Source organism: Canis lupus, chromosome 33 (genome assembly GCF_048164855.1).
Source record: "Canis lupus baileyi chromosome 33, mCanLup2.hap1, whole genome shotgun sequence".
In the NCBI taxonomy this organism is placed as follows: domain Eukaryota; kingdom Metazoa; phylum Chordata; class Mammalia; order Carnivora; family Canidae; genus Canis; species Canis lupus.
In genome coordinates this window covers 25,225,672-25,297,760 of record NC_132870.1, presented here as the reverse complement: position 1 = coordinate 25,297,760, position 72,089 = coordinate 25,225,672, and the positions used below count along the sequence as shown (strand labels likewise).

At 34.9% G+C, this 72,089-nt stretch overlaps 1 long non-coding RNA gene across 1 annotated transcript; it reads left to right on the top strand.

Moving 5' to 3' along the window:
- Positions 1-36,486: 36,486 nt before the first annotated feature.
- LOC140623688 (uncharacterized) lies at positions 36,487-41,494 on the top strand. Its single transcript, XR_012023242.1, has 4 exons — positions 36,487-36,631; positions 36,727-36,817; positions 37,661-37,744; positions 41,307-41,494. It is a non-coding gene; the product is annotated as an uncharacterized lncRNA (long non-coding RNA).
- The last annotated feature ends 30,595 nt before the right edge of the window (positions 41,495-72,089 follow it).

Genomic DNA, 72,089 nt, shown 5'->3' with positions numbered 1-72,089 from the left:
GTGGTGTTGCCTTTTCTTATATTTTAATTCAAATAAATATAAGTTGCAAGATTGTTGTATATTTAGGAAAATACTGAACAGTGCACATCCTTGACCTATAAAATGCAAAAGAAGAAGAAAAAGATAAAGGAGGAGAAGAAATGTAGGAAAAGGAGAAGAAAAGAAGGAAGGAAGGTAGGAAAGAATGAAGAGAGGAAGGAAGGGAGGAAAAAAGGAAGGAAGGGAATTGATTGAGCGAGCTAACACAATTACTTTGATTCAATATCCCTCATGATTTCATGATTTACCATGTTCTTACATATATGTCTTAATCTAGGAAACTTTATTATTACTTTTAAAAATTATTTTATTAATTTATTATTTTTTAATGTTCACCCTTTATATAGTCATATTAGTTATTTAAATCAATCACCAGTTGCATTGGATATTCTCTAAAAAATAAAAAAAGTAAAAACGTAATTTAGGATATTGAAATAGAGTTAGTGAAGGAACTATAACTAGAATGTTTTCTAAGAATTATATATATATATTATTATTTTAAGATTTTATTTATTTATTTATGAGAGATACAGAGAGAGGGGGGCAGAGACATAGGCAGAGGGAGAAGCAGCCTCCATGTAGGAAGCCTGATGTGGGACTCGATCCTGTGGCTCCAGGATCACACACTGAGCCAAAGGCAGACGCTCAATCGCTGGGCAACCCAGGTATCCCTTATTTATTATTTTTAGAGGGGGTAAGGGGCAAAGGGAGCGGAAGAAAGAAAAATCTTAAGTAGGCTCCTCGCCCAATAAGGACCTCTTTGTGGGGCTCAACATGGGGCTTGATCCCACAGCGTGGAGATTATGACCTGAGCTGAAATCAAGTTTCTGCCTTCTGCTCAGATCATGATTTTAGAGTCTTGGGATTGAGCTCCTCCTCTAGCTTCCTGCTCAGGGAGGAGTCTGCTTCTCAGTCTCCCTCCCCCACTCCCCCAACTCTCTCTCTCTCTCTCTTCTTGAATAAACAAAATCTTAAAAAAAAAAAAAAAGTTCGATGCTTAACCAACTTGAGCCACCCAGGTGTCCCTAAAGAATTATATATTTGGAGTTATTACTAATCAAATATATTGTTATCCAAGTAAATAACGAAATGAGTAAGAATATTTATAAAAAGGAATTATTTGTTAATACAAGCAGGAAAGAAACAAGATATTTTCTTGCCGTGGCTCAGTAGGCAGTAGTTCCATGCCAGGAGAGACAACTGGAGAAGATTGCACATTGCTGCCCCTTCCTCCACTGAATGTGCAGCTCCTGAGTGAGGGATTTAACTGAGACAAGCTTACCATTGTACCCACCCTCAGCCTTAGGGCATAGTTGAAAAATTATGGAGCAGTCAGCCAGCAATCAGTGGACCTTAAAAACTGGGTGTGGTCAAGGAAAGAAAGAAAGAAAGAAAGAAAGAAAGAAAGAAAGAAAGAAAGAAAGAAAGAAAGAAAGAAAGAGAAAGTAAGTCTTGGCAAAAATTGTGTCACCCCAGGGTGACTGTGGTCATACTCAAGGCTACACTTCTCTGAGGAACAATATCAGAGGCTTAAAGTCGTGAAGGAGAAATAGATTTCCCTAAAATAGTGCAACCAGTCACTAAAAGATAAATAACAATTAACAACAATAACCAGCCTCAGTTGGTAGGGCCTGGGGTTGGTAGTACCCAGAGTCACTACAAGGAGTTACTGCTACCCAGAGTTGCTTTGGGTGCCTAGCACAAAGCAAACTTTGTTAACCAGGACTTCACATTTCATGGGCCTCCAGGTTAAATTTTTATCTCTTAATCATGGAAATTACCAAAAGAGTCTAAGTGCTCACCGTGTTTAGGTTCCCATATCCTTCTGAATCTTGGCCTGGTAGTAGTTCACTATTATGTTAGCTAAATTATGTCTCATATTTTAAGAAGAAAAGACATTTAAAACATTGTGTCATATCCTCACATACACTTGGTGATTTTTCCGTTATTTCATGCCAAGCCAGTGGTTTTAATGGATATTTCCCTCATGAGGTTGAAAATTACATTTAAAGATCATTTGAATATTCTCTTCTATGAAATGTCTGTTGAGAGTTTTTGCCCATTTTCTCTGAGCTTGTCTGTCTTTATCGAAGTGTTTTGTGTTTTTTTTTCAAGATTTTATATATTTATTCATGAGAGACACACAGAGAGAGGCAGAGACATAGGCAGAGAGAGAAGCAGGCTCTTTACAGGGAGCCCAGTGAGGGACTCGATCCCAGGACCCCAAGATCATGACCTGAAACAAAGGGAGACACTCAGCCACTGAGCCAACCAGGCATCCCTAAGCGGAGATGTGTATATATATATATATATCTTTATATATGTATATATTAATACCACCCTGCATATATCTCCACTTAGGGAATCCCACCCCTGTCTAAGTGGAGATATATATATGTGTATATATACATATATATATTAATACCACCATATATAGTGGTATAAATAGTTATTTATAGGGCTGCCTGGGTGGCTCAGTGCTTTAACACCACCATCGGCCCAGGGCATGATCCTGGAGACCCGGGATAGGGTCCCACATTGGGCTCCCTGCATGGAGCCTGCTTCTCCCTCTGCCTGTGTCTCTGCCTCTCTCTCTCTGTCTCTCATGAATAAATAAATAAAATCTTTAAAAAATATAGTTATTTATATATTCTGGATATAAGGATAATATGAATATGTAAATGATATATATGATAAATATTTTCCCCGAACCTATGGGTTGCCTTTTTACTTTTTAATGATGCCTTTTGATGAACAAAAATAGCAAATTTTACCATAGTCCAATTTGTTATCTTTTATTTTAAATTTACTATCTCTGTCTTAAAGAATTTTTTCTGCTCCATGATTGTCAGATTGTTTCTACTTTTTCTTAAATCTTTATTGCTTTACTTTTCAAATTTATATTTGTAATTTATAATGATTTTGTGTTTGTGATATGACATAACATAGGTGTTAAAATATGCTTTCCCCCAAAGGAATGTCTAATTGACCTAACTTCATTTATTCACAATATCAGATTTTTTTTTTCCCACACTTCACTGCAATGTTGTTTTCTTGTATATAAAATAATTCTACTTATATGGGCTCTTTTTTGGATTTTGGACTCACTGTTCTATCCATTGATCCATTTATGTATTGTTAATTACATAGCTTTACATCAATCTTTTTATCTGATATTGTAGGTCCTCTAACTTTTCTCTTCTTCAAGATTGCCTTGGCTGGGGATCCCTGGGTGGCGCAGCGGTTTGGCGCCTGCCTTTGGCCCAGGGCACGATCCTGGAGACCCGGGATCGAATCCCACGTCGGGCTCCCTGCATGGAGCCTGCTTCTCCCTCTGCCTGTGTCTCTGCCTCTCTCTCTCTCTCTCTGTGACTATCATAAATAAATAAACAATTAAAAAAAAAAAAAAGATTGCCTTGGCTGTTCTTGGGCCTTTACACTTTCCAAATAAATTTTAGAACTAATTGTTATATCCACAGTTAATAAAAGCATTAGGATTTTTGTTAGGGTAATGTTGAACCTAATGGTCAGTTTGGAAAGCCTTGATATTTTTAAATATATAAAATTTTCTAGTTCAGAACATGGTATATCTCCCAATGTATTTGTCTTCTTTAAATTTTCTCAAAAAATGTTTTCTCTTTTTCTTTTCTTTGACCCTTTTTTAAAATTTAAATTCAAGTTAGTTAAAAAATAAATAAATAAATTCAAGTTAATTAATATACAAGATATTAGTTTCAGGATAGGATTTAGTGATTCATCAGTTGCGTATAATAATACCCAGTACTCTGTAATTTTTCATTATAGAGCTCTGTGTATTTTCATTAGATATATTCCAAAGTAATCAGTGTTTCTTAGATTGATTATAAACGATTTTTATTTAAAATTTTAAGTTTCTGGGGCAGCCCCGGTGGCGCAGAGGTTTAGCGCCGCCTGCAGCCTAGTGCGTGATGCTGGAGACCCTAGATCGAGTCCCACGTCAGGCTCTCTGCATGGTGCCTGCTTCTCCCTCTGCCTGTGTCTCTGCCTCTCTCTCTATGAATAAATAAATAAATAATCTTTAAAAAAATAAATAAAATAAATAAAATTTTAAGTTTCTGTTTCTCTGTTGATAATATATAGAAATCCATTTGGTTTTTATATGTTTAATTTGACTTAGAAACTCTGCCAAAATCATTTATTCCAATAGTTTTTAGATTTTCTTTGATTTTCTTAATACAAAATCATATTTTCTATGCATGCATAATTGAGTAATAACAGATGTTTCTGTTTGTTTGTTTTGGCATGTCTACTTCATGCCACACTTCAGCTAGGGCAGCTGTGATCCACCTGTTCTTCATCTTCTTAGATAGGATCAAAGTGCTATCTGGTATGTTCTTATGGAAATGGTAGAGGCATAGTAGATAAGATTGCCAAGTAAATTACAGGATGCCAGTTATATTGGAATTTTAGATAAACAATGAATAAAGTAGTATGGATATGTCCATAATTAATGCATGTATGTTCTTCTACATTTTTTAAACTAAATTTGAAAATCCTTATAGAGTCAGTAAAAACATGCAGAACATCTTAAAGCATACTTTCACATTTATTTCATTTCTATTTACTAAAGACTGTCCCATGGCTGAACCCATGCTTAGGAGCAGGAATACATATATTTCACTGTTTTTACAGAGAAACTGAAAAGTCACATGGTAAAGACTGAGGGTTCAGAGAGAATGAAGGCGTGCAACCAATGATACAATTAACTGCACAGCACTTTGAACAAAAATGGAATCCGGTATAAAAAGCACAAATATTTAAATAATTAGAATTGACTGAAACAAAATAATAATGAAGGAAAACAAACAACTGAACACTTACTGTGTGGCAGATGCTTTCATGTATATTCTTTAATCATCCCAACGACACCTTAGTGAAGATACCTTTAGGTGAAGCAGAGGCTGTTAGAGATGTAGTGACTTGTTCAAGGTTAAATAAGTTTTTATAAGAAGAAGGGATCCTTTTAAGTCTCTGAGTCCAGACTCTAAGCTTTTTCTACTTACAGCTCTACCTTAGAAGTGAATAAAAATAGGTGGAGTTCACTTGGCAAAAACAAAACAAAACAAAAACCTCTTAACAAAGTATTAAATAATACTGAGATAATATAGTCAAATGGCTTGTTAAAAATATGAAAAATAGCTTTCTCAGTGGGTAAAACAGGTATAATAATACTAAGAGTACTTATGTCAAAAGGATAAGTGAAAACCTTTACTCTGTAGATTTATTACATTAAAGATCTAAATATATCAAAGATCTATCATCTATCTATCTATCTATCTATCTATCTATCTATCTATCTATCATCTATCTATCTATCTATTTTTGCAGAAGGGCCACTACCGGATCTGTGTAACAAACATTACTCTTGTGAATGTGTGGATCACCACTTTCACTCACAAGGCCATATCTTTGAAGATGCATACCCAGATTCACTGGGTAGATGCCATCTATGTAATCACTGCTTCCAAAACAGACTTTTCCTTCAGATATTATAGAATCCAATTTTTGTAAGCTTATCATTAAAGAGTTTTGACACCTATGCACTTTAATAACATTTTTTTTTCCTTTCTGGCTTACACAGAGAGTAATCTCCATCACTATTTCAGTTGTTTTGTGCTTTATGCTTTACCTATCTAATGTATAACATTCCACATTAATATTTGGCCTGTTAAAATAAATGGAAATTAGCAGAGAAGAAATATGAGGGGGAAATGGCTTGTAGTTAAGTAACTACATCAGATACCGGTGTTGAAACTGTGCTCAACTATTCAAGTATTTGAAAACATGCAAGACCATTAAAGTCAGAGGATCTAAAATTGATTAAGCAATAAGAAGCTTTCTCTCATTAATATTTCAGAACTCACAAATGAATAAAAAGTCCTTTAATCACCAGGTCAAAATGAATATATTCTCCATTATAAAAATGTGTTTATAAACGATTCTGTGACTAGATGATATAAACTCTGGATTCTATAACTATCCTAAGGGAGCAATGAATTATTGTTTTATATAATAAGAATTATTTTGAAATTTCAATTCTGATAATAAAGTATGATTTCTCAAGGCAGGAAAAGCCAGGGTACCTGAACATCCCAAAAAAATCAAGTCCATTCAGTGTGTAATATCACTGTTTTAGGAGGAAGCTGTTGCACCATCAGAAAACTAACAAAAAATGTCAAAATGTCCCATCAGACAATGTTATAACAATAATAGAACAATTGCTACCACATATTAAACATTGGTAAGCCAGATATTGTTATATGTTAATATGTTATATGTTAATAAACCATATTTCATTCATGCTGTGATGGCCATTTCTCATATTTTAATACCTGTTGAAATAGATTCTTCTTAAAATAGATGATCTCATATAGTCTTTGTATGCAAGACAATTGTCTACTTGATATTGCCTGCACATGGGCACACTTGGTCATCACTGCTCAAACTTTTCTCATCTCAACCCACTGGGTACTACTACACACATTAAGCTTAAAGCTTTTTAAGATGAGTTTTAAAATGTTACAATGTGTTAAGGTATCAAAAATAGTTATCAAGTATGCAAAAGTGCACAGATACAGAAAAGTACATACAGATAAATATGGAAAGGAACTTCTAATTGGATATTAGTAAATGAACAAGTCATTAAAGGAATTAACCAGAATTCCATATTTTCTTTTTTTTTAATTTTTATTTATTTATGATATTCACACAGAGAGAGAGAGAGAGAGGCAGAGACATAGGCAGAAGGAGAAGCAGGCTCCATGCACTGGGAGCCCGATGTGGGATTCGATCCTGGGTCTCCAGGATCACGCCCTGGGCCAAAGGCAGGCGCTAAACTGCTGCGCCACCCAGGGATCCCCAGAATTCTATATTTTCTTGAAATGCCACAACCAAATGCTTTCAAGATACTCATAACTGCAATAATGTCTGTTACATATTTTTTCTGAACTATGTGGAAAAAAATGCTTATCATAAAGCCCTATATCTAAAAGCACAAATATTGCTGGATCCCTTAAAATAGATGAAGAAAACTTCAGAGAAACTAGGGGCAGATGGGATTGATTTTTCCATAGACCAAGATCATATTAAGACATTGAACATCAATTTGCCAGAAACTTTATATTGACTTTGGACAAAAGTTGTTCACATTTCCAGCACTCAGTGATTGAAATGAAAGAGGAAAAATAAAATTTTATGTTTAGATAAATAATACATTGAGAGCAAAACAGTTCTAGAATGAGTGTTACCAATGTGGGAGAAAATTCCAGAGATAACAGTGCATCATTCTCTTAAGAAAACTAAAAGACAACCTACAGAATGGGAGAAGATATTTGCAAATGACATATCAGATAAAAGGCTAGTTTCCAAGATCTATAAAGAACTTATTAAACTCAACACCAAAGAAACAAACAATCCAATCATGAAATGGGCAAAAGACATGAACAGAAATCTCACAGAGGAAGACATAGACATGGCCAACACGCACATGAGAAAATGCTCTGCATCACTTGCCATCAGGGAAATACAAATCAAAACCACAATGAGATACCACCTCACACCAGTGAGAATGGGGGAAATTAACAAGGCAGGAAACCACAAATGTTGGAGAGGATGTGGAGAAAGGGGAACCCTCTTGCACTGTTGGTGGGAATGTGAACTGGTGCAGCCACTCTGGAAAACTGTGTGGAGGTTCCTCAAAGAGTTAAAAATAGACCTGCCCTACGACCCAGCAATTGCAGTCTTGGGGATTTATCCCAAAGATACAGATGCAATGAAACGCCGGGACACCTGCACCCTGATGTTTCTAGCAGCAATGTCCACAATAGCCAAACTGTGGAAGGAGCCTTGGTGTCCACCGAAAGATGAATGGATAAAGAAGATGTGGTTTATGTATACAATGGAATATTACTCAGCCATTAGAAATGACAAATACCCACCATTTGCTTCAACGTGGATGGAACTGGAGGGTATTATGCTGAGTGAAGTAAGTCAATTGGAAAAGGATAAACATTATATGTTCTCATTCATTTGGGAAATATAAAAAATAGTGAAAGGGAATAAAGGGGAAAGGAGAAAAAATGAATGGGAAATATCAGAAAGGGAGACGGAACATAAAGACTCCTCACTCTGAGAAACGAACTAGGGGTGGTGGAAGGGGAGGAGGGCGGGGGGTGGGGGTGAATGGGTGACAGGCACTGAGGGGGGCACTTGACAGGATGAGCACTGGGTGTTATTTTGTATGTTGGTAAATTGAACACCAATAAAAAATAAATTTATTAAAAAAAGAAAAAAATAAACAAGCTATAAAATAAAAAAAAAGAAAGAAAACCTTCGATACTAATGCTTTTAACTGCATAGAGAACAGTACTATGGTTTAAAAAACTAACGACCACCCCAAGATTGCTAGAACTCATACAGCAATTCAGTAGCGTGGCAGGATACAAAATCAATGCCCAGAAGTCAGTGGCATTTCTATACACAAACAATGAGACTGAAGAAAGAGAAATTAAGGAGTCAATCCCATTAACAATTGCACCCAAAAGCATAAGATACCTAGGAATAAACCTCACCAAAGATGTAAAGGATCTATACCCTCAAAACTATAGAACACTTCTGAAAGAAATTGAGGAAGACACAAAGAGATGGAAAAATATTCCATGCTCATGGATTGGCAGAATTAATATTGTGAAAATGTCAATGTTACCCAGGGCAATATACACGTTTAATGCAATCCCTATCAAAATACCATGGACTTTCTTCAGAGAGTTAGAACAAATTATTTTAAGATTTGTGTGGAATCAGAAAAGACCCCGAATAGCCAGGGGAATTTTAAAAAAGAAAACCATATCTGGGGGCATCACAATGCCAGATTTCAGGTTGTACTACAAAGCTGTGGTCATCAAGACAGTGTGGTACTGGCACAAAAACAGACACATAGATCAGTGGAACAGAATAGAGAATCCAGAAGTGGACCCTGAACTTTATGGGCAACTAATATTCGATAAAGGAGGAAAGACTATCCATTGGAAGAAAGACAGTCTCTTCAATAAATGGTGCTGGGAAAATTGGACATCCACATGCAGAAGAATGAAACTAGACCACTCTCTTTCACCATACACAAAGATAAACTCAAAATGGATGAAAGATCTAAATGTGAGACAAGATTCCATCAAAATCCTAGAGAAGAACACAGGCAACACCCTTTTTGAACTCGGCCATAGTAACTTCTTGCAAGATACATCCACGAAGGCAAAAGAAACAAAAGCAAAAATGAACTATTGGGACTTCATCAAGATAAGAAGCTTTTGCACAGCAAAGGATACAGTCAACAAAACTCAAAGACAACCTACAGAATGGGAGAAGATATTTGCAAATGACATATCAGATAAAGGGCTAGTTTCCAAGATCTATAAAGAACTTATTAAACTCAACACCAAAGAAACAAACAATCCAATCATGAAATGGGCAAAAGACATGAACAGAAATCTCACAGAGGAAGACATAGACATGGCCAACATGCATATGAGAAAATGCTCTGCATCACTTGCCATCAGAGAAATACAAATCAAAACTACAATGAGATACTACCTCACACCAGTGAGAATGGGGAAAATTAACAAGGCAGGAAACAACAAATGTTGGAGAGGATGCGGAGAAAAGGGAACCCTCTTACACTGTTGGTGGGAATGTGAACTGGTGCAGCCACTCTGGAAAACTGTGTGGAGGTTCCTCAAACAGTTAAAAATATACCTGCCCTATGACCCAGCAATTGCACTGTTGGGGATTTACCCCAAAGATACAAATGCAATGAAACGCCGGGACACCTGCACCCCGATGTTTCTAGCAGCAATGGCCACGATAGCCAAACTGTGGAAGGAGCCTCGGTGTCCAACGAAAGATGAATGGATAAAGAAGATGTGGTTTATGTATACAATGGAATATTACTCAGCTATTAGAAATGACAAATACCCACCATTTGCTTCAACGTGGATGGAACTGGAGGGTATTATGCTGAGTGAAGTAAGTCAGTCGGAGAAGGACAAACATATGTTCTCATTCATTTGGGGAATATAAATAATAGTGAAAGGGAAAATAAGGGAAGGGAGAAGAAATGGGTGGGAAATATCAGAAAGGGAGACAGAACGTAAAGACTGCTAACTCTGGGAAACGAACTAGGGGTGGTAGAAGGGGAGGAGGGCGGGGGGTGGGAGTGAATGGGTGACGGGCACTGGGTGTTATTCTGTATGTTAGTAAATTGAACACCAATAAAAAAATAAAAAAATAAATAAATAAAAAACTAACGAAAAAAGAGCAACAATATGAACATTGACAAAATTAGATTTCAAAGTGACTTATAATAGTTATGCTTTGAAAGTGTTAAGTTTTGGGAAAAACTAAATCACTATACTTTTCTTACACTTTAATTTTAATCTTAAAACTTAGATAAACCTTAAATATCTCTTTAAATATGAATAAAATATACAATTCTAATGTAGGAAAGTGCTATAGCTTTTTTTCTTAGTGATACAAAAAATAAAAGTGACTATTAGTGTAAACAACAGATTTGATGAAATAATTTATTTAAATTTTTCTTTAAAATTCTAGTTATACATATTAACATTTGAAGTTTACATATGAAAAAATTATCTTAGAAATCTTGGTATTGTATCAAAGGTCACACAAATCATTCTGTGCCTAAGAACAGCCTCAAAACTCTTCTGTTGAAATGCTGGCTTTCAAAAGATGACCAGTTTTCTACACATTTCCAAATCTCAAACTCTTCAAGTATAAAATGAGAAAATTCAACTAAAACTCCTACAACATTCTTTTCATTGTTGACATCAATGAATCTGAGGAAAACCCAAGCTGTTTTCCAATGTCAACTACAACACAAAGAACGTTTGCTAAGTAATCTTTATATTCACTCAGTATGCATTTATGGATCAAATATCAGTTATTTCTCCATAATCATCTTGATCAAATTCAGTATATTCCATCTACTCTGTACCACATTAAGTGATAATAAGCCTCATGCATTATAAACTACAAGTAGAAAAATATCTTATTTTTCTTTGTCCTAAAATCAACATTTTGTTCCAGAATCTATTTACAATGAACAAGTTTTCTTTCCCCATCTATACCTATAATTAATTTTAAATTTCAAATATAGAAATTTCAACTTTTATTTTTTGACATAGAGCAATAAATAGTTTTTAATCTTTTCATTGCTAGACACTAACACAAAATCTCTAATTTAATGTTTTGCAGAACATCTATTGCTTCATTTCTAATGTCTATAGCTACAATGAACAAAAAGAAGGGTTTCTAGGTGTTATGAATATTGATCTGACTTATGGACTATACATATATTTTTTGCTGCTTATAACAATGTGGCATTTGTTGCTTCTGAGCTGATATTTTTAAGAACAAGGTTGGCAACGAACAAAAACACTTTCTTCTGAATAAAGAATGAGACTTCATAGTTCAATTATTTCAGTAGATGAAGTAATTTAAATGTGTTACTTGACACTTGTAGATCCATTGTGCTTCTGTCATATTTTGACCAGTCAACAATCTTCTTATATCTCCCTATGATTTATCATCATCAACTTTGAATGACACTACCTGGGAACTGAAAATCTGGAAGTCATTCAACCCTAATTTACTGCTTCTCCATCCCAAATAGAGTAAAATATTTCAGAGATATAGTTTGTCTTAGAGTTCTAACACAGCCTCATCTGAGAAATGTTAAATGAATAAGAGAAATGCAATAATTTGACCAAGGTGTCACAACTGTTCTATAGCTGGCTTGGGATATGAGCCATCTCTCCAGAAACTTGGTTCACTGTGTTATGTTGATTAGTTCAAGTCTGTTTATTCCATCTTTCTAATTATACTTAAGTTAGTTTCCTGACTTCTAATGAATAATTGCTTTCAATATCATTAAAACTCAGCTATATATTTTTTCTTTTTAATTGGATTTTTTAGAAACCAGACAACTCAAGAGACAGTCTTTACAGTTACAAATATATTGAATCAAGTTGGGGTTCTGCTAGTTACTAGCTCCATGATATGAGACTTGTCTAAGTCTCTGTTTTGTTTTGTTTTGCTTTAATTTATATTTGGGGAAAATAATATCTACTTATAAATTTATTGAAAAAATTGTATAAGATATAGGAGACTATCTACTTAATTCTGGGCCATTGTGAATAGTTAATAAATGTTAGTAATTTTATTATGATGGAGAAGATGAATGAAGTAGATTGAAATCTGAATAGTAAAAATAACAAGGTGAAAAAAATGACTATTTGTTCTTTTTTTTTTGTAACTTTTCCAAATATTGTATAATGTTATTTGAATAGTAGAGAGAATAGGGAGGATATAAATAATTCTTCCTGTTTCTTAGAGTTCCTTGTGATGACAAAGAAGTCTAGAAAACTGTTTTACTTCTTGTCACTTCTTGTCACTTTACATCACCCCAATGTCCATCTTGCTGACAAATTAGCAAAGAAGAATTAAAGCAACAGACTAAAACCACAACAAGATGCCACGGCATAGCTATTAAAATGGCTAAGATTTAAAAAGACTTCTGTCAAGTTTTTATAAGAATGTGGACCCACTATAATTCTTTTAATTTTCCAGTGGGAATATAAAATGGTTCAACCAATTTAGAAAAGAGTGTGTTAGTTAGTTTTGTTTGCTTTGTTTTTGTTTTTGTTTCGAAAACAGCATACACCCATTTCATTTCTAGGTATCTCCCCCAAGAAAAAGGAAAACACACGTCCCATCTCAATACTCATAACATTTTTATGTATAACAGCCTAAAATTGGAACAACTCTAATGTCCACCCAGCAGTAAACAGATAAACAATTTCTGATATATCTATACAATGGAATACTACTCACCAATAAAAAATGCACTATTGATACTCACAAAACATGAATAAACTATTTAAATAATTGTACCAGATGAAAGAAACACAGCAACCCCCTCAAAAAAAATAATACGTACTGATTCCATTTAGTGTGAAATCTAGAAAATATATGCAAAAAAACAGTGATGTAAATTGATCAGTTGTCTGAGGGACGGAAGTGAGGGTAGGCAGTTGAGGTGTTGTGAAACTGGGAAGGTGATAGATATGTTCACCATTTTTATTGTAATAGTGATTTCACTGGTATATACACAACCTATCAAATTGTATACTTGACATATATTCAGTTTATTGTATGTCAATTATACCTTAATAATGCTGTTTTTCTTTTAAAAGGTTATGGTACACAAGAATGTAGCCTTTTTTTCTGAAGCATTTTGAGTTCCTTTTTTACAAGTGATAGAAATTGAAGCATAGAGGCACAATTAGGAAAACTATGTTTACAGGTTCATTTCAGATCTTTTATTTAAGAATTAAAAGTATTATTTCATTTTCATCTTTACAGTATCTAAAAAAGGTCAGATTTATTTTTCTCATTTTGTAAAGATACTTATTCGGCAAATAAATGAAAGTGTTGCAGCAGGGATCCCTAGGTGGCTCAGCGGTTTAGCGCCTGCCTTTGGCCCAGGGCACGGCCCTGGAGTCCCAGGATCAAATCCTGCGTTGGGTTCCCTGCGTGGAGCCTGCTTCTCCCTCTGCCTGTGTCTCTGCCTCTCTCTCTCTCTCTCTCTCTTTCTCTGTCTATCATGAATAAATAAATAAATCTTAAATAAAAGAGAGAAAGTGTTGCGGTACATGGTCCTCAGAATTCTTACTCCCATTTCTATTTTGGACTGTGTCTGACTTGGCTAATTAAATATCCATACAAGTGTAGTAAGGAGCCTATTTTGATAGAATGCAGCCAATCCACAGATTTCCCATTAGCAAGAACCATTCAATGAAAGAAAAAACAATATCTGAAGTTAACTGGGAGAAACAAAAAAAATCCCACCTCAGAGTGCACTAAGAGATGAAAGGCACAAGGGCTTTACCTTTTGCTAGAATGCTGGCTGTAAATAATGTAAATGGTGCTATCACAGTTTTTTAGCTTCCTATCTTTCCCATTTCTCTGTACAGGAAGGTAAGAAGCAGTTACAGCTGTTTTCAACAATGGTCTATACTCTTAGAATTCTGCTAAAAGCCTACCCAAATGTACTTCAAAGATTGAACAAATATCCTCCTCTATTAAAATTAAGAAACCAGCATAAATTGAGGTGCAAGCGAGGTTCCTTTACAATGAAAACCACAGGAATGAACAGTTTTGCCGTGGTCGAATTTCAGTCTAAATAAGTAAATTGCTGTGAATCAGATTTCCATTCTACAGAGAAAATACTCAGCTTCCCATCTTTCTTTATAAAAAACTGTCAAGTGTCAGGCAGGGAATTAGTATGTGAAGAGAAATATTTTATATAGGGCAGGTGTTTTGTGAATGTCTGACTGACAAGAATCTTGCTAAAACCTGGACTGAAGAAATTAAACCCTACTGTTTGTTGTCATTTAAATTTGAGGGATGCTGGGAAGCTCCCCACTCTCAGAATATCTCTCCATTGGCCTGTCAAAATGCCTATAATTTCACCATTAGAAATTCACTCCTTTCAACCAGCTGAGACCACGAGCAAGCAGAAGCACAGGAGAAACAAACGTATGGACGCATGCTCAGACCTGGGAATCTAGGAGGTGCCTGAATGCTGGACAAAGGAAAACAATGCCACACTATGAAGACTTTCAGCACTCAAAATTGTTTAGTTAGCCCATTTAGGATAAAGCATTTATTGGATATCTTTTAGGACATAGTATGCCCTTTATAATGACATTATTAAAGGTGCTGAAGTGGTACAAATTTAGCTAATATTGTTTTAACCTATTTCATCGCAGAAAAAAAAAGGATCTTTTTTAGCACACAGAAATTGGTAATAATATTTTAAAAAGCATTCAGTTTAACTGAGATTATTAAAAAATGAGTGAGTTGAATATATTAGTGAGAATGTGTGTGTAGGTGCATGTGTGAGAGAGATGGGAATAATTTTCGTATCCATATAATATTGAGGGATACTCTGAAGGGATTGTTATTATTATATCATAGTTTATGCCCAGAGAGAGTCAAGGCTTTAATTATTCATAACTTAAGGCTCTTGAGTCACATAACAGCAGCAAACATATACGGCAATTAATAAACAGCCAAAAGCCAATGTCTCAGTCTCTGGAGCTCTGCCTCTCAGGAATGAGGCAGAGGAAACAGAGGATACAAAGAGGCCTGACCAGGAAAGCAGTTTTAAAAGCCTAGCCTAAATCTCAGGTGTCTGTGCTGGGCCTTCTCTGGCCTTATCATCAGCCATCCTTCTGCCATGTAATTCCAATCAAATTCTGTGCAGGGGCATGTGTTGAATTATTGTTGCTTCCCTGCTTGTACTCTCCTGACATTTGCTGTTTTCAGGGCATTCTCATTTGCCTGTTCCTGATGCTCATCTATACCGGTGTGGCTGTAACATACAGGTCAGTGACCAGACACCCACAATATAAAATGCTCATTTCATCACATTCTGTGTATTTTGCTATTGAGTAAAGGGAGAAGGTATCCAAACTGCAATGAAACCATTATATCTTATATTCTTTGGACATACATTACAGCTATGTAATGTTATCTGCTTAGAAAATATAAGTCTTCCCACTTCCCTTACTATGTCTTTTTAGAAAATATTGCCTTCAATTACTTTTCATGCAGAGTTCACATTTGTTAAAATTGGAATAAACCCAAAAAGCTTTAAAAGCAGGGAGAGACACTCATCAGGATGCATTTTGTCAACCCTCCTGTTTTGTTTTGTTTTTTTCTTTTTCTGTTCAGAGAGGGTAGCCTCTTCAAATACACACTTTGCTTCTGACAGCTCTGCAGTGATTGGGTGCAGCAGGAAATAGTACCTGACACATAAAATCCACTGATTCAACTATGCAATATTTATTTCATAGCCAACATAAATAAAAATAAAATATTTCCTTGAACATTTTGCTCCCACACTGCCTGGCTGCCTTGCCAGCAACTTTTCAGATCCTTCCGTTAGAAAACTTTTATTTCCTTTCCACCTTACCATAAATCATCTTCTCTGATCTGACTCTGATTGGACTATCCTTTGTTGAATAATAAAACATAGGTATTGCTTGGGAATGTATTTCGAGTATATTGTAGATAATGCAATAAAGATGGAATGAGTACAGTTTGATGAGGAAACTATTGGATTCATATAAGATGAAGACTTCCAAGGGAAAAAATAATTTTTCTTGCCCTAATTACCAATTCCCTGGGTCTTCCTGCAGCTGCACTAAGAAATTATTGCTCAGTGACTTGGACTTTTAGGTGACTGGGGTAACCATGATGCTGATGAATCCAAATCCCAGTTATGAGAGTGAGACCAAGGTAATTCAGGAAAGTTAAAAAAAAATCAGAGAAATCAGCCCTTGTAGTGGATTTTAGAGCCCCAAGTGAGTCAAGTAAGAGCAAGCCTGATTATCACCATAGCATGACATGCAATGAAGATATGGAGATAATGCAGAGGGAGAAAGGTGGGAAATCTCTGTTGCCCGAGAAAGCATTTGTGAGTAAGGCAAGTATGAAGTGGCAAGAAAACAGTAGTCATGAATGAAAGAAGGCTCTATTGCAAGGAAATGCTGCAGAAAAGAAGTGATAGAACAAGTGGCAGAGGGACAAGTGGACATGGCCATCTTTGGTGGACTTAATTGAAATCTCTCCACATTTAGTAATACTGAAGAATTTGATTGAATCCACCACTCACTTAATATGGGTTTGGGTTATTTAGTAGTAGCTTTCAAACTTTTTTAGTATAATACCTTTAAAATAATTTATCTAAGAATTCTATAATCTTTACAAATTTTTAAGTTGACATATAATTGTTTTTCATGACTTACTTGTGGCATATGATATAATCTGTGTGTTATAAATATAGACATTTTAAATTCATTTACACTACTTTTTAAATATGTGCAACTGTATATAAAGGACATAGCATTTAATCTGATATCTCAGTCTATTAAAACTACATTATAGTAAAAGATACTATAGTCAAAATTTACATTTTTCATATTCATGTATTTTTATTCCAATTTTCCCACAAAATTTCAGCCTAGTGTAATGTATTTTTAAGTTTGATGGCCATTAATCACAGATCACACATCTCTGTTGTTTATAGCTCTGTAGTGTATCTATGTGTAAGTCTCTAAATTTTGAACATGTCCACAGTATTAAAATCATTGGGGTTATTCTATTAAACAATTGATCAAAAATATATAACCAATTTTGATAATTATTAAAAATAACATATATTAGGGATCCCTGGGTGGCGCAGCGGTTTGGCGCCTGCCTTTGGCCCAGGGCGCGATTCTGGAGACCCGGGACCGAGTCCCACGTCGGGCTCCCTGCATGGAGCCTGCTTCTCCCTCTGCCTGTGTCTCTGCTTCTCTCTCTCTCTCTCTCTCTCTCTCTCTCTCTCTGTGTGACTATCATAAAAAACAAACAAACAAAAACATATATTAGAAAAGTATCTCAACATGATACCAGACTTGTAAAAATTGTTTTATTTACACACAAGTGAATATTTACTGGTAGAACAAAGTAGTGTTCAGCATGAGTTCTATATTATTTGTTTTTATGGATTTGATACTTGCAAATACTTTTTCTTATAAGATGCAGATGGAAATGGAAGACTTTAGTTATTCAATAACACATTACTTTTACTTCCTTTTAGTTATATACCTAAAATCATATACTGGTATATCATAAAAAAAATTATTGATAAAATAAAATTTTATTTTTATTGATTGAAAGCTCTTTCAGGTTTCCTGAAAGCAAAGAATTAAGAGCTTCCTAAATGGCAAAATGATTCGTTAGTCACCAGGGTTATTTAGTTTCTGTCTCTGAAAAGTATGTCTAAAATCCTTTTAAGAAAATTAACAAGGCAGGAAACAACAAATGTTGGAGAGGATGTGGAGAAAGGGGAACCCTCTTACACTGTTGGTGGGAATGTGAACTGGTGCAGCCACTCTGGAAAACTGTGTGGAGGTTCCTCAAAGAGTTAAAAATATACCTGCTCTACGACCCAGCAATTGCACTGTTGGGGATTTACCCCAAAGATACAGATGCAGTGAAACGCCGGGACACCTGCACCCCGATGTTTCTAGCAGCAATGGCCACAATAGCCAAACTGTGGAAGGAGCCTCGGTGTCCATCGAAAGATGAATGGATAAAGAAGATGTGGTCTATGTATACAATGGAATATTCCTCAGCCATCAGAAACGACAAATACCCACCATTTGCTTTGACATGGATGGAACTGGAGGGTATTATGCTGAGTGAAGTAAGTCAATCGGAGAAAGGCAAACATATGGTCTCATTAATTTGGGGAACATAAAAAATAGTGAAAGGGAATAAACGGGAAAGGAGAAAAAATGAGTGGGAAGTATCAGAAAGGGAGACAGAACATGAGAGACTCCTAACTCTGGGAAACAAACTAGGGGTGGTGGAAAGGGGAGTGGGCAGGATGTGGGGGTGACTGGGTGACAGGCACTGAGGGGGGCACTTGATGGGATGAGCACTGGGTGTTATGCTATATGTTGGCAAATTGAACTCCAATTAAAAATATGTAAAAAAAATAAAAATTAAAAAAGGAAATTCAGCAATGATTATTGACAATGCTTGCTATGTTTTCAGTTAGAGGCATCTTATTTAAAGCAGTATGATCAGAAAGGGTTGATAAAATGGAAATAAGATAAATTCTGCTATAACTCTGGCAATGCAGTTTTTAAACAAACTGCATTTATCTTACTATGTGCTTTAAATTTATTTGCATCAAACCCTTGAACTTAACTCAGCTGGTAGGATATAAATTGATTAGCAAAGCCAATTCTTTTTTTTTTTTTCCAATTCTTATAATAAATACAATTAACCAAATGAGATTCACGTTCTGTCAGGAAGAGTCTAATTTTGTTTTCAATTTCAATTCAAATGATTATTTTTAATATGCATTATTATGGCGACCATCTACATCCTGAATTAAATTCCAAAATAGACAGATGTGTAGGTAAGGCACAAAATCTTCACAAAATGACTTTATTACCTAATTAAAACAAGGTGCTGCCTCCTTGGTGTTATATTCTTTGCTTTATTCTTTCGGGACCCTTCCAGGGGTGATGCATTCTTTGATAGAAATGGGAAATAGAGTCTTCAAGCAGACTCCTAGGTGAGTGCAGAGACCAACATAAGGCTTGATCTCACCATCCATGAGTCATAACATAAGCAGAAACCATGAGTCAGATGCTTAACCAGCTGAGCCACCTAGGTCCCCTTCTTTAAGAATTTTTTTATTAATTTTTTATTTATTATTTATTGAGAGAGTGAGAAAGAGCTTGCACATGGGAGCACGTGGGAGAAATGCAGGGGAGATACGGAGAGAATCTTAAACAGGCTCCATCCCAGTGCAGAGCCTGGTGCAGGGCACTGTCTCAGGACCTGAGATCATGACCTGTGCCGGAATCAAGAGAGGGACGCTTAGCCGACTGAGCCACTAGGGCACCCCCCTCTATTGTCTTTTTAGTTTGTATTTTATTTATTTCTCATCTGATCATTTTTTATTTGCTTCATTGTGCTAATAAACTTGTTTTTCTTTCTCTGGTTCTTTTGGTGTAAATTTAAGTTGTTTATTTTATTTTACATCTTTCTTTTTTAAAAAATGTAGCTATTTATCTCTGTGAATGCCCCTCTTAGAAATGCTGCAGCCATACATTTTGATATGTTGTGTTTCCCTTTTCATCTGTCTCAGATATTATTTTAATTTATTTGATTTCCTTTTCTTTACCCATTGGTTGTTCAGGAGCATGTTGCTCAACGCTCACATATTTGTGTATTTTGTAATATTCTTCTTGTAATTTATTTCTAGATTCATACCATTGTGGTCAGAAAACAATCTTCTTAAATTTATTAAGAATTGTTTAGTAGCCTGATACATAGATACATAGATACATAGATAAATCCTGGAGAATGCTCCGTGTGCCCTTGAGAATAAGGTGTGTTCTGCAGCTTTGGATGGAATGTTTTTAAAATGTAGATGCTAGGGGGTGCCTGGGCAGCTCAGTTAGTTAAGCATCTGACTCTTGATTTTGGCTCAGGTTATTATCTCAGTGTCATGAGATGGAGCCTTACATTGGGCTCTGGTTCAGCATGGAGTCTGCTTGTCCCACTTCCTCTACTCCTCCCCCTGCTCGTGTTCTCTCCTGTTCTCTCTCTAAAATGAATAGATAAATAAACAAATCAAGTCTTTTTTTTTTAAAGTAGAAAACAAAGTGTAGATGCTAGATGTGACTTATGATTATCTCCATTTGAGAGATTATGGATGTATTTATATTTGTACATGTGATAATGGATTTTGAATTTTGTACAAGAAAAGTATATGTAGGTTGAATAACAAAGAGATTAAATACAGTGTGGAGAAATTATAACTGCCCCACTTACCTACCAAAATATGTCCTTACCAGTCATTTTTTTATTTGTCCATAAGACAAAAAGTGGATACTTCACATATATTTATAAAATTAAATTTCTCCCTCTTTCTCATTCTGTCTGTCCATTGGTATGTGCTTCCCAATGCCAGGAATTTAAACTGAGACACAAGGAGATAGGAGTTTATTAATAAGTGAATATTGGAGATTAGAGATAAGTTCCATTTATTCCTTCTGCTATCATTTTTTTAAAGATTTTATTTATTTATTCATGAAAGACACAGAGAGAGAGAGAGGCAGACACAGAAGCAGAAGGAGAAGCAGTCTCCATGCAGGGAGCCTGATGCAGGACTTGATCCCGGGACTCCAGGATCACACCCTGGCCCTAAGGCAAGTGCTAAACTGCGGAGCCACCCAGGGATCCCAATTCTGCTGATATCATTAATGTTTCTCTGTTTCTAGTCTTAACTGTGCTTTCATAGTGTTCTAGATAGTGTTCTATCTTGGATAGTTTGCCTGTTCTGTGAACTCTGTAAACTATCCCTGTATCCTTGTACTTTTGTTAAGCTGCCCTTCATGTTTATGCCAACCCAGATTGGCATCTGAGATATGCATGAGAACTAAGATATATTTTTGTTTCTGATGTTGCTTGTGCTTTGAGGTTTGAGATATTAGATAAATTGATTCTGAGATTCCAATAACCATGTCCTGAACTCTTACAGATTAGTTTTACATAATACCAGTCTATGATTGGAACATAACTGTTTATTTACCTTGTTGAGACAACTAATTTTATGTATGGGAAGTGGGCAGTCGGCAAAGAAAGAATGTAGGATACGAAAGAATCTCCTAAAGTGATGTCTGTAATTGTTTTCAGGTATTTGTATCTGTTTCAGCAATGGTGTCTTATGTATGCATCTAAGTCACAAATTTTCAAGGGCAAGAGCTAAGTTTCTTCTGCGGTGACCAGTCCTTCAGCAGCCATGCTATTTAAGTGAGGGAACCTTTGCTTTTCTTTCCTTATCTTTTCTTTCTTTTTCTTTTAATTTTGCTTGTTTGTTTCAGCTGCTTATCCCACCACTACAGGGAAGGATATAATTGTATGAACCTTTTTCTGCTGGATCCTTTTTTTGAAAGGATAATGTATAAAAGCAGAAGTTTGGACAAGATATTCTTAACTTGGCCAATCTTCCTCTTACACTTTCCACCTTCTTCCCTACAAAAACAATTATTTCCATTGTCTGCTTCCTACTTATTTTCTTTTTTAAAAAAAGATTTTATTTATTCATTCATGAGAGACAAAGAGCCAGAGAGAGAGAGAGAGAGAGAGAATGGCAGAGACACAGGCAGAGGGAGAAGCAGGCCCCATGCAGAGAGCCCGACGTGGGACTCGATCCTGGGTCTCCAGGATCACACACTGGGCTGAAGGTGGCACTAAACCGCTGACCTACCTGGGCTGTCCCTTATTTTCTAATAATAAAATAAACATGCACAATATGCACACTCAGGAAATTTAGAGGTTACATAAAATAGGAGAATATAAAAATTAGCCATTATCCACCATCTAGAAATAATTATTTTTAATATTTTTATATATTTCCTTTCTGTGTATATTTGAATATGCCTATATACTTAGGAATTTGAGATTAAAACATACACACTGACTTTTAATACCTGCTTTTGTTTATAATATATTGTGATATCTTCATGACATATCATAAAAAGTAAATCATTAATTAATTTCATATTTTGGGACACTTAAAATACAAAGTGGATCATAGGACCCCTGGGTGGCCCAGCGGTTGAGCATCTGCCTTTGGCTCAGGGTGTGATCCTGGAGTCCTGGGAATCGAGTCCCGCATCGGGCTCCCTGCATGGAGCCTGTCTTTCCCTCTGCTTCTCTCTTTTTCTCTGTGTCTCTCATGAATAAATAAATAAAATATATCTTTAAAAAATTCTCCTCTAAAAAAATACAAAGTGGATCAAATTGCAATTATGACTGGACTTCCCATCCAGACTAGATACTGTATACCTATTTTTTCCTGTTCTTCACCTCTAAGCACAAGTACATATCCTGAAAATAATGTATAAGACAACCAAAGGAGAAGTGATTGCCTCTTGTCTAATTTAGCAGTTGGAAGAAGGTAAGTAGAAGACAGAGAGCAGAAGAGAGGCAGTGAGGCAAGCAGGGAGTTGAGTTTGGGGAGAAGAAAAGCTATGAATCCACTAGCTATTCCCAGAGCATTTGTTGTCAATGCCTTCCATCTCCCCAGGCAGGGCTGGAGAGGAGAGGTGATTCTCCCAGGGAAGAAACCAAAGGCTAACGCAGGATCTTGAGATCAGACAGGAAGAAATAAAACATTACTTCTAGAAGGATTCCAACTTGAATGATAGTAGATTTCTTGTCTAAAACCGTGGAAGCTGGGATGCCTGGGTGGCTCAGCGGTTGAGCATCTGCCTTCAGCCCAGGGCGTGATCCTGGAGACCCAGGATCGAATCCCACATCAGGCTCCCTGCATGGAGCCTGCTTCTCCCTCTGCCTATGTCTCTGCCTGCCTCTTTCTGTGTCTCTCATAAATAAATAAATAAAATCTTTAAAAATAAAAAAATAAAAAAAAAAAATAAAACCGTGGAAGCTAAAATAGTTGCCAGAAAGACTATATCCTGGGACATGAAAAATAACTCAACAATTTTAAAATAATTGAGACTTTAAGAGTGTGTTATCTGATCATAATGAAATCAAATTAGAAATAAATAACAGAGAGATAACAGGACAATTTCAAAACATGTGGAAATTAGGCAACACACCTCTAAATAAAAAGAGACCGAAATGGAATAAATACAGATGTTGAACTAAATGAAAATACAACTCTCTAAAAATGTGATGCAGCCAAAATACTGCTGAGAAGAAAATTTATAGCACCAAATGCTAATATGGGAAAAGAGAGGTTTTAGATCAATAATCAAAGTTTTTTTAAAAAACTAGAAAAATAGCAGTAAAACAAAGCTAGAGTTAGCAGAAATAAATAAATAATAGGAGCAAATCCAGAAAGGAATAAAATTGAAAACATAAAACTGACAAAATCTAGTTCATGGGAGAAAATACTAATAAAACTGATAAAATTCTACCAATACAGACAAAAACAAAAAGAAAGTACAAAACACCTATGTTGGGATCTGGGTGGCTCATTGGTTGAGTGTCTACCTTCAGCTAAGGCTGTGATCCTAGGGTCCGAGGATTGAGTCCCACATCAGGCTCCTCGCGGGGAGCCTGCTTCTCCCTCTGCTTATGTCTCAGCCTCTCTGTATCTCTCATGAATAAATAAATAAAATCTTAAAAAAAAACACCAATATTGAAAATAAGAGGTGTCACTTCAGACCTTGCAGCCATTTAAAAAGTAAGGGAATATTATAAACAACTTTACATTCAAAATCTTGTTATCTTAGAATAAGTGGACCAATTCCTTAAAAACCATAAGTTACCAAAACTCAACCAAGAAAAAATATTAATCTGAATAAGGATAATTATTAGAGAAATTAGATTCATAATTTAAAAGCTTTTGAATAAGAAGTCTGTAGGCCCAGATGATTTCATTGGAGAATTCCACCAAACATATAAAGATGATTAACACCAACTTTACATAATCACTTCCAGAAAATGAAGAAATACTTTCCAATTCATTTTATAAGCTTATTATTACTCTGATACCAGAACTGAAAAAAGAAAATACAATACAAAAGATGACAGACCATTATATCCCATGATCTTAGACTACAAATCCCCCAACATATTGGTAAACTGAATTCAACAATACATAAAAAGAATTAGCTGTTTCCACACATAAGGAACTTGGAAGTTGCCACTCTATTCTAAAACAAATTAAAGCCTGAACAGACTTAAAACCAACTGTTCTTGGATCTTACATAGAAGGAAAGACATAGGACAAATGACTACATCAAAGACTGGAGACAGGCAAATAAGGGAGTCATAGGTTATCAGAACAGAGACTCAGTAAGGGAAATCACCATGGTAACTAGCGTGGAGGAAACTTGAACTGTAGCTGAAGAACTGCTAATGATAAAGTGTAGAAAACTGAAAATTAAAAACTCCAGGGAATCCAGTTATAACGGGAATTCCCACAATATATGTGAAGTTTACATCCAGAAGCTCAACCAGGTTTCCACAATAAATACTGGAGAAAAATCCTCTTGGGCTTCCAGCATGAGTTGGTGAAAAGAAACCATTTTGAAATGTGCCAGAGCATTGTGTTATAAACAAGGCCTGTCCTCAGGGGAAAATAGTTAACCAGAGTCTAGCCTGCTGGGCTATTATCAGAACCAAATTGACATACAGGAAGGGAAATACCTAACTTCATCCCATTCTAGCCATACTGTACCACCTAAGTGGAAAAAAAATGAGAAACATTTTTGAAGTTTATATTCTAGACACATAGGCTCACTAAAAGGCTAAGACTTAACCATACAATTATAGAATGGTTTACCTACCCCCACACCACACACCACATTACTAAAGTTCTATGTGCAAGTGTTCCCTTTAGCTAGTGAATCAATCATGTCTCACTAACTACAAAAATTTACGAGACATAATAAAATGCAAAACACACAACTTGAAAGGACAGAGCACACATCAGAACCAGACATGGCGGGAATGTTGGATTTATCCAACTAGGAATGTAAAACAATGTTATTAATATGCTAAGGGCTCTAATGGATAAAATCGACAGCATGCAAGAGCAGATGGGGAATGTAATCCTAGGAAAGGGCAAAAATAAATGCCAAAGATCAAAACAGAAAAACTGTAACAGAAATGAAGAATACCTTTGATGAGTTTATTAGTAGACTAGATATGGGCAAGGAAAGAATCTCTGAAATAGAGACTATATCAATAAAATCTTCAAAAACTGAAAAGCAAAGAGAACAAAGATGAAAAAATATGAAACAGGATATCCAAGGACTCACAACTATAAAAGGTGTATCATATGCATAAGAAGACTATCAAGAGAAGAAAAAGAGAAACAATAATGACAGAATTTTTTCAATTTAATGTCAGACACAAAACCACAGATCCAGAAAACTGAGAGAATATCTAGAAGGAAAAGAACAAAAAATAAAAAAACTACCCTCAGCATAACATTTTTGAACTACAGAAAATCAAAAATAGAAAAGGCCCCGAAAGAAGTGGGAGCACAGGATGCATACCTATACTAGATAAACAAAGTTAAGAATTATATCTGACTTCTCAAAAACCCTGCAAGCGAAGAGAGAGTGGAATAAAAATTCTAAGGTGTTGAGAGAAAAAAAATAAAACTTACCAACCTAGAATTCTGTACTCTGTAAAGTTATTATTCAAAAGTGAAGGAGAAATAAAGACTTTGTCAGACAAAATTGAGAAAATTTTTGCCAATAGATGTGCTTTGCAGAAAATGCTAAAAGATCTTTTCAGAAAAGGAAAATAATATACATCAGAAACTTGGGTCTACATAAATAAAAGAAGAGCTTAAAGAGTAAAGGTAGAGGTGAAGGTAAAATAAAAATATATTTTCTAATTCATGATTGATCTATCAGATAACAGTTTCCCCCAAATAAAAATAGCAACAATGTATTTGAATATGTACATGGATGCATATATCTTATCTATCTATATGTTTTATATAGGTGAAATGAATGACAGTAATGAACAATGTGAGATGGGAGGAAGAATATTAATCCAACTATATGAATAATCAACTTGAATGTCAATGGTCTAAGTGCACCAATTAAAAGACAAAAATCATTGGAGTGAACTAAAAAACACAACCCAGCCATATATTGTCTAAAAGAAACCTACTTTTATATACAAAAACAAATATAGGTAAAAAGTAATTGGTCAGAGGAAAATATACCTTGCTAACACTAATCAAAAGAAAGCAGGAGTAAATTAATTTCAGACAAAGCAGACTTCAAGAAAAACTATCAGGGTTAAAGAAGGGCATTGCATATGATAAATGGGTCAATTCTCCAAGAAGACATAAGAATCCTTAACGTATTGCATCGAATAAAAGAGTGCCAAACTATGTGTGGCAAAACCAAATGGAATTACAAATAAAAATACATGAACCCATTACCATAGTTGGAGACTTCTATATCTCCCTCTCAGAAATAGGTAGTTCCTGCAGCCAGAAAATCAGCAATGGCATAGTTGAACTTAACACCATCAAAAAAAAAAAAAAAAAACAAAAAAAACACCATCAATCAACAGGATATAATGAACATGTATAGACTACTTCATCCATCCAATAGCAGCAGAATACATGTTTTTCTCCAGCTCCCCTGGAAGATTTGCTGAAATAGACCACATTCTGAGACACACACACAAAAAATGCCTTAAAATTTTTTAAAAATAGAAATCATGTAATGTAGTTCTCAGACCACAGTGGAATTAAACTCAGAAAAGTAACTGGAAAATCCCCAAATACATGGAGATTAAACGACACACTTCAAAATAATACGTGGCCAAAGAACAAATCTCAAGAGGATTTTTAAAATATTCGAACTAAATGAAAATGAAACATGGCTAAAACAAATTTGTAGAATGCAGTGAAAGCAGCACTTTAGAGGGCAATTGATAGCATTGAATGAATACAAATAATAGAAAAAAGAAATACCTAAAACCAATGTAAGTTTATAACTAAGGAACCTAGAAAAAGAAAAGCAAATTAAATCCAAAGTAAGCAAAAGTAATAAAAATTAGAGCAGAAATCAATGACAATTAAAAGAGAAAATCAATAGAAAACAATGAAACCAAAAGCTAGTTCTTTGAAAAGATCAATAAGGGCAGCCCGGGTGGCTCAGTGGTTTAGCGCCGCCTTCAGCCCAGAACGTTACCCTGGAGACCCAGGATCGCGTCTGAGGCGGGCTCCCTGTATGGGGTCTGCTTCTCCCTCTACCTATGTCTCTGCCTCTCTCCCTCTCTGTGTGTGTCTCTCATGAATAAATAAAATCTTAAAAAAAAAAAAGATCAATAACATCAATCAACTTCCAGCCAGGCTGAGAAGAGGGAGGACACAAATTATTAATATCAGAAATGAAAGAGTATACATCACTACAGATCCCATGAACATTAAAAGGATAATAAAGGCATACTGTAATGGGGCACCTGGGTGGCTCAGTGGTTGAGTGTCTGCCTTTGGCTTAGGTCATGATCCTGGGGTCCTGGGATAGAGTCCTGCATCAGGATCCCCACAGGGAGCCTGCTTCTCCCTCTGCCTATGTCTCTGTGTCTCTCATGAATAAAAAAAATAAAATCTTTTTAAAAAAGTTATACTGTAAACAAACTATGTCCACATTGGATAGCTTAGATAAAATAGACCATGTCCTTGAAAGACACAATCTAACAAAATTCATGCAAGGAGAACTAAAAAATCTGAGTAGGCCTCTATCAATTAAAGAAATTGAATCAATAGTTAATAACTTTCCAAAATGGAAAGCAAGTTCCCTAAAATGAGTTCACTGGTGAATTCTACCAACCATTTAAGTAAGAAATTATACCAATAATCTACAATCCTTTTTAGAGGATAGAAGCAGAGGGAATATATTTTAACTCATTCTATGAGCTAGCATTACTCTAATATCCATAGCAGATAAATTTCAAGAAAAATACAGATAAATATCTATCAACAAACAATGATTTTAAAATCCTTAGTAAAATATCAGCAAACTGAATCCAACAAATTATAAAAAGAATTATACACCCAACCATGTGGTATTTATCCCATATATGTAAGGCTGGTTAAACATTCAAAAATTAATTAATGTAATCCATCACATAAATAGGTTAAAAAAAGATAAATCACATGATCTTATCAATAAATGCTATAAACACATCTGACAAAATCTAATACCCATTCATGATAAAAACTCTCAGTAAATTAGGAATAGGAACTTTCTCAACTTGTTAAAGAATATCCATAAAAACCTATAGTTAACATCATAATGCTGGGAGACATTCTCACTAAGACCAGATACAAGGCAAGGATGTCTCCTCTCACCACATTTTTGAACCATTCTCTTGGAAATGCCAGCTAATGCAATAAGGCAAGAAAAGGAAATAAAAGGTATATGGCAGGGAAAAACATAAAAACATCCCTGTTCACAGATAACATGATCATCTATGCAGAAAGTCTGAAAGAACTGACAAAACTATTGGATCTAACAAACAATTATAGCAAGTTTGAAGGGTATGTTAGAATACAAAAATCAATTACTTTCTGATATACTAGCAATGAGGGAGTGGAATTTGAAATTAAAAATTATTTTGTAGTATGATCTATTTAGATTTTTCCTAGTCATCTAATATTCAAAAATCAGCCAATGTAATTCACCATATCAACCAGATAAAGATGAAAAATTAGACAATCATAATCACTGACAAAAAATATTTGACAAAATGCAACATATATTTATGATAAAAATGCTCAGCCAGTTAGGAATAGACAGGAATGACCTCAACTTAATTTAATTTACCCTACAGCTGAATTCACACTTAATGATGAAAGACTTTGCATGTATTTTTCTAAGATTGGGAACAAGGTAAGGATGTCCACGGTCACCACTCCTATTCAAATATAATGCTGGAAGTTCTAGACAGTGCAATAAGAGAGTGAAAAGATAAAAAAGCAGACAGATTGAAAAGCAAGAAAACTGATGAGTGAGTTCAGCAAGGTCAAAGGATACAATAGCAATGGTAATCTATATATCTAAATACTAACAATGAACATATGGAAACTGAAGTTAAAGACACCATATGCCAGATTTCAGGTTGTACTACAAAGCTGTGGTCATCAAGACAGTGTGGTACCGGCACAAAAACAGACACATAGATCAATGGAACAGAATAGAGAATCCAGAAGTGGACCCTGAACTTTATGGTCAAATAATATTCGATAAAGGAGGAAAGACTATCCATTGGAAGAAAGACAGTCTCTTCAATAAATGGTGCTGGGAAAATTGGACATCCACATGCAGAAGAATGAAACTAGACCACTCTCTTTCACCATACACAAAGATAAACTCAAAATGGATGAAAGATCTAAATGTGAGACAAGATTCCATCAGAATCCTAGAGAAGAACACAGGCAACACCCTTTTTGAACTCGGCCACAGTAACTTCTTGCAAGATACATCCACGAAAGCAAAAGAAACAAAAGCAAAAATGAACTATTGGGACTTCATCAAGATAAGAAGCTTTTGCACAGCAAAGAATACAGTCAACAAAACCAAAAGACAACCTACAGAATGGGAGAAGATATTTGCAAATGACATATCAGATAAAGGGCTAGTTTCCAAGATCTATAAAGAACTTCTTAAACTCAACACCAAAGAAACAAACAATCCAATCATGAAATGGGCAAAAGACATGAAGAGAAATCTCACAGAGGAAGACATAGACATGGCCAACATGCATATGAGAAAATGCTCTGCATCACTTGCCATCAGGGAAATACAAATCAAAACCACAATGAGATACCACCTCACACCAGTGAGAATGGGGAAAATTAACAAGGCAGGAAACAACAAATGTTGGAGAGGATGTGGAGACAAGGGAACCCTCTTACACTGTTGGTGGGAATGTGAACTGGTGCAGCCACTCTGGAAAACTGTGTGGAGGTTCCTCAAAGAGTTAAAAATAGATCTGCCCTACGACCCAGCAATTACACTGCTGGGGATTTACACCAAAGATACAGATGCAATGAAATGCCGGGACACCTGCACCCCGATGTTTATAGCAGCAATGTCCACAATAGCCAAACTGTGGAAGGAGCCTCAGTGTCCATCGAAAGATGAGTGGATAAAAAAGATGTGGTTTATGTATACAATGGAATATTACTCAGCTATTAGAAATGACAAATACCCACCATTTGCTTCAACGTGGATGGAACTGGAGGGTATTATGCTGAGTGAAGTAAGTCAGTCGGAGAAGGACAAACATTATATGTTCTCATTCATATGGGGAATATAAATAATAGTGAAAGGGAATATAAGGGAAGGGAGAAGAAATGTGTGGGAAATATCAGAAAGGAAGACATAACGTAAAGACTGCTAACTCTGGGAAACAAACTAGGAGTGGTAGAAGGGGAATAGGGTGGGGGGTGGGAGTGATTGGGTGACGGGCACTGGGGGTTATTCTGTATGTTGGTAAATTGAACACCAATAAAAAAAAGAAATTATAAAAAAAAGACACCATATGCACCATTTATAATTGTTCCAAAGAAAATGAAATAATTACATATACACTTAATAAGTCATATTCAGGAATGCTGTATTGGAAATTACTAAATGCTGATGAAAGAACACAAGGAAAACCTAAACAGAGAGACATGTTGTATTTATAGACTCAAGGACTCAGTTCAGTAAAAATGTCAATTGTCCCTAAATCTATATTTGTATGTTTACTGCAACTCCTATCTTAATTACAGTAAGGTTTTCTGTGGTTGTTTTTTGGGGTGTTTTTAGGTTTTTTGTTTTGTTTTGTTTTGTTTTGTTTTTTGTAGGCATAGACTAGCTTATTCTACAATGGAAGGGTATAGACCCTAGAATAGCTACAAACAATCTTGCCAAAGAAGAATCAAGTTAGAGGAAACACTTTATTCAATATTCAGTTATACTATATAGCTACAGAAATGAGAAAGACTTTGTGGTATTGGCAGAAGGACAGACACACAGATTAAAAACAAAAAAACAAAAAAAACAAACAAAAAAAAAAAACGAACAAAGAATCCAGAGATAAACCATACAGATGTACTTAACTGATTTTTGTCAAAGGTGCAAAAGCTAGTCAATGAAAGTGGGATAGTCTTTTCAGCAGATGAGACTGGAGCAATTGTACATCCATGGGCAAAAAAAAAAAGTAAACCTCTAATTAAACTTCACACTTTATATAAAAGTAATTCACAATAAGTCATAGACTTAAATGAAAATGTAATACTTTATTAACTTGTATAAAAACACATGGGAGAAAATAATATCTAGGAGTAAACTCTTTAAAGGCTCATGTAAAGAAAATGAAAAGACAATCTTCAGACTTAGAGAAAATATTTGCAAATCATGTTGGTCGGTTGAATAATCTCCCTCACAAAGATATTTATGTCCTAATCCCATGAACTTGTGAATGTTTCCTTATATGACAAATGAAACTTTATATATATGATGGGGAAATGTATCCTGCATTATGAGGAGGGAGATTATGAAAACCAATGTAATCAAAGGTTTCTTATAAAAGGGTCCCAAGAGGGCTAGACTCAGGGGCAAGATAGTGGGATGGTTGAAGTAGACAATGTGGTGATACAGTCACAATGCAAGGAATGCAGGGACGTCTAGAAGGCGCAAGAGGCAAGGAATAGAGACGTCTATCTCCCCGCCTTCCTATAGACCCACAGAAGGAACCATCCTTATAGACATCTTGGTTGTAGCCTTGTAAGACTCATTCTGGACTTCTGATCTTCCAAAATATAAGATGATAAATTTGTATTAAGTCACTAGTTTTGTGGTAATTTGGTACAGCAGCAAGAAGAAGCTAATTCACTAGACATTTGACAAAAAAACTATCTAGATTATATAAAGAAATCTCAATACTCAACAGTAAAAGTAACCCAATTAGAAAATGGGCAAAAGACATAAAGAGACATTACAATGAAGAGAATACACAAATGTCAAATAAGCCTATGAAAACGTAGTGAATATCATTAGCCAACAGGGAAATATAAATTAATAGCACAGTGAAATATCACTATACATTTATCAGACTGGCTTAAATATATATTGTTAAAAAGTTACAACACCAAATAATGGCAAGCATGCGCAGATAATAGGTCATTCATACATTGCTGATAGAAATGCAAAAGTTCGACTCTGGAAAAAATTTTGGCAGTTTCCTATAGAAATAAACATGCAGTTACCAAAGGACCCAGCAAGTGCACCCTTGGGCATTTATCACAGAGAAATAAAAACTTGTGAATGCACAAAGACCTGTACATGAATGTTTATAGCAGTTTTATTTGTAATAACCAAAAGCTATAATCAGCCCAGCTTTCTTTAAATAGATCAAAGGTCATACAAATTTTAGTGCATACATAGCATGGAATACTACCTAGCAATAAAAAGAAATGAACTATTAATAAATGCCACAATTTGGATGCCTCTCCAAGGAATTAGCTGAATGAGGGAAAAAGTTTTGAAATGTTATATACACTAAATGATTCAGTGTATATAACATTTTTGAAATGACTGAGTTTTTGAAAAGGTTGCTAGAGGCTAGGAAGGGCTGGGAAGGTAGATGTGATTATAAAAATGAAATACAAGGGATCCTTGTGATGAAGGGATTTTTCAGTATTTTGACTGTCTTAGCAGGTATATAATCTTAGATGTGATAAAATTTCATAGAACTAAGCACACACACACACACACACAAACACACACACACATACACACACACAATCTAGATAAGATCATTGGATTGTATCAGTGCTGACATCATGGTTGTTACACCATGGTTTTTCAAAATGTTAACCTTGGAAGAACTGGGTAAAAAGTATATAACTACATGGAATATCTCTATAATATTTTTTACAACTGCATGTGAATGTACAATTATTTCAATAAAATTCTCAATTAAAATGCAACTGTTAAAGTGATAACCCAAGTGAACATCTTTGATTTATTTCTCCTTTGGGAACTAGAATCCACAATGAATACAAGATTCTAATTCCAAGGAATACAGTTTCCTCTGTGGTTTTTAATTCTTGTCTTGTGTTTATATATTTTACAGTATTATGAAAGAAGTTTTTTTTTGCCAGGACTTTGTTGGTAATTATCAGTATCTTTTTCCCATAGGACAGAAAACAAACATGTTGGTAGGGACCAAACTGATATGCAATTTTTAGGTGGCACTGCCTTAAGCTGAACTTAATCTTTTTTCTGTTTTAAATTATTTATTCTTCCCATATTGATCAGCTATCTTGTGGACAAACCATGCTTAAGATCATTTTTATATCCCATAATACTTGGCATAATGCCATCTTTGAACACGTAAATTGTTAAATATGTATTTGCTGACTCTGTTGCTAATTAACCTATCATATAAGCCATATGGCCATAAAAGTATAGCGCAGAAATGAAAACATAAATAAGCATTCTTTACAGAACATTTCATAAATAACTGTCTCAAATTTTCAGTCACAAATACAAACTTCACTTAGAGTTTACATGATATAGCAAGATAGAATGGAGCAAGAGTATTTTGGAAGCAGTATTATCAGTTGGACCATGGCAACATGTCAATGACCCCCAAATACACACTTGAAGCTCAAAAGTGAAATAAAATAAGTAATATCTCTATCTTACAATGTTTTTAAAGAGCTCCATCCTTTCTTTTTCACTATAGACTATCATATTCAGATTTATTTCAAAGTTTTTATTAAAAGTCTTGCCTATGGCTTCAAGAAACATTGCACAGTAAATAAATCACTACAAAAACTCCCTTCCTAATCTGTTGACCTAAAAAGACCTACTATAGTGACATTTGGGTGACTAGAATAGAAATAAACATAGTAATTCAATGTATACCATATGTTTGTTCTGATTTACATTGTTTGAATAAATAAAACATTGTAAAGATTATTCTATACAAATGTATATACTAATTTCCACATTCAAAAAAAATTTTGAAGGGTGTTATATTGGTTTGTCAATGGGCTGCTGCATGCAGAGAGTAAGGAGAGATGGAAGAGACAGGCCACCTGAGATCGAAGGTGGCAGGTTTAGTATACAAGGGAACTTACCTGTGAGGCTTGTCCCTGGCAGCAGCAAGATGAAGAGATGAGTAGATCTCCACATTTGCCAGCTAGCATCTTAAAATTTTATATAAAGACTTTAACAGAATTCAGTCATGCATACCATTCAGAATAATTTCCAAAACACACTACTCTTTCAAAGCTGCATCCTTGAAAATGGCTCTCATTGTGGGAATGACAGGCAAAACATAGCCTGTAAGGCCAGGGGGGTGAATAGGGTGAAGAGACTTTGATTGCCCTGGCCCAGCTCCATGGTCAACTGGTTATTCCATCCTCGGGATGACCTCCTCCCACAATGTATTTGACCTGGAGTCCTAGAAACAGCAGATGAGTAACAAGTGATGGACAGTCCTGATTTCCTTTTAAATTTTTATCCTGGTTACTGTTTATCTTGCTCACAAATTCATGATGGTGAACACAATCTTTCTTTTTTGTCTCTTTCACACATGCATAAACAGAAGATATTTATTTCTATACATGGACATTATGTATCTCTCATGATGTAAAAGCAAGTCAACTGATAAAAAAGACCCAGAAGACAGATAAGAGTAAATATGACTAAATGGGGGAGGGGGAAACCACTGATGTCAACCTGAGGAACACATTTTACACGAAGATATAGAGATCTCAAGGATTTTCTACATCTAAAGATAGACTTAATCGCTAAGCAAAATTTATTCTTTTACATTGTTTACTTGCAGGCAGCAAGATAGGAAGAAAATATACCATGAAACAACTGTAGAATTACTTAGGGAATCTATTTTCAAATCCATGGAATGATTGTTAATATAGTTAATAGAACTATATTTTCATAAGAAAAAAACTTAGAATCAAGGAAACTAATAAATAAAACATCAAGCGTGAAATTGATTACTCTGATTCTAAATTTTGATGTTATATTTATTAGTTTTTAAAGCTTTGAAGCCCATTTTATATTGACCCTGAGAACATGCAGTCTATCTAAACAAAACATGCAAAGAAGTATTACTTCTCTCAGGTTGGTTTCATAACTGAAAGCTTTAAAGGAATTAGAGTTTCAGAGAATGCCTTTCATTGGAAATAGCAAATGCTTAGTAATTTTAGTAACAGAGAATATTATTTTAAAAATGAAAATGATTCATGATTTTTCAAGTAACATTGTAAGGAAAGTCAGAATGAATTATAAACTATGACAAAAATATATCCAATAATTATTGAGTAATAATCTGCTGTAACATAGTGATTGAAAGTGTATCTTTTGGGGTCAGACTGGATTGATATCCCAACTCACCACTTATTAGCTATGTGAACCTGCAGAAAGTGCATGACCATTCTGTTTCTAACTTTCTTTTTTATAAGATAGCGATAATTTAGTCCCTAATTCATTAGGTTGTTATGAGGATAATGTAAGATAATCTACATTAAAAAAAAAAACTTAGACTATTGTCTGACACATAGCAGATTCTGTAAGTGATAGCTGTGATGCCATGCCATTATTTGCCAACAGAGTAAGGCACCAGAAAAGAGATATAGGAAGGAAAAACTTTTAAGAAGATGCACAAAACAATGGAGAGGCAGGCATATAAATAGTCCTGCTAAAAATACAGAAGTGCTAAGAAATGATCTGGAAGGAGCTAATTACATGGGATTATTAAAGAAAATTTTAGAGAAGAACATAATTTAAATTGAGACTTGAAATTTGGATTTCAAGGGTTCATGAAAGTGAGGAGAGGTGAAATAAAGCTTTCTGAGATGGACCTGAAGGCATAGGGACATCTCAATAAATGATACTTTTGGGGGAAAATATAAGTAATATGAGGAATGGAGTTTAAGGATTGTGAACAGATAAGGTAAAAGTTCAAGCTGAAATTTGATGAGAAGTTTTTGCTTTAGATACTCTACTATGAAATTTTGTTAGTCCTGGTTAAAAAAAAAAAAAGAGTACCAATTGTTTACTAAAGATTTGCATCCCATCCTATATTATAATCCCATTCCCCATTGATTTGGAGTAACTGCTGCCAAGGCAGAGACTCTCTAACTGGCATCTAAGAGAGGCTGAGTGACTTAACAATGGAATTTGAATTGAAGTTATGTGTGTCACTTCCAGTCCAGCATGATTAACAACAGATGAGCTTTCTCCACCATCTCTTCCCAGTTCTTAGCCTGCAAAGGAAAAGAATCCTAGTCTTGGAAGATGAGAGTGCCAAAAGATGAAGACAGGGGTCTGTGTTCCCACTGGCCACTGAGCCTTTGTGGGTGGGTGTTTCATTTTTGTGTGTGTGTGTGTGGGGGTGTTTCATAATAGCTGGTGTTACCTACACTAATAAATGTACTACTGACTTTTCTCTTAGGGTCTACTGGATATTCTAGAAGCTCAAACAGTTTTGTAGAAGAAAGATGGTTGTGACGTTAGGGAAGAACTGTAGCAACAATAAGCTAAAAGTAAGGAAACTCTCAGAAAGCTATTCACTAATTCTGGCAGACTTGGGAAGTGCATAATTAGGGAGGTGGCATAGAACAAAAGGGGGGGGGAATATTTACAAAGGTAATCAGTAAAGGTATAGGACTGACAGGCCTTGGGGGCTGAATCGAGGAAATGAGCGAATAGAGAAAGAAGAAGAAACACTGGATATTTTTTGTGTCTGTGACCAGTAATGTCACAAGATAGCAAATTTTGGCTTCATTTATGATGTTGGTTAATTGTAACTGCTATTTTAATAAAAGGGGGGGGGCAGCTGGCCTCAAGAGGCAGTGGCATTTCCACCACCCAAGTGTGCATGGATAGGGCAAATGAGCATTCATTAAAGGCTGTTACACAGAGGCTCCTTGAGCCTGGATTCTTGTGAAAACATAACTTCTTAAATGTATTATAATTCAAATATCTTATAATTATACAATAATGATGAGTGGTATTCAAAATATTTCAGTGCTTTGTAAGAAAAAAATAAGGAAAATTTCAAAAAACAGAGATTTATAGATTATAAATATATTTCATGTATCATTTTTAAAATAAAAATTTTGTTTTACTTCAAAATCAGTGCAGGAATTACAGATATTTCAAATAGCATTTAGTAACATGAACATTATCTAATTAATAGAACTTTTCCCTCTAATGATGAACAATTCTAAATCTTAGACGTGGTTGTACACATTTTCTGCTATTTTTCTTTTTCTGAAATAATTACCAAAAGTATGTTTTACAATTTCCACCTAGTGCACAGGTATTTTAGCATATAATCTAGCACTTACCATTTCTCTTTACAAGCCCTTCCTCATTCTTCACAGGGTCTTTGATTTATCCACCTGTGATATTTTATCTGAGGCGGAGTTGCATTGTCTTCACATTGCATAGTGTCAGGAACTTCACAGGTCTGTATGTGATTGTTTCTGCTAGTGCATATTCTGTGTCCACTGCTGATTTGCATAGCATCTGCTGTCACTTTGTGCTTTCTCTGTAGTTTTTTTGCATACTTGACAGCTGCTTCAATAGCACTTTGCCATTGGATTGGCTCTGATGAGGAGAAGATGTGACATGTTCAGATTCTGATGACACAGCAAACTGCAAATTACCCATTGGCAAAATGAAGTCTATTGCTGGCAAATAGTCTCTGGAATTCCGTAATAGGCAATCTGGGCATTGCAGTACTCCAGCTCAGCAGATGCTGTTGTGTATAACAGTTCCATTTTCTAGTAGTCAGAGTGGTAATCAGCCATAGCAAGGTATTCATGACTGCCCACTGTAAACAAACACATCCTTCCCTTCCTCCAAGCCACTCTGGTGATTTCATGAGCCTAGCAAGGTAATGGTGGTGATTGGCTTGAGGTATTCTCATTATCTTTATAAATTATGCATTTATAATTCTCTGTTCCTGCACTAATTATTATGGAGTTTCTCTGGCATTGTCTGTACATTCAATGAGACAAATCATTTTTGACTACCAAAAGTATCAATTTTAATGAAATAACCATGTTTTAAATTATATAATTTCACAATTAAGGTATAATATAACTGCATTTTACCTCAAAGACTAGAGACCCATTACAGCAAACAAGATGGGATGAGAGAAATCTGTTCTTCTCTGTCCTTAGTTGGAAAGCTTTAAAGTCTTGATAGAAATAAATTTTAAAATGTTTTAAACCAAAATGGATAAACTTTATTACATCTTTAAATATCTGCTATAAGTTTCTTGAAGACAAGGGAGTTGTCCCACCATGCTATATCAGTATATAATATACAATATAAATAGAATATTGATTTTACATAAAAAATAAATTACACAAAAAATGCTCTCTTCCATACCATGACATATTCTGACCCTAACAGTATTCCATTACTAAGTCACAGAAAAAGCTTTTCAATACATATATTGAACTCCAGTTATAGGTTTCTTCTGTGCTAAAGCCCCCTTTGAAATTAATACAGATAAGAATAACATCAATAAAACCTGAAAGGGTGAGATTCGTAAAATCAACAGAATTTTTATGGTAAGATAACACAACAGAGTTCAGAATTTAAAGCTGATCATAGAGTTAGTTATTCGGTTTAGCTTCTAGGTGCATTATTAATAGGGTAAAAGTTTAATTGTTGAATTGACTTTAGTCAGATATCTATTCTTATTTAGGATATTTACTGTTTTTAGTTTAATTGGATTTGAGAAATCCGATGAGACAAATTCCTGCTTTGATGAAATACTAGAACTTAAATATAAGAATTGAATTAATAAAATGAATCATAACATATAAAAACAATAGAAAATATTTATTCAAATTTTATACAATTGTAGGGATCTTGAAACCAATTAAAGCCATTATTCTTAAAACTGGAATAATTTATTCTTAAAAACATATGTTAAAAGTGTTGTCATATATGAGACTGTGTCTTCTAGGCTCAATGAGGGTGCAGCTGGTTAACTGCTTTAGATAATATAAAAACAAAATGAAAGCTAACAACAACAACAACAAAAGGCAGTGAAATGAGGATCTTTTAGCCTGCTTTAGAAAACAAAAACCAGTCATCACTTGTGGCATTCACAGTTTGGAAGGTCTGTGTGAGCCCCCACTCCTACCTCTGTCTTTCAAAGAAAAAAAAAACATTCTGAAAATGAACACAATATTTGTAAATGAGTTAAAATATTTCAGAAATAAGATGTGAAATGAGGGATGATATAAACATGCTTCTTCAAATTATACCACCCCAAATTCCAGCTGAGAACTGTTAAAGGTGATTATAATAGAAAATTGCCTGGGAAAGAACAGTATGCTAAGCTGTTTAGCTCCATGTTTTAATTGTAATTTAAATTGCATTTAAAATTTTGAAGTTAGGAACCAGGAAGACATAGATTCAAAATTTATTCTACAATACCTGTGTGAGTTTGCAAGAGTAAATGTTACATGAAACCACAGCTTTCTCAATGCTATAGTAGAAATAATTATAGAACATGCATTTTAGGGTTATTGGATAAATTAAATCACACAATGTATATAAAATATCTAGCACAGTACTGATATATAAAGACATTAAAAATCATAAGCTATTGTTATTAATAGTCTCTAAGGTGAATTAATTCTATGTCTAGATTAGGATAAAATGTGCAGCTGTATTATATTGCTTTCTAATGTTGAGTTTCCAGACAAATAAAAATAGGTGTTTTTCGGGGATCCCTGGGTGGCGCAGCGGTTTGGCGCCTGCCTTTGGCCCAGGGCGCAATCCTGGAGACCCGGGATAGAATCCCACATCGGGCTCCCGGTGCATGGAGCCTGCTTCTCCCTCTGCCTGTGTCTCTGCCTCTCTCTCTCTCACTGTGTGCCTATCATAAAAAAAAAAAAAAAAAAAAATTAAAAAAAAAATAGGTGTTTTTCAAATTTTGTTTATATAACTAATGTTTGTACCTGAATACATCCCTTAGCATTTCAATCTTAAAAGTCAACTATATTGGGACACTTGGGTGACTCAGTGGTTGAGTGTCTGCCTTCGGCTGAGGTCATAATCCTGGGGTCCTGGGATTGAGTCCCACATCAGGCTCCCCTTGGGGAGCCTGCTTCTTCCTCTGCCTATCTCTCTGCCTCTCTCTCTGAGTCTCTCATGAATAAATAAATAAAATATTTTTTAAACAGTCAACTATATTTCTCAAACTGTAACAATTTAAATCTCCTAAAATCATTATGAACACTGAACCTATCATCTAATAGATTAGCCATTCCAATCTAATAGCCAATGTTTTAGCTGATAAAAACATTTAACAAGACAGAGCTAATGAAGGAAATTCTGTGACTTGTCACCAAAGAGCTTGCCTTAGTTGGCATGACTCCATGAATCTCTCCTTTTCGCAAAGATTTTTAAAAACATGTATGGATTCAGATAATTGCATTATTATCCGGTATTTCTATACCTTTAACATAAATATAGAAAATTAGATACTTTGCCTTATATATGCTGACATCATTGTTCACATTCTATTCGTCAGGTAACCCTTTGAAACAGGAACGAAGTTACTTCTGCATGGCTTGTTCTCAATGAACCTCGATTATAAGTCATTGTAACTCTTCATTCTATAACTCCTGTAATCAACTTTCCTTGACCCACCTTTGGAGTATAGAACAAGATTTGCACATTTCTATGTCAGGGACATATTTTTAAATTCCCACTGTATTTCAGTTTTTATTAATGATTGGCTCATGGTCACAGTCACGAGTTCAGCACCTTTGCATATAATGACCATATATTCTCTAATTTGTTTGTTCATTTACCATATCTATATATCTCTATGTAGCTGATACATAGATAGATGGATATCCATAGAGAGATATGTAGATATATAGATAGCTGAACCATGTCCCTAAAATGTATATTGTTGAAGTCCTAACAGTCCCAGTTAAAATGAGACCTTTAAGGTAAGAACCTAATTCAATCTGACTGATGTCCTCTTAATAGGAGGTCATTAGGACACACAGAGAGACAACCAAGGATGTGCTCCACAGAGGAAAAACAATGTGAGGACACAGCAAGAAGATGGCCATCTGCAAACCAAGAAGGGAAGCTTCAGGAGAAACCAGTCTAGCCAATACTTTGATCTTGGACTTGTAACCTCCAGAACTGTGAGAAAATAAAATTATGTTGCTTAAGCCACCCAGTCTGAGCTATTTTGTTATGGCTGCCCTAGGAAACTAATATGTGTGTATGTGTGTGTGTGTGTGCACGTGCACACACTTGTGTATTTACATATATTTAACTGCATTCTGTTCCCTATGCTGTTCTACTGGTTAAGGATATAAAGAAAAGAAACATTATTTCTTAAATTCTTGTGTACCTAAAACTAATATAGTGTTATATATCAATTATATCTCAAAAAAGGATAATACAAAAAAATTGAGGGAGACCCATATTAATAAAATAAAGATTACCAAAAGGGAATGTATAACAATATAGGTCTACACATGCTTTAAGGCAACTGCCTGGGAACTACACCTCTATATGGAGAAGTTTCATGGAGATGGAGATGCACAGGCAAAATTTTGAAAGAAAAACTGGATTTAACAAAATGAAAGGTCTTGTTCTTGGTAAGAAGATGGCCTCAGCTCTCTGGCTTGCCATACAAGTGTGACGGAGTATGGCAGATTTCAAGACTTGCAGTAGCACAGTGCTGCTGGCACAGGTGTGTGTGTAAAGAAGAGGCAGGCAGTCATCCCTTCAGTGATCTTGAAAAGTGAGTTCTAACTACCTTTTCTTTTACCTGGGGCTTCATTTCCTTGATGCCACTTTTTATCATTTTGGTATGTTGATTATTTTCCTTTCTGAAAGAAACAAGTTAGTTTAATTAAGCTTATTCATCTCTGTTGCCAATTAACTTTATAGGACCTTTCCCATACAGTGTGATTCTAACACTTCTTGGTCCATACCTTTCATTTGAAAAGCGTATTTAAAAATACGGCAATGCTTTTTTGAGTTTCAGCCTTTTTTCTGACCATCCATTCATGCTGAGGTTCTTCTTTCAGCTTTTAACTTATTTTAATCTGCTTTAAGTTAATGATTAATGCCTACACCAGCTGTTATATTCTATCAGTACACAGAGAAGCATAAAAACACTTGCCAACACTTAGTCGTAACTCTGGGGGTTATTTACTCACCTTTCTTCCCCTCCCCTATATTTGTTTGTTTTTTGGATCAGTTCCTCTTTATTAGGTTTTAGTTTAGTGTTTTTTTTTCTAGCCAGTCAATTGTTCTTAAACTTTGGTGTGTATCAAAATCACCTTGAAGTTATTAAAAATGCACATTCTCTCCAAATGTTTTAATTCAAAATCTTTGGAGGAGTGGTACGTAAAATGAGAAATCTTCCCCTAGTTATTAACTGATATGCAGAGCATTTTTTATAAGTACTTGCCAGTAAGTATACTTGCATCCTTTAATATGAATATTTTTTTTTCTCTGTGTTCGTGAGTCCACCCCTCATGATCACAGAATGACAAAATGTTTTTTCCCTGTGTTCTTTCTTGAGTCTACTTCTCATGATAACAGAATGGCAGGGTTCTATTTGTAGACTGATGCCTGAAGAATATTTACTAGAAAGCTCTTAGATTCTTGCCTTTGTACACCATGTATATACAAACAATAACTTCTTATGCATACACCCCGTGTACTGCAATTTATGCTTTGAAGCCAAGACAAGCCAAGATGGCAAACATTGAAAGAGAAAATTAATTTCCTGTATTAGACTTAGTTTTAAGTCTATTGAGAAAGTTAAAAGTCCTGTATTAGTTAAGGTTTTCCCTAGAAATAAACCAATAGGATATGTAAATAGGAAATGAGACTTTTAATGAGGAATCGGCTCACACGATATGGAGGCCAGCAAGTCCAAATTTGTAGAACCAATATCCCAATCGAGGTCTGAAGATTGGCAGGCTGCTGTAAAGCTAAGAAGAGCTGACGTCCTAGATTCAAGGCTGTCAGAATTCTTACTTATTAGTTGAAGCGTCAGCCTTTTGCTTTATTCAGTCCTCCAACTGAGTCCTCACCCTCTTGAGGAGGGCAATCTTTTTTACTCAGTCAACTGATTTAAATGTTAATCTAATCCAAAAATAGCAGCACAGAAACACCAGAAAAGCATTTGACCAAATATCTGGGCACTCTGTGGGTTAGTCAAGTTGACACATAAAATTACCCATCACAGGTCCCGTGAGTATAATATTAAACTTGATCTGGGATGCATCGCTTTATGAGGTATGAAGTGTGATCTCATTTAACTTTTTTCATATATAGATCCCATCACCTTTTTCTCCATATAGATAACTTATTTTTTCAGCATTATTAATTAAATTCCCCATCCTTTTCCCACTTCATTCCCCTCCCCCATAAAAATACTGTAATATTTTAAATCTCTGTATATGGTGATCTGTTTTGACGTACTCTGTTCTGTTCCATTAATCTCATTTTTCCATTCCTGTATCACTTCTACTTAATAATAATTCTGATATCTAGTATAGGTCTTCTCATACTTTTCCTTTAGGAATTTCTTAGCTAACTGTGGCTTTTTGATGTCTCATATGTTTTAGTATCAGCATGCTAATTTTCATGAACAAAAATCCTATTTGTATTCTGATTAGAATTCATTGAATCCATATATCAATAGAAAATAATTGACTACTTTATGGCATTGAATTTTCCTATCCTTGACCAAAGTCAACTTCTCCACTTATGTAAGTTTTATTTAATTTCTTTCTATACTTTCTTATATTTTCTACATAAAGATATTGCATATCTTTTTTTAAAAGATTTATCTATTGATTTGAAAGAGAACATGAGTTGGGGGTGGAACAAAGGGAGAGAATCTCAAGCAGACTCCCCACTGAGTAGAGTGGGATCCTATGACCCATGAGAGCATGACAGAGCCAAAATCACAAGTAGGATGCTTAACCTACTGAGCCAACCAGGTATCCCAAAATATTGCATATGATTTGTCAGACTTCTAGGCATGTCATCATTTTGTTTTCATTGGAAATATATTCTTAAATTCTAATTATTTTTGCATAATATATGAAGATGCAATTAATGTTTACATATCAGTTTTATATCCAAAAACTTGCACAACATTCTTTAAGATTCTACTAATCAGTTGTTTCTCTGGGGGCTGAGGGGTTATGCAAGTAAATATACCAATAGTGAAAAATTTTGTTTTTCCTTTCTAATTCTTATAAATTACATGCAATGCAATAGACTTTGTCTTTTAATCAGAGTCAGGTCTCCTTACATTTATCATTATTACTGACATGCATAACTGCTTTTTTGTCTTTCCCTTCCAAGAGGCATTAATTCCATACACCTCTTGTAGTGTTGTAGGAACTGGTGCCTTTCATGCCTTTTTGGAATGACTACCTAGTTCCAGAGGTCTTATATTTAGATTATTGTCTTGAAGGATAAGAGTTTTTACTCTTTTATTTGATGTTATTTATCCTATGTTCCTTCTCCAACTGATTGTGCAATGCCATTCCTTTTTCTTAAATATTTTAGATAATTGTTTTCATTTCTATTTGCAGAATTTCTTCCCAGTTTTGTCCTATTACCTAGATAACTTCAGATAACTAGATAACTTCTTGGCTTCTCCTCCAAACTGAACTTTTCTAACTTGAGTCTTTCTAATTCCTAATTACTTGCTTTTGGATTTGGATGACTATGGATACAACAGCTGTTGGTTCAAATATATGTTATAAAAGTTTAACACCACCAAGAACATAGCCTACATCTCTGCCATATTATTTTCCTCCTTGAGGGGAGGGTCTTTTTTGTTTTTCTGAGCTCTATACACTGGAACAGAGTATTTTTGGGTGGATATCATATTTCTCCCAGTTTTACTCTCTTATAAGGAGGAGGAGAAATTATGTTAATTAAACATATTCTCTGATGGGTTCAATATGGCTGACTTTTTTTTACTCTAACCCAGTTGACCCAGCCTCAGCACATCTAGAATCAGATTCCCAACATGGTATTTGTTAGAAAGTATTATACCTATGATAATAACAGAACAGTAGCCATTTCTGTTTTACCAGAGTCTGCTCTTCTGTCTTACGAGAAGTTCATTTAGTGCACAGCATCATCTCTTCCTTTACCAGGAACATCCTTAGCTATCTCTCCTATGCTCTTAGTTCCTGCATCCCTGGAGACATGAGTCTCTGTGGCACGATGGTTCAATTGGTAGATTGATCATATCTATGCTGAAACTGCATTCAGTTTGTACAAGGAGCAATCTAATTGCTTATCCAGACTCTAGGGAGACCTCTTTACACCAATTTCGTGGAATATGAGTTATAAAGAACTTCAACGTAGGTACTTGAATTATATACACTTCCATTCCCACTTTTCAGATTTCACCTGAAGTTTCCAATTCCAACCCCACTCTATCCTGCTGTTTGTCTTGATTTCTAAAAACACATAATGTTAACTCACCCTCTTATTCTCACAAGTTTCATATACTAACAGGGACAATTTGGCAAAATATTCCATTTCTGTCAGCAAGTTGAGCTTCTTTAGCTGAATTTCAATGTTAAGATCCAAGTAATCACTAAATCCAGTATAATTTCATTAATAATATCTTCCCATATTCTTCTTAGCAAAAAGCACCGAAAGACTTGAGTTCTTCTTTTTTTCTTGAGTTCTTTTCTACCTTCCCATGTGTCAAAATTTTTATATGCTTCTCACCTTATCTTCACACTATAAAATACCCTTTCAGAAACTGGCAAACCTAGCCCATAGACACTGAAGCATTTGTGGCTTTTGAAAATATGTGCAACTCCTTTTACTCATATAATTTCTAAACCCTTTACTTGTTTTTCTTTCTTGGAGTCTTATTCCTATAAAACTTCATGGACATATTCCTGCTGTAATTCATAAATTCCCCCTCCTGTCTTAGGCACTGCACATTCTGAGTATATTCAGAAAGGACTTATATAAAGTAAAGTATATTCCACTTTACTAAGAGGCTCTAGTCCTATCTCTAGCAGTGTTTGCCACAAATGAAATAAAGCAGGACCTATAGACTGTTCCAAACATGTACAATTCACTGTCATTTTTCCCCCATAAAGTATTCCAATTCTTACCTAACCCACAATTTCCAGTGTTGTCCCTTTTCCACTACTTCAGTAGGGAACTTTAGTAAGTTTACAATATCATATACATCTGAATGACCAGCTTGAACATACAATTTCAAATGCTGAGGTCTTCAAAGGTCATAAAACCCCCTTCTGAATTCTTTCTAAAACTTCTTTCTCATTCTAAGGAGGAGTTCCCAGAGCCATTATAAACAGGCCATAGGGGGAAAAAAAATAAGCCATAGGTCAATGGACAGTGTCAGTTTTTCTGCTAAGTGAGTCAACTCTTGGGCAGTCAAACTGGGAAGGGTTCCTGGCTAATGTGTAGCACCTTGATTTAAACCAAGCTACAAAATTCAGATGATTCTGAACAACACTTAAAAATAAATCCAAAATTAACTGAGTCTCTCCATCCCTGGAAATCTAAATCCTTGAATTTCAACTATTTTTTTCTGAATTCTAGCTTCTTCTAAGCTCTTCTGGATTCCATTGAGTTAGTTCATTTAATATATACAATGTCTCTGACCCATAAATGTTGGCGCTGATTAAACTCTACTCATCTGCATGGTTCTCAACAACTTTCCTTGATTCTATGAAACACAAATGAATACCTTTAAGCAATAGGTTCATTAAAACTTTGAGTAAATGGATCTTTCCACAGTCTAATAGATAAATCAATTAAAATCCAAGACACTTTTAATGTAAAAAAAGGAAAGGAAAAAAGAGCCCAAGGCTTTCTCCACAATCTGGATGTTAGTCTTCTACTATGTCGTCCACTCTTCTCATTTCATTGATTCACAAGGAATATTTCAGTTTTGTCTACTCCTTTTCATATAGTCTTTTGTAGGGCTTGTCTGTCCATAGACATTTAAATAGTTGACTTCACTAATCTTTGGACCACCTATTCAAAATTCTAAAAGTCCACCCTGTTGCTCAGATGATTACAAAGGGAAGAAAGAGGTATTTTATGAACATAAAGTGCATAGGTTTGCAGATAGTTTTGATCTTAAAAAAAAACAATTGCTTTCATTTTGCCTCCTGATAATTTCCAACAATATAACATTATATTTATATGTTGGACTTGGAATTACTTTGTCTGCTTGTCTTTCACCTTCACTGGCTCCTTTCTTTCTTTCTCATTTGGCTTAAAGGGAGGTTCTTCTGTCTTCTTTTCTTCTTTCTCCCATTCCTTTCTTCCGTGTCTACAATCCCTGACTTTATCATTTCTTCTTTCTTTTCCTTTCCCTTTTCCTTTCGGCTTTCTTTCCTATCTCTCTCTGCTCTTCATTAAGTCTACAAAAAAAGAGAAAAAATTACTTACTTCTGGCAGGTTAATTACTGATATCTTTCTGAAGAGAAAATATTCATCACCTAAATTCCTAAGTTGACATTTCGGTTAGTAGTCCTACAAATTATACTATTATCTTCATGTTTCTCACAGATTATAAATTAGATTGGTTCTTTCCTTGGATGTGATTTGACTGTAAAACCTCATACATTCCAGCAGGGGTTGGAGATGATGGTGGGAACAGCTTTTTGCCAAAGTGTCATCCCCTTGTGAATTCCAGGAGAAAGCTGCTACACGAAGATTCTTCTACTACTTGAGTGATCTGCTAGGTCAGATTCCCCCATCAAATTTGTCAGTGTGAGTAGGTCTTTACTACTGTTATCAGCTTCAATTCCAGCCCTCTCATCACCATTTAACATTTCTTTGGCATGATTTAAATGGATTTTGACGGTATTCCAATATCAGAGAGCATATTGTGCCAGTATAAAACATGTTCAGTAGCTACAATCACAAAACATCTAAATTTATCCAATTTCATTTCTTGGAAGCTTTCTTCCCCTCACCCCACCTGCCAAACTAAGTCATTTTTTCCTTCCTAGTGGTACAAACAGGCCCCAAAGTATCCAATCTGGAAAAGGTTGAGATTGATTTAATGCTTTCAACTTACTTTTCATTATCCTTGTAATTCTGCATCTTCAAACAGTCGAGGTAATATTTCACTAGAATTTGTATGTTGGTTGTATCACAAAAGATTTTTTAAATATTAGGGCTCATGTATCCCAACCATTTGCCCATCATCCAATTTAACAGATGAAGAAATGCAACAAAGAGGAAATAAGAAATTTCCCCCAAACCATACTTCTTGAGAGTGGCCAAAGGTTATAGTCTCTGGTTGTAGTCATAGGTTTCAGGCTCTATTAGTCAACATTAATGTACATTTTGGAGCAGTGCAGATGTTGTTCTAAGTACTTTGGAATAGGAATATTGACTATGTATTAGACAATATTCATGCTTGTTGATTACTTATCAACTCAAAAAAGAATCTTTTATAAATATTCTTGATATTATAAAATCTCTTTGCTACTGACTGTAGAAAATTACTACATATTGCAGTCAGTTATTAGATACACACCATTTCTTGTAATATTCTTTTTTTAAGATTTTATTTATTTATTCATGAGATACACAGAGAGAGAGAGAGGCAGAGACACAGGAGGAGGGAAAAGCAGGTTCTATGCAGGGAGCCCGACGTGGGACTTGATCCCAGGACTCCAGGATCATGCCCTGGGCCAAAGGCGGCGCTTAACCGCTGAGCCACCCAGGCTGCCCTCCATTTCTTGTAATATTCTAATATTAAGTTGAATCTTATGAAATTAGTGAATGATTTTCTTGCCTAAAATTGATAAGTTAATACTGTTTAATTTAATGCCTTGATGACATAGTAAACAGCATTTGGGACAAAAGTAATGTCAAAATCTGTCTCTTTATTTCCTAACTGTTAAAGTGGAGATGGCTGGGAGTGGGTAGAGGGAAATAATGAATTTTGATCAACTGGAAAGGGAAAAATAATCCAAAGGAAAATATTTCCTTTGTAAATCTTTCAAAAGGGCATTGCAACCAGCAGATAATAGTCAAGAATTAAAAGCTAAATATGCTAAATACTTGACAATGTCTCTTTAATGACTTCAGATCAATTTATCTTAGTGTGTGTATCCTGGTGTATTCACTCCTCCATCATGTATTGTAGCTTGACTGACTCTCAATTCTTGATGCCTCATGTGGGAACTGGCTCCATTATCTTTAGTTTCCAGGACTGTAAAATATCTAATAAACTTAGCAACCAGCATGCCAAGTACATGCAATGTAGCCAGCTGGTGAAGTTTTCTTGCGCATTAAAGTGAAACTTTGCTTTCATTTTGAAAGGAGGCTTTGGAATCCTTTCTTTCATATGTAATGTCTCAGTGTTTTGAAGCCATTAATGTAAAACTCTTCATCTCTACCATGGCTTTTCTGTCTGCTGCCACAAAGAGGGAAGAGAAGTCAATATAAAGACAAGACAGAAGTCAATATAAAGACAATTCTTAACACTACCAACCATAAAAAAGCATGAAATTTTTCATAAGAGATGATCATTTCAAGTTCATAAATATTGAAGAATTAACTACACATTTAGGGCACAAGTACCAGAGGATATGAAGGGTCTTTCAGATGCAGAATCAAACGCAGATTATGTTCTCAGATCCACCTCTTTACCTCCAGGGCTCCATTTTTGGTACAGATACATGAATGTTCAAAGTCATTATTTCTGGATGTGTGGTTTACATCACTGATGATTAACACATTGTTTTCTTTATTTACCAATTGGTATCCTGATCTATTTCAAAAAGGTTTTGAGAGGATGCTAATTAACTTGGTGGTTGGGCAGGAGACTAAAGCAGGAATAAAACAATTTAACAGGGCTGTGACAATCCGAATTCATAAAATTGAAACACACGAAGAGATATTTAAAATCTGGGACCATATGAATTAAATATAGAATATGCAGAATCATATCGTTGTGAGAGAGAAAATGAGGAATAGATTCACAGACAAGAAAAGTGCATAGTCTCTCTTCTCCCTTCAATTTTTGGAAATAATAATGAATAAGGGACTTTTAAAAAAGTCCTAAAGTTAGTTTCTAACTGTCAAGGTTGGAATGTATATTCCCTGATTTCCAGTTCAGTATTCTTCTCTAATAGAGTCATAAAATGATCAAGGTAAAATTCCTCCTGACTCCCTGAAAGCACAGGAGGAACAAGTCCTATTCTTCTTCATAGAAAAAGATAAAGGTTGTGGAGAACTGGATTTTTGCAAATGGTAAATTAAAACACTTTCTTGGTGTCCTAGAATTTCCCCTATTGAAGGTGCCCAAGGGAATATAACTACAGAAATTTCAGTAAGTGACAGTATGTAAATAATAGTCCTGATGCTGTGACATATGAGGGCAAGTACACCTTTCTGTAGTGTGTTTGACAGTTTGAGGAGAGAAATAGCAAAGAAAGTAATAGTTCTCTGCAGCAGCTAGAGGTTGCTTGGACACCAAACACCTTGTCCACTGGTAAAGTAATAAAAGGATCAGTTTTTTTTCTAAATATTTTATTTATTTGTTTGAGAGAAAGCAAGAGAGAGCATGGAGGAGAGCAAAGAGAGAGGTAGAAGCAGACTACCCCTGAGCTGGGAGCCAGAGAGAAACCATGAAAGAGCATGGAGATCAATCCTAGGACCCTGGGATAGCAACTTGGGCCCAAGGCAGACATTTAGCTGATAAGCACCTGGGTGCCCCAAACAGATAGAACTTTTTAGAGAAGTAAATGTTTAGGATATCTGTGTTCATATCATGACTGTGGGACATCACAGGTGTGGTTTTTACTGGGTGAAATGACTAAAACTATTTTCTTTAAAATTAAAAATAAATGAAAACAGATCATTGCAGTTCTAGAAACAATATTTAGTTTGGAAAGAAAGAGATTAATGGCAAGGAGTAATCCAGATGTGCAACTCTCAAGAAAGAAAAAAAAATAAGGAGGTGAAACTTATAATTATTTTTGAAAAGAAAAGACTAGCCTGAAATTTAGAAAATTAGACATATGTACCATGTGGAAGTGACACTGAGAAATAAGGTGAACTAAAACCATCCAAATTAAAACCCCTAAAGTAAGAAAAGATAGATTGAAAAAAGGTGGGAAATTGTTTATTATTTGTTTGTGGACCCATGCTGGCTAAAGGGATTTGAAATGTAACTGAGATGATTTGAGAACTGATTTTCAAAAGATATTTAAATAATTTTAAGGTTCATGGAGTGTATGATCTAGATCTAGTAACAATGAAACCCTAATTCAACAGGTCCAGAACTCCTTTTTTTTTTTAAGGTCCAGAACTCCTAAAGGACTTCCCCGATTGTCTTTTTATATAATTATGCCACAGAGAACTAACAGTATCTGGTAGTTTCAGTAACTACACATGCATGCAGTCTCAGTTGGTATTTGTCTCCCAAAGGATAAAGGTATCTAGGGCTTAATCCTTTCCCAAGAGGCAAATTAGTAGCTTTTCGTAATGTACATCTTAAAATATGCAACAGAATTGATAGAACAAAAGTGGTAAAATTAGCTTTTTGAAAATTCACTTTTTTCACATATGTTAATTTTGGCTTGTTTTTTTTTTGACCTTTATGAAATATAAAAAGAAGGGTTTTATATTAAGAAATATTTTTTCAAATATATTTTAGCAGTTAGTATTAGATGTTTGCCAACAGGAACTTTGTTTTTCCTCCTCAGTCCTAAAGCTTTTGGGAAAGATTTTTTTTCATTTTAAGGTTTATATATAAATCAATGGAAATAGGTAGGAAAAGGCATGTACTATTTAGAGATTCCAAGAAAGGACCTACTTTCCAAACCTTTTTATATATCTTGCTTTTACATCTTTAAACAGACTGCACAGGCCCTAAAGAAACATTAGCCACATATTAGTCCTGCTGTCAATGATCTTTGGATGAAGTACTCCATCCAAGGAATACAGTCATTTCCTCATAAGAAATTAGAAATTGCAATTTGTATGTTTCATGTGGATACGCGTGTACCAGTTTGTGCTTTTTCGTACCAGCATTTCTCAAGGAATGGATTAGGCAATACTCTAGTCTCTCTAGCTCTGAAATCACATGATTCTGGGATTAACTTCAATTTCCCCTGACTATGTAACAATTTTACAATATGGCCATAACGCTTGTTGAAATTCTTACTGTCACATATGTGGCATAGGAAAAGCACAAAGATTTTGACCATTAAGGAGAGAATGAAGCAGATGACATTTATAGCAATACAGGAAGGTACCTGTAATATCAGAATAAGTTATAGAATCTATTTAGTTGGATATGGTTCTTCCAATTTCTGCCCTTGCGTAATTTTTTTTTCTTATTTTGTTAGGATTATTCTAGATTTTTAGGTATTATGACTTAGAGCCCTTTCCAACAGAAACCTTATAATCATGAGCTAGATGTCTTTTTGCAATTATCCTAGATGATTTTTTTCCATCTCTTTGCCGTTGCTATGCACCACAATTGTTGGTTTGCTTTTTCCCATTTTTTTGTCAATATGGTGACAGAATTGTTGTGCAATTTTGTAGAGCTTTATGATTCTAGCCACATATTTTGGAAAAGAAAGCTCTTCACAATGGGTGGTAGCATTTCTAGCAATTTTATTTATATTTATATTCCTTTTTAATAATGTTTTTGGCCAATCTTGAGAGAAAAACATCCTTTTAAACGTATGTTTCATTGACAGACATTATAGGAATATTTTCAGGGGTTTTAGCAAGAATGTGTTCAGAGTAATTTTCACCTAGTAGCATTTGGATAATTTTTATATCCAAAACAGCTTATAAAATTCCAATTAATTCATTGATACTGGCCATATTATGTTCGACAGCCAAGTTCAGTCTTGCTACCTAAATATTAGTATCTAGAAGTTATAATTAAACCATAAGTCTTGCTTGCATTGTTAGATTTTTTTTGATAATATAGAAAGTAGATTATAGAAGATCTCTGATAGCTAATCATGCTCATGAGCAACTCTGAGCTGCTCTTAGACTAGCATACTCCTTATTCTGGATAAGTTATTTGAAGGGAAAAAAAGCTGGAAGTGGCAATAGAAGAGGCATCCAGTGGATCAAGAAAACCACTAAAAAACACAATGTAAAGAGTTTTTAAAAATGCTAAAATTCATTCTGATAATCTCAAAGAGTTTGTGATATGACATGTATTCCCAAATAAAAATATAGTCTCACTGCCTTTAACAGAAAATTACATGATATTCATATTCATTGGAATATATTTTGAAAAACACAGTTTTAGATAATTCCTTGTTGGGATAGAAATCCCCTCTTGGGGCATCTGCATGGAGCAGTCAGTTAAGTGTTTAGCTCTTGATTTTGGCTCAGGTTGGGATCTCAGAGTCCTAAGATCGAGCCTCCTATCAGGCTCCGGGCTCAGTGTAGAGTCTGCTTAAGAGTCTTTCTCCCTCTCCCTCTACTCACCCCCACCGCCCGTGCCCTATGCATGTACTCTTCTCTCTCTCTCTCAAATAAATAAGTAAATGAAATCCACTCTCACTTAGGAGTTTTGTTTATAGTATTTTTTCTAACACGGTAAGAGTATTTCTTCTACATCTGCAGTTGTATATAAGCAAAACTGTGAATATACTGATTCCTTCCTTGGATTGCCTTTTAATTTCTGCCCATTTTGTACTTGCCACTCCAGGCCTCTTTGTAAAGAGGCTAAATCTGTGACATCACCTGGTATTCTGGGCTGATTCTGGCCATAGTCCTTTGCCTCCATCTAAATCTGTTGAATAGTGTCAATATTTTTTGCTTCAGAGCCTAATTCCATGCTAAAGACTCTCATAGACTTTGTGGAGACGTACTGAGCTCTTTCTCTTCTATATCATTGATGGTCATCAGAAGACAAGGCATCTCAGGGTTGTGGGATTGAGACCTGTGGGGATCCACACTTAGCACGAAGTCTGCTTGAGATTCTTTCCCCCGCCCTCCTCCTCCCCTTTTGCCCCCTCTCCCCACTCACACTCTAAATAAATAAATAAATAATAAATAAATAAATAATAAATAAATAAATAAATAAATAAATAAATAAAATATTTTTTAAAAATTATTTTTGAGGGGAAGAAGTTAAGCTAGATCTTCTTGGGAATTGCTTACCACATACGATTATAGTTTACCTATAGACTGCACAAAAACTAAGGAAAATTAGTAAAGAAGTGCTACAGAAAAAAGTATTTGGAGAGTATTTGATGCTTTAAAGAAGTATTATAATATTTCTAATGAAGAAAATCACAATGCCATTGAAATTTTCGCTACTTATTTTATTGTTCACTACTTTTTCATTTAAAATTACCAAAGTGTATTTGCTTTATTGGGCAGCTGTAACTAAATATCACAAGCCGGCCCGCTTAAAACTATTTTCTTACAGTGTCCCATGGCTTTAGCTTCATCAATACAATTTCTGCCTTCACCATATATGGCCTCCTGTCTCTTCACTATACAACCTACTATAAGTATGGCATGTTTTAATTAAAGACAAAAAAATAAAAGTACCAGTGAAATAGAGTTAATAGAAGGTTGATAGAAATATTTTGGGTCAATATAATGATGTTTTTTAAATAATCATTTCATCTATCCATAGTTTTGCCTCTGATCCCAATATGAGAATATTCTTTTTAAATAAAATTTTACATATAACATTTCTATTTAACCTTCCATTATGTCTCTAGAATTAAAGCTATAAGACAGTAAGGATTTTTTTTCTCCTTTTTCAAAACCAAAAAATCCAGAAAGTATTTACTCCTTATGATTAAATAAGTATTAAATTAATAACCAAAAATACCAAATTATGTTGCATAACATCTATTCCTATTTTATTCTTTTTACTCTTACATTTCTTTTTCTAAAGATTTTTAAAATGTATTTTATTTGAGAAAGGGAGAGATGGGAGTGAGCCCAGGAGGAGAGTGAGAGGGAGAAGCAGACTCCCCACTGAGTGTTGAACCTGATATGAGACTCGATTCCAGGACCCTGAAATCATGACCTGAGCTGAAGGCAGATCCTTAAGCAATGGAGCCATCCAGGTGTCCCACTCTCTTGTTTCTTTAATGTACCCTTTGTTTTATATTGTCACATGAGACATGCTTTATTTGCTTTACCTTCTGTTTTATTTTGGGAAGTAAATTTAAGCCTTCCTTTAAAAAGTTGAACTAAATTTTTCAAATAATCAAAGTCCAGAATTAAATAATGAAATTGTACTTTCCATTATGAAAGAGGAAGAATTAATGTTCCTGTTTTCTTCAAAATCTCAGGCTTTCTTAATTTATGCTAGGAAAATAATTTAAACTGCTGTTATGATTATATTAGTATAATTATATTTAAGTTTCTGAATTTAATTTTATAGCTAGAATTGTAGCAGTTATTTGGATTTATATCTGACTAGTTAATTAGTATTAGCACTCACTAACATTTCCTATTCTACAGAATTCCTGCTCTCTTAAATCCTTTATTTTTATTGATCACCTGATGGGCTAGAATGTATTCTCTAATAATCTATTTAGAAAAAGTAACATAGGAATTTACCATATTTGGGCAGCCCTGGTGGCACAGTGGTTTAGCGCCACCTGCAGCTCAGGTGTGATCCTGGAGACCCGGGATCAAGTCCCACGTTGGGCTCCCTGCATGGAGCCTGCTTCTCTCTCTGCCTGTCTCCGTGCCTCTCTCTCTCTCTCTCTCTCTATGAATAAATAAATAAAATATTTTAAAAAAGGAATTTACCATATTTGTAAACACCTTTATACAAATTTTACATAATTCCATGCATGACCAGTTGGCTGGGTATAAAATTTTATGTTCAAAGTCTGTCCTAGAGCCTTGTCAAATGATATTATATGAAATTCATATGATATCATATATTATATGATATGTATATCATATATATATGATGGGTGGCTCAGCGATTGAGTGTCTGCCTTTGGCTCAGGACGTGATCTTGGAGTGTGGGATCGAGTCCTACCTCAGGTTCCTGCATGGAGCCTGCTTCTCCCTCTGCCTGTGGTCTGCCTCTCTCTGTATCTCTCAGGAATAAATAAATAAAATCTTAAAAAAAAAAAAAGAAATAAATTCACTCTTATGTATAAAGTCTAATAGAAGCCTTTTTTTTTTTTCCTTTAAGTAGCTCTTTTCCTGCTTTGAATATTTAGGTGTTTTCTTTCTTTATCAAATTGGAAAGTTACAGCTAGCATATGTGTAATTTTATGTCTTTTAATAGTTTTTTATCTTTTTCAGAAATATATTTGGATTTTTACAAAAAATCTTTATTCAATAAATATTTCAGTCTGATTTTAAATTATCTTTTTAATATAATAATTCTTATATAATTTCCTATTAGTTATAATGTAACTATTTATTACCAATATTTCTTTCTACAGAATCCTTTTAATATGTGTAGCTTTGATTTTTGTTAATATCCTAAGATAGTTTCTCTCTTTATTTAAAACTCAGTTTTCATTTCTAAAAAAATCCCTTCCTAATTGTTCTTGGCAACAATAATTAAATAATAAAAAAACAATAATTAAATAATATCACCACCATAATGGCAAAGCAATATTGTTTTGTTTTGTTTTCTCACTATTAAATTTATATGGAAAGAACCAAGTCTTTTAATTACTGTTCTCTACTCACATTGGTAGGCATCTCTGCCTAGCAACATGTCATTTCATCTTATTCCCTCTTTCCTTTGGTTGTACAGATTCTATCTCTTAAGATCATTTTTATCCTACCATGTTAACCTCCTGAAGCAGATATTAGTTTTTTTCTTTTCACTAAAATCAGTTTTTAAAATATACATTTCCTGTGTATCATCCTAGTAAAAGTAACTTCTCTAGAATTGCATTTGGTTTTCACGTATTATCCATGTGTGAGTGTGAGTGTGTGTGTGTTTGTGTTTGTTTCTGAGAATTAATACTAGAACAAAATGAGACTGGTCTAGATCCCAATTGATAGAGTGTTGGAAATACTGTTAATAAACAGAAGGAAAGAAATGTCATTTTAACCATGAAGGAAGAAAAAAAAGAAAGGAAGAGGAAAGGGAGGGAAGAAAGAAGGAAAGGTTGACATTCTCAATATATCATGCAGTCTGCTACGATGTCTTTAAAAACTAAAACTGTTTTTCCCCCCCACTGGAGGAAGCTCCAGATGGCAGTAGACTCAGTATGAATATTTTCACAATATAGATTCTTGCACCTCTCCTTATCATTAGCTTTATCTCTTGCTTCTAAATTATAATCAGAGAAAACTAAACTTGGGATGAAGTCAGTCGTGTTATCTTACTCTTCATCTTGTTCCCTATAACCCTGAAAATCAGTGTTTAGAGAAACTGTATAACCTACCTTTTGCTCTCCCTACTGTTTGCAGCTTGAAATTTCAAAGTGATGACTTTTCCCAGGGTACAGTACTTACCCTTTGCCTGCCTCTCTTAGGTTGAGTGATTGTATTAGATCAGCAGCAAAGAAATATATGGTCAACCTACCACTCTCTAGACAGCATTATCCAGACCAAACAACTCTACCTTTTTGTGCAGATGGGAACACAATTTAAGAAAACAAAAACAAAAACAAAAAACTTCAAATGGAGCATAGACTCTTAAAGAAAAAGCATTTCACTGTGTATTAAGCTTCAAGTAACTAGGGAGCTTAAGTTTTAGAGATTCTGACATCAATGTATTCTCCATATATTTTTAGCTACTGGAGGAAGGAAGTAACAGGGAATCTATGTTAAAAAATAATGGATAAGGACATTTCTTTCAAATCATTGAATACAAAAGTCCAAATTAACAGTTATCTTTAAGGAATCCATACTCTTTTATAAAAACATTCCAACTGTAAGAAAATAGATAAATTTGGGGAGGGAATTACAAGCTACAGATAATCTAAATTTATATATTAAAAAACTCCTGAAGATTACAGAATTGATTAGAAAAGTACTTATGTTTAACTGCATGCTTTTTATTTTCTTTCCTTGTCTAGGAAATATATTTGATTTAAAAATACTGAATTAAGAATAGAATCTCAAAACATATTGCATATATTTATTCACATACTTTCCAGAGCTGATACTGTTGAGCAGTAAGAGAAAAGCTAAATATTTCTCTCTTCTCCTCAATGCTAGAACTTCACTTCACTGGCAATCACCTTTAAAGGAAGAAAAAGAAGAAGATTAATAATTTTAAGAACTTTGCTACAGTAGAGCTCCATTTCCTCCTTTGCACCATGACAATCACACATTAGGTCTGTATATCTGGTAACCACATAGTGCTATTATAATTGCTTACACCATCTGAAGTCTTTTTTAAAAACGCTAAGACGAAATGACAAAATTCATTTTTTTTTAAATCTTTTGTGTTAGCCTATAGTTGCCATTTACCATAGTCTTCATTTTTTTTCAAAGGATCATAATGATTCTCGAGTGTCATTTCCTTGCACCTAGAGGACTTTCTCCAGTCCTTGCTTAACAACAAATATCCCCAGTCTTTGCTTTCTTGGAATGCCTTTATTTTGCCTTATATTGAAAGAACAGATTTGCTGGATACAGGCTTCTTGACTAGCAGTTTTTTATTTTTTATTTCATTTTCTCTTTTTGTACTTTTACTCTGTCATTCTACTGCCTTCTAGACTCTATTTAATTCTGATGGTAAATAAGCTATTTCATTGATTTCACTGATGCTCTCCTGTATAAAATGAGTTGTTTTTGTCTTGCTGCTTTCAAGATTTTCTTGTTGTATTTGGATTTTAAGAAACAGGTGATAGCGCACCTGGTATGACTGTTTTTGTTCTTGTCCTATTGAAATGCTCTTATCAAATTTTGACATGGCTCCGGTGGTTTATACTATTTCTTTAAGTTAAATTGAAGGCTTCCTAGGACCTAAATGAATAAAAACATGACCGTGGCAAGACTAATTTGGTAGGTTTGTTTTAAACAGCATAAACAGAAGTTTATGCATTGGAACATAAGAGTGTTATAAAGATCACTGAGAGAAAACAGGAAATGGGAATTATAGGGTAAAGAAAAATGAAATATGGAAATTATACTCAATAAACCACTAGGTAATAATAAGTGTACATGTTTTGAAAAGCAATGACAACATCTTTCCAAGAAAGAATATTGTCAAAAGTATATGGCTGTATTAGATTCTGATTGTGCCATGGTGAATGACTTTTAGAGAGAGTTGGAAATGACTACAAAATGATATAAGGAAAGAATTTAGGAATCAATGTTAAATCTAATACTGTCTTAAGAAGAATAAATAGTATTGTCTGCCAAAGACTAGCAGTGATGTTGAAACACATAAACATACAAAGTGTTCAGAAGAAGAATGGAATTAATGAAAGAAAGATGAAACTAGGCAAGATGAACTTAATGTATGTATGACTTTTTTTGTTGAGTTTCTCAATGAGAATAAATGTAAATATGCATAACAATTAAGGAAATGTCACAACAAAATATTTGATACCTTACTTAGAGGTCTTGGAAATGACACATACTAAACTGAGAAGAAAGTTCATGCTTGGTTATGCTTGAATATGCACACAGGGATATAAAACAATATGATTTTGGGGGGTTTCTTCCATGTTGATGGTTCTGTAATATACATGCAGATGACTAGGAAACTGAGGTGTCATATTACCAGTTGAATCAGCATAACAAATATGTGTAGAATATACTTTATATACTTTGAAACATGCTAACTATTCACTGAAGAAAGTGGATGTGAGGAATTGACAGCCCTACAAAGGATCATTGAGAAATCTAAAAACAAAATCAGAAATGGTTAGACCTATAATTACATTTGGATCGATTTGTAGGTAATATCAACTGAAGAATAATTTTCTAATGTAACATGGGTAGGACATAAATATCTTTGAAATTCTTATATTAGCTAAACAAATAGCAAAGGTGGAAAGTGGGCTTCCTAAACTCTGCATATAGTCATTAGTACTCTTATTACCTCTTGAAAATGGCCATGAGCCATTATGAAATTCTCTCTCTCCAGACCAAACTAAAACACTATTCACTGGATATGGAATTCCAGAAGAGCTGCTAAGTGATAATGGAGCCCAATTTATGTCATTGAAGCTCCAAGGCTTTCTTAGCTCAAATGGAGTGAAATACATTCATTTTGCACTCTACAGGCTAGCCACTAATGGCCTCATCCAGCACTTTGGACAGTTGTTCTGTAAGCACTTTTTGCTGGAAAGTGAGAAGGCTGCACAGTGCAACAGCAGCTGCCTGACGCTCAGTTGTCCTTCTGCTGTGTCGAGGGCATTCACTTATCATTAGGTGAACTTCCCACTCTGTTACTTCTGGTCAAAGACAAGCACTGCCTTTTTTGATCTCAGAGAACCAGAAAGACCAACAAGATCTTTCAGAGCAAGGTGATTTGGAGGAAAAAGCATTACGAAATGGGCCATGAGAGCACATTTTCAAGCTGCTCTTTTAGTGTTTGTTGTTCTTTCTGCCTATGGAAAAATACAACTGTTTCATGATGATAAAAAAAAATGAAGGGATAAATGAAGAGATGTAAAAGGGAAGCAAACAAAGAGGAGAACATATTTTCATAATAATGGATACCGATTCTCTTATCTGGTACTTGCAGATATCAATAAACTATATGAGTAGTTTAGACTTGAAATGCCTTAACTCAGCATGAGATGGTGGATAGGACTCCAAATGAGGTTAATAGAATTTACCTAGAAGGAGTAATTTATGATCCATTAGGGTATGTAAAAAAATCTTGAAAGTTTTATTTTCATCCATTCTTTTGCATTTCTTTGTTTTTAAATAAAATGTAGAAACAGAATTAATGTAATAGCACCAACATATATCTTGTAAATAATTAAATATGCATATTTAGGGGTAAAAACTGAATTTGATTTTTATTTATAAAGACATGGAAAAATGGATATTATCAATCTAGTGGAATGATCTACAAGATCATAATGAGAAGACGTAAATTCTAATACAAGCACTGTCTTGATTCATTCCATAATCTTAGTCTCATTATTAAATTTGTTGTACCTCAAATGCTTTTTTTCCAAAGCAAGGAAAATAAATATTTCTTCTTTCATTTTCTTATGTTGCTATTGCTGTTGTAAAAAAAAAATAATAAGTCACAAAGAGCATTTTAAAAAGTTATAAGAAATGTAAAACATATTTTGAATGGATTTTCTACTTATAAAATTTTGCTTTAAGTTGGCTTTTATGTGAATTAACTATTTATCCATTTTATTTACTTACAAGGAATTATAAGGCTTCCAATCAACTATAAAAGATGTAACATTGGCTCAGGTACACTGACACAGGATTCCAGATACGACTGGACCTCAAAAAGTCAAAGTAAGGCTCAGGGGAGATTTGTTTTAACTTATAAGGAAAGATGAGTTACTTAAGGTTACCAGACAGAAGATTCTAGTTCCAAAATCAAGCTTAGAGAAGATAAGAACAATAATTTTTTAAAGGATTTGTTTCAGAAGAATAGCCTACCCAGATGGTTTTTGATAAAGTGGATAAAATGTTCTGGTCATCAGGATAAGATAAACTAGGCTTCTCAGGATCTTGTGGCTCTTAGTAGAGTAGGGAGTAGGAATGAGGTTTGAATACAGATGTCTCAGCAGGACTTTGAATGTATAAGAAAATAAACTTAATGCTAATCTAGCAAAAAGGGACAGCTTATTTCTACTTTATGTTTTGTTTTATGCTTTGGTTTAATATAATTAATGAATCATAAGTTTGTGATCAATAAAATGATAAACACCTCTATCCTTTTAGAAATAATATGATTATAAAACATCTTTTTGGTAATTTTTGGACTGTAAGTAGTAGTCCAATTCTAAGTCACCAAGTTGGAGTAGTTTTCAGTGAAGGGGAGAAAGTCATAACCTAAAAAGAACAACTAACAAGCTCTACTAGGATGTGCACCCGTCAGCAAAAATGAAAAATTCACTGCTATTATAATTATTAATAAACAGAAGCTATTGCCCTTTGGATTTTGAAAATAATTTTAGAATAATGAATACATGATTCACATGATCACTGACTTTTAATGTTCTATCAAGTGTCCACTATATTTAAGGCAATGTCTGGGATCGAGGTGTACAAAAAGAAACAGGACATGTATGAAGAACTTCTGTTCTAAAATGAACCTGGCATTTGAGCTTTCCTTTTTTTTTTTTTTTTTTGCTTTGTAATAGTTTACATAGCATTAGCATTGTTTGTTCCTTGGAAATTTTAAATAACTCACTTAAAAAACTGACATTGGAAATATATTTGATGATGTGTATCTATCTCTATATTATTATCTTTGGTCATATAGTTAGTTATAATTAACTCTCCAATATTTGACTGTTAAAGTGGTTTCACATTTTCAGTATTATAAAAAGAATGGAGTTGCTATAACTGGTTGAAACAAATTAAAAATTAAAAATCATAAATCTGCAAAAATGAAATTAGAAATATTGAAAGAAAAATCCTTATAGATGCATGAAGGGTAACTCCAAACTCTCCCATGAATATGTTCGATTTGGGTTTAAAATCCAAAAAATTTCATAGTCATTTTTCTAGCAAAGGCAGCTATTATTTATGTAAAGCTTGACTCTTATAAGGAATTTTTAATCGCTAAAATAATGGTGCCCATGTCTACCTGATTACTATTTCTGTACCTTCAGTCTGTGAACACTCGCAGAGATTGCCAATTGCCTTGGCCAAAATTCATTCTCCTTTCCATCTATAAAAATAGGTACATGGCTATCCAGCTAACTAAAACAGTTACAATTTCCATTCTTGCCAGATAGGGTCACGTGTCCAATTCTGGCCAATGGCATATGAGCAGGATTGAAGTGTGCAACCTCTGAATCATACATTTATAACTAAAGCAGCATACAAATTATTTCTTTTTTCATCTTTCCTATGGGCTGTAAGGTGGACATTCTGACCAATTTCCACCAAACTGATAAGATTATAGCCTAGGAATATCAGAGCCAAAGAGATGGAAGAGTTTTACATCTCTGCCACTTCTAGGTACTTTGCCAATCCGAAATAATCTATCTCCCTGGAGAATTTCATCATAGAGAAATTAACTCACATTTATCTTGTTTAAGCACTCTATTTCAGGACACCTTGTCACCATGGCCTACTCTGTATCCTAATATAACTTTTAATGAAGATAGTCTGAGAGACATATAAGAATTCCTTAGTTTTAATAATAGGAAGAATGGGATTTGCTACAGAGTTGCTAGGACATTTGAGCCTGGTTATTTTCATGTTTTTCCACAATAGCCAACAACATTTCAGCCATCAACACATTTCAGAATTAGGAATACTAAGAGTTTGTTCCAGGCTATATTTCTATTAACTTAGAACCATGTTAACTAGAATTATTATTTAGTATAATAGAATAGAAAATCATGGCGATAATACTTTTTAGGCTTATCCAGAAATGTTTGCCATCTATCAACTACATTAGACTTTGTTATCTAATATTGTGTTAATTTGAAAAGAGTCGCAGTCATTTTTCTACCCCATCCCCTTCTAGGTACCTCTCAACACCTTGCTGGGGCTTTTTACCACATTTTTGTACATTTTAAAAATAAGAACTGTTGACAGCACATCTGTTGTAGAGTTGACTAAGAGTGTATTAGTGTATTGTCAGGGTCTTCTCAGGATACACAAGCTTCTAAATGCAAAAGCGAGTTTTATTCAATGCCATTCTGTATCAGATGTAGAAATGTTGTTAGGACAGACCATTGTAAAATGGTTTATTATCATAAAGTAGATAAGCCATAGTGTTAGTATGGGAGGTATTGTTAATGCGTTTGACATAGAAGAATTTGCTTTGCTTCTGCTTTTACCTTCTGATTTCCTATGATGTTCTGGCGTGCAAGTCTTCTCACTACCCTTTAACTTTTAGTGTACGATCCCACAGTAAAATTTGTTAAATGTTAGCCGCTGTTGAATGAGATTTAGTGACATGGAGAGTTACTGCTCTCTTTATAATTTAAAAAGTATCCTTTTCCAGATTTTCTTTATTTGGATTGTAACGTTTTTTTTCCTTTGAAGCTCTTCATTTGCAGGATAAAGTCAGTTCCTTCCAGGAAATAATAATAATAAAAACATTATCCAGCTAGAAAGCTTCTATGCTTTTATTTAATAGCTTAGCATTTGTGTGGCTTTTAAGAACACTCTTAAAGCTTCTTGATACTAAAATTCCTCTAACAGTCACGTTTACTTTCCTGTAAGAACCTTCACTAGTATATGTGATGCTACCTAAAACAAGAATTCAGGGCAGGATTTCTGATGGTTAGATGGAAGTGTGACAAGGACAGGTTAGTCATAGTCTGTGGAAGTACTTCTGGCAGCCTGCAGGCTCCGAGGCAAATGCTGTGAGCCTATCACCAGGGAGCTGCCCCCTGGTGGATTCCATCAGAGAATTCTGATTATTATCTATGATTTCAAGAATAGATTTCCTCCACTACCTTCCAGTTAGTCAAATTTGAATTCTTGTGTGTCCTGGAGCTGATAATATTAATTGTAGTCTACAGCATTAAGTCTGGTTCAGACAACTAGGAATTAAATCAGGGGTCGCTGCCTAAAAGGAGAAAGGATTTGGCTAGAAAAAATTTTCCTTCAGTCAGGCAGAAAAAAATACAGGGAAAACTAACATAATGTAGCCAAAGCTATGCCTGCCTAGACATAGGTGTGTCTCAGACAAGCAAGCATGTGGACTCATAAAAGGTTTCCTGGTTTCCGAATGGAAGTGCTGTGAATCACCTCATACATAAGCGAGCCAGCTAATTCCCCATGGCTCAAGACATCCTCTCATTGATTTATGATGATTCTGCGGCAGAGCCCACTAAATTGCCGAGGATGTGCACTGAACTCTGAGAGCTTAAAGAAACCTGCCTCATGGACGCACCATATTTTTTTAATAAAAATATTTTTCACGCTCAAGGTTCTATCTTTTTCTTCCTACCTGATATTAAAATATGTGCCTGAGAGTTTCAGGTGTCTTTTGAATCATTTATTATGCACTTTCATTTTCAAAAGCATCAATATTTAGAGAAATTACTAATCTCGAGGATGATTTCTTTGGAAAGAGTTATTTTCTCCTTAATTCTTGACTTTTTCTCTTCTACCTGCTTCCCAACATTTTTTTTTTCTTGCTTCAATTTTTTTTTCCTTAGAGAGCTAGCCAGAAAGCCCTCGAATTTTATGCTAAAGCTCCTTGCTCTTGCTTGGCCTGGCAGGGTTCTCTGCATGTCCATGAAAGTGAATAGACCTGCTGTACCAAGCCTGTGACTGAATGTAATTCCCATACTCCATACCTGATCCTCAAATCCATAGCACATATGCTGTTTAAAACAAACCTACCAAATTAGTCTTGCCACGGTCATGTTTTTATTCATTTAGGTCCTAGGAAGCCTTGAATTTAACTTAAAGAAATAGTACAAACCACCGGAGCCATGTCAAAATTTGATAAGAGCATTTCAAAAATCTGATTAAATGAAATGAAAGCATGAACTGAAGAAGAAATTTGATGATAAAAAAATGTTTTTATTCACTAAATTGCTATGAATTAATAATATTGTAACTTTATAAAAATATTAACATTAGCAGTTTTCTTCTATCTCAGCTATTATTTAGTAAGTATAAAAACCATATCTATCTTTTTTATTCTTCTATATGGTGTATTTTATTAGTTTGGATGACTATTAACAAGGTAATGAAAATGCAAATTTCAGCTTATATAGCATCTTTCTGCCTGAAATCTAAAAGTTGTGGGCTACTTATTTTTTTTCCACTTAGCTTTGTGCTTTGAATGACATCAGTGTGGATTTGAAAGCATTATTTTTGCCTTTACAAAACCCTGGAATCCTCCCTTGCAATCACAGGATGGATGCACTTGCTAAATAATTCCTTGTTTTCCAAAGGAGGTATTGCTTCAGGCTGTGGGATCTTACACTGAACAAGGCACAAAGAGAAATGGACTCTACGTCTAGGCCACTCTATTTAATCATTCATTTTGAAGAAGGACAGGGAAGACAGGCAGGTGGGGAGTAAAAAAATAAGCAAGTAGAGTACATTTGCTTTATTTTCTATTTAGGGGCATCCATACAAGATTACTTTCTAACACACATCTTTGTAGCATAATATTTAAAAACCATGACAATAAAAGAATGAGACAAATTGGGCAGTTTTTATTTTGGGAATATATCACAATCAACCTAGCCTCCAGAAATAAGAGAATATGTAAATTTACAGGCAAAAAAATCATTTCTTACCTTTCAGTATCATGTGTGTGAATAAGATTTGTGTAGGGCAATATCAAATATTGTTTACACACTAAAATAAGGCATATTTTTTTTTCATATTTAAAAGAAATATATTAAATAAAATATCTCAAAGGCTTCCAAAATATTCTCTTAATTGAGTAGAGCACATTAAAATCAATGGCGGGAAGAAGTTGAACCAGTATTGCACAGTATTGCAAAGTTGTGCAAAGTTAAAGAATTTTCATTTTAATCATTCAAACGCTTATATATAGCAGATTTATCCTATCTATTAATATAATCAACATCAAATATAGAAAGCAAATATCTAATATGTTATTTCTGTCTGTATCTATCAATTATATATTAATAACTATATCTATTAGAATTCAGTTAATCTTGTTTTTAGTGTATTACAAGTAAGGAAATAAAAATCCCTGCAAAATGAAATAAAATGTTTTTTCCAGATTTCATATATTTAAGCTATCAACCTGACACTTTTCTGTGTTTGCATGATTCATATTTGAAGTGTTATCAGAAATTATAATTACGTGATTGAGCAAGATGTAGTTCTTATTCAATTTAACTTCATTCAAGTGAAAAATAAAATAAGGTTCAGACTTCAATGCTAATTATAATTCAAATAATCCCTCCCATTAAAGGATTTCTAAATTATAACAAATGCTGTAGTAGGAATGTAGTTTATCTAGCTGTGTCTAACTAACCTTTATTATGAAAATTACTAATAAGAAATATAGTAGGCCTATTGATTTGAGGCCAGGGTTATATGGAGACCAGAAATACTACAATAACAAAACGGTATATTTCCTCAGTGATAATCCAGATGTAATCATTATGTACAAACGTTTAAATTATATTTTAAAAACCAAGATCCACTAACATATTTAAGATAAAGTTCAATTTTTAAAACACAATTTACACATCATTCTTCAGGACTATGTCCATGAAGTCCATTCTTCTAGGATATTAAAGAACTACTCAACAAGTTTCTATGGTGTCATTCTTAATGAGGATCATATTCACAAGTGGGCTTCTAGTAGATACTGAAGGGATATTGAAATTCATGTTAGCCCATTAGCAACAGGAAGGTGAGGATATGAAAGCATCATTAAATAGCAACTTAAAAAATATCAGATGTCCTATCCAATTAGGGTGGATTTTTCACTACAAGCAAGAGGGAGAAGATAGGGATGGCATGGCTGTCAGACCAATCTTAGATAGGGAAGGAAAGAAAGAAAAAGGAAAGGAAAGAAGGATTCCTCTCTGGAAGACTAGTTCTAGAGCAGAGTGGGATTCCCAGTATCCTAGAAGTCTTGCTGTTCAGCAGCAATAGTAATGAGTCATTACTATTAATGTTATTCCCCCCCGCCCCACCCAGGCCACCCAGGCTCCTAGGAGAAACAACCACATAAGTCTGTCTTCTTTATTTGCTCCACTCTTAGTCACACTTATGCAATTAACACCATATTTATCTCAGTGATTTGTCTTAAGTATGTTTTAATTTTAGGACTCTGCTGCCTGCCTTACTCTTCTATTCTCCATCCTAAAACTTATGTGGAATACAATGCTCTAAAATATAAAACTCCTAGGTTGACATTTGCCTCAGAACAAAATTAAATGAAAGGGATCCAATCTATCTTTCCATCTGAAACAGAAAACCCACACAAAATAAATACACAGTACTTGGCAAGACACTAGACCTTTGAAAATGAGGGACAGTGACTCCAGGGAAATGAGAAGCAAATGAAGTGAGACCTAGCTTAATGCCTTGGCATGAGGAAGAGGAGCTGAGGTGGAGCCCAGAGCACACCTGAGTTGAGATGGACCTGAGAGTCTAAGTAGATTAAGGTGTCTAGAGTTTGCAGGACAGAGTAGTAGAGCAGAGACGTCTGTACAGAGACAGATGAATCCAGAAATCTGTGGAGGGGCCCCTTGAATAGTCAGTACAAATATCTGAGGAAACTGTTTGAAGCCAGGGAATGAACCACTGGAAATGATTAGACCTAATGGTATCCAGCTCATATCCAGGGAAAATAGTGCCTGTTGCAGTCAGCCAGATTGGAAAATCTCTAGATATAGGGGTAGAGTATAGAGAAGATCTTGCCTCAGAAATGCAGAACATTAGGCCTGGCCTGAGCCTGGCTCCACTCTTATCTAATGGATCTTAAAAGCAAGACCCAAAAAAAGATCAAACAATTTAGAAGTAATTTATAATCCCAAAACAAATGTCAAGAGTATTTATAACAATATATCCAGAACCCTACAAGGTAAAACTTGCAAGTTCTGATATCCCTTCAAAGATTACCAGGCATTCAAAGAAGCAGCAAAATAGGAGCCATGATAAAGAGAAAAATCAATCACTTAAAACTGACCCAGAACTGGCACAGACATGAAAATTATCAGACAAGGACATAAAAAAGTGATTATAACTATATCCCATATGTTTAAAATTGAAGCAGAGCCATTGAGATACATAAAGAAAGTTAAATTGAAATTTTAGAGATGGAAACTACAATATCTGAGATTAAGATACACTGGATGTGATGGCAGATTATGAAGATTTAAATTAGATCCTCTGCTCTAATATTCATAAACTATAATAACTTTTTTTAAGCTTAGTTTACTACTCTGTAAAACAAGACTAATAAAACCTGGTTAAAGGTATTATTGCAAAGATTAAAATGAGATGATGATAAAATGAGATCATTAGGTAAAACACTTAGCATGGTGTCTGGCACACTGTAAGCAGGCAATAATTTTGTATTTATTATGCTACTCCCGTGCTCAAATTCATTTCTGGTTCCCTACTACTGCAGGAACAAAGTCCAAAATGCTCTATCTTGAAATTCAAACTCTATGCCATCTGGTTACAGTCTTTCGTCCAGCCCAACTTCTATCTTAGTTTATGTAACTGTATATAGTCAAACTAAAATTCACCGTTCTGTTTATAAATACCACAATTCTTTGCCTCAGTCCTTGCAATAGGGCTAAATTACATCTCCTCACAATTTTACATATTGAAATCCTAATCTCGTTACCTCAAAATGTGGTAGCATTTAGAGACAGGGGCTTTACAGAGATACTTAGTTAAGATGAGGTCATTAAGGTGGGCCCAACCCTATATAACTGGTGATAAGTAGAGGAAATTTGTTTTTTTTATTTTATTTTATTTTATTTATTTTTTTAATTGGTGTTCAATTTACTAACATACAGAATAACACCCAGTGCCCGTCACCCATTCACTCCCACCCCCCGCCCTCCTCCCCTTCTACCACCCCTAGTTCGTTTCCCAGAGTTAGCAGTCTTTACGTTCTGTCTCCCTTTCTGATATTTCCCACACATTTCTTCTCCCTTCCCTTATTTTCCCTTTCACTATTATTTATATTCCCCAAATGAATGAGAACATATAATGTTTGTCCTTCTCCAACTGACTTACTTCACTCAGCATAATACCCTCCAGTTCCATCCACGTTGAAGCAAATGGTGGGTATTTGTCATTTCTAATAGCTGAGTAATATTCCATTGTATACATAAACCACATCTTCTTTATCCATTCATCTTTCGTTGGACACCGAGGCTCCTTCCACAGTTTGGCTATCGTGGCCATTGCTGCTAGAAACATCGGGGTGCAGGTGTCCCGGCGTTTCATTGCATTTGTATCTTTGGGGTAAATCCCCAACAGTGCAATTGCTGGGTCGTAGGGCAGGTCTATTTTTAACTCTTTGAGGAACCTCCACACAGTTTTCCAGAGTGGCTGCACCAGTTCACATTCCCACCAACAGTGTAAGAGGGTTCCCTTGTCTCCGCATCCTCTCCAACATTTGTTGTTTCCTGCCTTGTTAATTTTCCCCATTCTCACTGGTGTGAGGTGGTATCTCATTGTAGTTTTGATTTGTATTTCCCTGATGGCAAGTGATGCAGAGCATTTTCTCATATGCATGTTGGCCATGTCTATGTCTTCCTCTGTGAGACTTCTGTTCATGTCTTTTGCCCATTTCCTGATTGGATTGTTTGTTTCTTTGGTGTTGAGTTTAATAAGTTCTTTATAGATCTTGGAAACTAGCCCTTTATCTGATATGTCATTTGCAAATATCTTCTCCCATTCTGTAGGTTGTCTTTGAGTTTTGTTGACTGTATCCTTTGCTGTGCAAAAGCTTCTTATCTTGATGAAGTCCCAATAGTTCATTTTTGCTTTTGTTTCTTTTGCCTTCGTGGATGTATCTTGCAAGAAGTTACTATGGCCGAGTTCAAAAAGGGTGTTGCCTGTGTTCTTCTCTAGGATTTTGATGGAATCTTGTCTCACATTTAGATCTTTCATCCATTTTGAGTTTATCTTTGTGTATGGTGAAAGAGAGTGGTCTAGTTTCATTCTTCTGCATGTGGATGTCCAATTTTCCCAGCACCATTTATTGAAGAGACTGTCTTTCTTCCAATGGATAGTCTTTCCTCCTTTATCGAATATTAGTTGCCCATAAAGTTCAGGGTCCACTTCTGGATTCTCTATTCTGTTCCACTGATCTATGTGTCTGTTTTTGTGCCAGTACCACACTGTCTTGATGACCACAGCTTTGTAGTACAACCTGAAATCTGGCATTGTGATGCCCCCAGATATGGTTTTCTTTTTTAAAATTCCCCTGGCTATTCGGGGTCTTTTCTGATTCCACACAAATCTTAAAATAATTTGTTCTAACTCTCTGAAGAAAGTCCATGGTATTTTGATAGGGATTGCATTAAACGTGTATATTGCCCTGGGTAACATTGACATTTTCACAATATTAATTCTGCCAATCCATGAGCATGGAATATTTTTCCATCTCTTTGTGTCTTCCTCAATTTCTTTCAGAAGTGTTCTATAGTTTTGAGGGTATAGATCCTTTACATCTTTGGTGAGGTTTATTCCTAGGTATCTTATGCTTTTGGGTGCAATTGTAAATGGGATTGACTCCTTAATTTCTCTTTCTTCAGTCTCATTGTTAGTGTATAGAAATGCCACTGACTTCTGGGCATTGATTTTGTATCCTGCCACGCTACCGAATTGCTGTATGAGTTCTAGCAATCTTGGGGTGGAGACTTTTGGGTTTTCTATGTAGAGTATCATGTCATCGGCGAAGAGGGAGAGTTTGACTTCTTCTTTGCCAATTTGAATGCCTTTAATGTCTTTTTGTTGTCTGATTGCTGAGGCTAGGACTTCCAGTACTATGTTGAATAGCAGTGGTGAGAGTGGACATCCCTGTCTTGTTCCTGAACTTAGGGGAAAGGCTCCCAGTGCTTCCCCATTGAGAATGATATTTGCTGTGGGCTTTTCATAGATGGCTTTTAAGATGTCGAGGAATGTTCCCTCTATCCCTACACTCTGAAGAGTTTTGATCAGGAATGGATGCTGTATTTTGTCAAATGCTTTCTCCGCATCTATTGAGAGGAT